This window comes from Mytilus trossulus, chromosome 4 (genome assembly GCF_036588685.1).
Source record: "Mytilus trossulus isolate FHL-02 chromosome 4, PNRI_Mtr1.1.1.hap1, whole genome shotgun sequence".
Classification (NCBI taxonomy): domain Eukaryota; kingdom Metazoa; phylum Mollusca; class Bivalvia; order Mytilida; family Mytilidae; genus Mytilus; species Mytilus trossulus.
In genome coordinates, this window is record NC_086376.1 from 73,909,881 (window position 1) to 73,978,575 (window position 68,695).

The window sequence follows — 68,695 nt, forward strand, 5'->3', positions numbered from 1 at the left end:
GCACAGACCAGACCCCTCTACTATCTTAGTTGGGCATAAAAATTGTCAAATCAGTCTGACAGTTTAGAATATTCAACTACGGTACATATGATGATAAACGATCAATCCAAGTATCAGAACTTTCTGTTAAATGGTTCCAGACAACCTGGGTTCACAAGGTGGACGGATGGACGAACGAACAAACAGACGGAGGCACAGACCAGACCCCTCTACTATCTTAGTTGGGCATAAAAATTGTCAAATCAGTTTGACAGTTTAGAATATTCAACTACGGTACATATGATGATAAACGATCAATCCAAGTATCAGAACTTTCTGTTAAATGGTTCCAGACAACCTGGGTTCACAAGGTGGACGGATGGACGAACGAACAAACAGACGGAGGCACAGACCAGACCCCTCTACTATCTTAGTTGGGCATAAAAATTGTCAAATCAGTCTGACAGTTTAGAATATTCAACTACGGTACATATGATGATAAACGATCAGTCCAAGTATCAGAACTTTCTGTTAAATGGTTCCAGACAACCTGGGTTCACAAGGTGGAGGGATGGACGAAGGAACAAACAGACGGAGGTACAGACCAGACCCCTCTACTATCTTAGTTGGGCATAAAAATTGTCAAATCAGTCTGACAGTTTAGAATATTCAACTACGGTACATATGATGATAAACGATCAATCCAAGTATCAGAACTTTCTGTTAAATGGTTCCAGACAACCTGGGTTCACAAGGTGTACGGATGGACGAACGAACAAACAGACGGAGGCACAGACCAGACCCCTCTACTATCTTAGTTGGGCATAAAAATTGTCAAATCAGTCTGACAGTTTAGAATATTCAACTACGGTACATATGATGATAAACGATCAATCCAAGTATCAGAACTTTCTGTTAAATGGTTCCAGACAACCTGGGTTCACAAGGTGGACGGATGGACGAACGAACAAACAGACGGAGGCACAGACCAGACCCCTCTACTATCTTAGTTGGGCATAAAAATTGTCAAATCAGTCTGACAGTTTAGAATATTCAACTACGGTACATATGATGATAAACGATCAGTCCAAGTATCAGAACTTTCTGTTAAATGGTTCCAGACAACCTGGGTTCACAAGGTGGACGGATGGACGAACGAACAAACAGACGGAGGCACAGACCAGACCCCTCTACTATCTTAGTTGGTCATAAAAATTGTCAAATCAGTCTGACAGTTTAGAATATTCAACTACGGTACATATGATGATAAACGATCAATCCAAGTATCAGAACTTTCTGTTAAATGGTTCCAGACAACCTGGGTTCACAAGGTGGACGGATGGACGAACGAACAAACAGACGGAGGCACAGACCAGACCCCTCTACTATCTTAGTTGGGCATAAAAATTGTCAAATCAGTCTGACAGTTTAGAATATTCAACTACGGTACATATGATGATAAACGATCAGTCCAAGTATCAGAACTTTCTGTTAAATGGTTCCAGACAACCTGGGTTCACAAGGTGGACGGATGGACGAACGAACAAACAGACGGAGGCACAGACCAGACCCCTCTACTATCTTAGTTGGGCATAAAAATTGTCAAATCAGTCTGACAGTTTAGAATATTCAACTACGGTACATATGATGATAAACGATCAATCCAAGTATCAGAACTTTCTGTTAAATGGTTCCAGACAACCTGGGTTCACAAGGTGGACGGATGGACGAACGAACAAACAGACGGAGGCACAGACCAGACCCCTCTACTATCTTAGTTGGGCATACAAATTGTCAAATCAGTCTGACAGTTTAGAATATTCAACTACGGTACATATGATGATAAACGATCAATCCAAGTATCAGAACTTTCTGTTAAATGGTTCCAGACAACCTGGGTTCACAAGGTGGACGGATGGACGAACGAACAAACAGACGGAGGCACAGACCAGACCCCTCTACTATCTTAGTTGGGCATAAAAATTGCCAAATCAGTCTGACAGTTTAGAATATTCAACTACGGTACATATGATGATAAACGATCAATCCAAGTATCAGAACTTTCTGTTAAATGGTTCCAGACAACCTGGGTTCACAAGGTGTACGGATGGACAAACGAACAAACAGACGGAGGCACAGACCAGACCCCTCTACTATCTTAGTTGGGCATAAAAATTGTCAAATCAGTCTGACAGTTTAGAATATTCAACTACGGTACATATGATGATAAACGATCAATCCAAGTATCAGAACTTTCTGTTAAATGGTTCCAGACAACCTGGGTTCACAAGGTGGACGGATGGACGAACGAACAAACAGACGGAGGCACAGACCAGACCCCTCTACTATCTTAGTTGGGCATAAAAATTGTCAAATCAGTCTGACAGTTTAGAATATTCAACTACGGTACATATGATGATAAACGATCAATCCAAGTATCAGAACTTTCTGTTAAATGGTTCCAGACAACCTGGGTTCACAAGGTGTCATCAGTAATAAAGAGAGTTCAAGTCCTGGAACTCCTGCAACAGTTGTAAAATAAAAATTCAGTAAACAACAGAATTTAAAAATTTGATTTTTACTTTAAATGCAACTTATCATGCAGATTCTGTCCAAGTTTCATAACAGTCCAAGACGTTTGAATAAAGTTATTATCTGAAAAATATACTGGTAGTATCTTTTAGATTGACACAAACTATTACATGTACTATGTCCCTTCAGCACATGCAGTATGGATAAGCTTGGTATTCTTGTCAAAATATATGCCATTTTATAGTTCAGATCAGTAAAAGATCAGCAATACATCCCAACTCTGTTTTGTTAGCAAGGTTACAAACCTTTAATTTTTCCAAAAAGACAACAAAAAAACAATGTAAAAATTACAAATTTTAATATTAAATAAAAGACATCCATCTGGTACAAAGATATATAACATCTTCAAATCTATATAAAACTAAAAAAAAAAAGTAATAAATCACTAGCGAAAACTTTAGAAGACCTGCTGGTGACCTTCTGCTGTTGTTTTTTCTATGGTCGGGTTGTTGTCTCTTGGCACATTCCCCATTTCCATTCTTAATTTTATTCAAAGTATATTTAAAATGTTGTAAATTATTGAATATAAGTGTCCAAAATTTTAACAAACAAAATAAAACCAATAAAAATAGAAAAAAAATATGTTTAGTATCAAAACAGAAGTAATCATGAAACAATTTTGGGAAACTCATCCTCTTATTTTTGTCTAAATTGTAGCAAATGCCCTTTATCATGTTGACTTATTAACTTTTTTTCTTAGGACAAACAACTACTTCAAAATTTAACATTGAAAATTTCTGCATAAGCTGTTAAAACACAGAGATGTCTTGACTGATTGATGAATTGAATCATAAAATCTAACAATTTCAGGTTTAACAAAAAATGTCTAAAAATTATTTTGAAATAAGTCAAATAAGAGTGTAAGGGAAATATTAGAATGTGCACATTCCACACCGTGTACACATCAGCAAAAAAATATGTGTTATAAATGTAATAAACCATTAATTGAATCCCAACAAAGATACATAAATATTAACATAAAATACAATGCTACAAGGTATATATTTTTTACTATTTTATACATGAAAGACTGATAGCACTAAATTGCACTTACAAAGCATTAAATGGCACTGATTAAAGAAGGTATATCACACTTTAAACTATACAGACAGAATATTTTATTATAGTGTCACATACCAATACAGAACAATATCATACGTCATAATATAAGTATAAAAATACAAAAAAAAAATTAAATGGATGTTAAAATATTGGTATCCAGCCATGACTGACTTACACAGCTACTTTTGCATAGGTACTATTTCTGTACATAAAATATGAGGTACTTGAAAATTAATTTTAATATTTAGTACTATTTCTTTACTTTAACATTATTGTAATATTTATGTACTTGTATTTTACAGTACTTGATTTGTACTAAATATATTGGTACAGAAATAATACAATATTCCATGATTGAAAATCTTATTTTAAGAGATGTGAAATAGAAAAACTTTCAAAAAGCTGAAAATGTAGCGGTTAGTAACCAAAAATCTGTAGTACCTAAATTTCAAGTACAAATCAAGTACTGTAAAAAATAGGTACCTAAATATTACAATAATTTTAAAGTAACAAAATAGTACTGAATTTTAAAAGTAAATTTCCAGTCCTACAGATTTTTAGTACAGAAATAGTACTTATGCAAAAGTAGCTGTGTATGAGACACTTTTGCTTCAAAACTTATTCTAACATTCATTTACGAGTAAATAAATAAAACTTTTACAATTCATAAAAAAAAAACCATACTGTTATACTCAATATTTCTGCAGTTAAACATAAAATATAAAGATTTTGCAGAAAAGGGTTGTATACAGTCATGTGACATCAGGAAAATGAATTTGACGTCATGATTAAAATTGTAAAAATTAGGGTTAATTGAACTTGCTTTACAAAATAAACCATATCACAGATCTGAACAAAATTAACAATGCATTAAAAAATATTTTTCGTATTCTACACGTTCAACTTTACAATATTTACATTTTCTGTCATTAAGAATACAATAGACGTATTTACACTTGTATGCAAATTTGTCCGCCATTACGTAAAATCACACAGGTTCCCGTAAACTTTGACATCATAATTTAAAATATTTGACGTCACAATTTAAAAGTAATTGTTGCTTGACGTCAAAAGGTGATTAGGAGTAGATCTACGGTCATTCGGAGGCAAGATTCAGCTAAAAACCAAATGTGTGAATACGTTTATTAAACATGAGTAAATCAAACCTTGATAAACTGTGAACTTGTCTATACTGGACATTTGCATGAGTGTAGTAATGGGGATACTTCACAACAAATAACAATAAAAATTCCTTCCAAATGAGGTTTACAGTAATTTTTGGTGCATGACGATAAAACATAAACTTTCTTTAAGACAATAAAATGATTGAATAATTTTGATGTATCAAGTTATTTTTTTCTTTCAAAAATGACACTACTGATAACTCTTTGTGACCGCTGACGAATCAGGATAAGGATGTTATGACGAACCAAGGAAAATATTTAACCAATTTGAATCTCACAGTAGCCTGACAGTAAAGGGCATTACTATCCCATCGCATCATACATTCTAAAGATATTCTTTAGTAATTTACGGACAGTTATAATAACATTAAGTTTGTAAGGGTTCCCTGGAACCCAGTGTCTTGCCTACTTTTTCTGTTAATGTCAGGCTCAACAAAAATGTGGAATTAAACCAATAACTAGATGGGTCAAGGTGACACGAATAGTCCTGTCTCAAAAAGTTGGAAAATCTGCAATTTCAATAACACATGTGGACACAAACATGATGTTAGTCTCACATATCAAAAATCAGCTAACAATCTGGAGGCGTATAGACAAATGTTCATATAACTGTGATTTTCAACAATTTTCAAAGTTGTAAACCCTTAATTTTTTCAAAAATTAGCGGAGTGGAACTAAACTTAAACTTGATCTTTAACTCATCATGGCTAACTCACATACTAAAAACCAGCCCAATATCTGAAGGCATTTAGAAAAAAAGTCTGTATAACTGTGATTTTCAACAATTTATCAAAGTCCATAGCCCGTTATTTCAGCAAAAAAACAAAAACTTAAACTTGATCTGTAACTGATCTTTGTTTAAAACTCACATGCTAAAAATCATTCCAATATCTGAAGGTGTTTAGAAAAAAACTCCATATAATGGTTTGTTGCAGAATGACGGAATTTCAGCATGAAGGACAAGGGTAAAACTATATGACACTGACAACTTCGTTGCGGGGCCATAAAAATATTCCTCTTGATACTACCTTTTGATTGTAAGAAGATTTCTGTCCAAGTTGGTAAAAATCCAGGATAGTTTATGAATCTAATAAATGTTTAAAAACTTTAACTGCAGACTGAATGTATTGTTAACTGTGTGGCAGTGAGGATTATTATGTCATTGTTATTCCCCTTCTTTAAACTATAAATTTCATATTTCTTTATTTAAGAATTTACATGAAGTTTATTCAGTATATATTTGTTAAATTGTATAGCTTTTGCTATTTGAATTCATTAGTTAATGCTATTTATTTATATTGTAAAGTTTTATATTTGCATCGGCTATAAACCTTTGATTACCTTCTGCGAGAAACTTATATATTTTATATAACTGGTTTGAGATTATTTTGTAGAATCTTTTTTTTTTCGACCGTGCAAGGGCTGTATAGCCAGTCAAGGTCGTTAAAAACTTCCATTTGTTGTAGAATCTTCTGGAGACTGACATGCAGTCCAACCAATGAAAGCCAAGCTTTCCAATCACCCTTTAGGTTAGTGCATCTGCTACATGCCTTCTCAGTACAGATTAATTGAAGTCCTTGAATGTTCCATTTCTACTAATGTTTGGCTCATCATGATAAAAAAAAAATTTTGTTGATTAAATTGAGTAATATTTTCACAGTTTTTGGTTTTCATTTACTTAATAGATATTTTATAGCACTTTCACATTTGGCATCCATTGTATTTATATTTTACATTATTTTGACAATGTCAGATTTCTTGACTTCTTGTAAAATTTCTTCAACAGTTTTCCCATCCTTGTCTTGAGATGTAAGCCATTGAGTTGCCTTGTCACAAATCATATCCCATTCTGCTTTACAATAACTGAAATTGATCTCCAGGAAAATAATCACTATTGCTGTACACCAAACACTTCCCTAAAAGTATATAAATACCTCAAGTATATATAAAATGTTAGCTCAGATAACTTATTAAAAGATAAAGATTTATAAGATATTTTTTTTCTTGTTGGTGTTCAACTAACAGTCAAAAGTCAAATTCAAAACATAGGTACCGTACCAGTAGTTTTCAATTATTTAAATAGAAAGCCAAATTGGCTATGTAATTCTCACATTATAATCAAAAAGTTATTGAAGCATAACTAAAATAGCTATGTCTTAAAATGAACATTCTTTTTGTCAGACAATAATTTAATCCTCTACTTTTTTATTTGATATGCACATATTTTCATACACAGGAACCACAGGCACTTGTCTCAATTTTTTTCCCTATGTACCTTAATATAACACAAGGTACTTAACTAAATTTTTGAATAATGACACCCAGTCCCAAATTCCCGTTATTTTTTTTATTTCTCGGTTGTCAAACCTACTTAAACTTAATATGCCGTAAATCTAAATTGATTTATCTACAAAATGGTATATGACACGACTATCATTGTTGTCAGGATCATTAGTAGCAGGCCTCAGAAGTCAGTCAACGGGATGTTTTTTGCATTCGTCTCAATTTTTGGCAACATCCAGCCTGCAGTGATTGAATTATTAAAAAAAAACTGTCAGCTTCCCTCTGACTATGAATTATTACCTTTATTGTAAATTCTTTACAGATTATGTGAAACAAACCCAAATAAGTTTGTTATGAAACACACGTGTACACAACGACACTAATGTAGAGTTATAAATTGACCAAAATTTCCCACATTTATTTTTAGCCAGACGATTGACCAATGAGAACCAGTATAAAATTACAGGCGTACTGGGTGTTGCCAAAAATTGAGACAAATGCAAAAAAACATCCCGTTGACGGACTTCTGAGGCCTGCTACTAATGATCCCGACAACAATGATAGTCGTGTCATATACCATTGTGTAGATAAATCAATTTAAATTTATGGCATATTAAGTTTAAGTAGGTTTGACAACCGAGAAATAAAAAAAATAACGGGAATTTGGGACTGGGTGTCATTATTCAAAAATTTAGTTAAGTACCTTGTGTTATATTAAGGTATATAGGAATTTTTGTTTTTTGAGACAAGTGCCTGTGACAGGAACTGACTTAGTAAGGGTTTTTTATTGGCCATTTCAAACGGTCAAGTTACTCTTTTAATATCCTAAAAGTAACTTTCCTTAAAAAAATATAAGATTGAACTTTAGTTATTCTGTGAGCATGATCACAAATACCATTTTTTACATCAAAAGAAGTTGATAAAACAGAGTTTTCATTTAAGTTTGTTTTTCAGTTGTGTTTTAAATTTGTTATTGTTAGCTATACATATGACACCGCTAACTATGCAAAGGAGAATTAGACATAGTGATGCTCTCTCACTCCACTCTGAAGTAAATGTATTATTAAAGTCAATTTGAGATTTTGCTTTGAGATATTATTGTGTCTGGAAGACACAAATGATGCCCCTGCAGATTCAAAGTGTCTTTTTAAAATACATAAAGTTAAGCATGGAAGCACATAGGTTTATGGTTCACTGTAGGAAGAGTTGTCAAGAAACACTATGCACCTCTTATGCAAGTTTATACTCCAAAAAGGACAAAGTTCAGCTATCTCCCAAAAGGGCAAATATTATGGATATTAAAAACTCGAACCACATACACCTTTAACATGTTTAATATATGTACAAACAATCAGCAAAGTGAAAACTTCTCTGGTTGAAACTGTAGGAGTTATTTGGAATAACTATATACCCATAATGGAACAGACGGATGGACTCACAGGGGTAAAATAATATTCCCTCCAACTTTTAGTCCCAAGGCATTAATTAGAGCCTCTAAAAAGCCTGTGTTGCTCACCTTGGTCTATGTGCACATTAACAAAGGACACAGATGGATTCATGACAAAAATTGTGTTTTGGTGTTGGTGATGTGTTTGTAGATCTTAGATTTCTGAACATTCTTGCTGCTTACAATTATCTCTATCTTTAATGAACTTGGCCTAGAAGTGACAGTGGAAATTTTTTTCTAAAAATTTACAAAAATATGTATATTTACAAATTTTAGAAAAATGTTAAAATTGACTATAAAGGGGTCAACTGACCATTATGGTCATGTTGACTTATTTGTAGATCTTATTTTGCTTAACATTATTGCTGTTCACAGTTTATCTCTATCTACATAGTATTCAAGATAATAACCAAAAACGGCAAAATTTCCTTAAAATTATCAATTCAGGGGCAGCAACCCAATAACCTATTGTCCATTCAGCTGAAAATTTCAGGGCATATATATATTGACCTTATAAACAATTTAACATTATGTCAGATTGCTCTCAATGCTTTAGTTTCAGAGATATAAGCCCATATCTACATTTTACCCCTATCTTCTATTTTTAGAAATGACGGACATCTTGGTTGGTTGGCGGCATCACAGGACACATTTTTAAAGCTAGATGCCCAAATGATGATTGAGGACAAGTTGATTTAAATTTGTCCTTGTAGTTTCAGAGGAGAAGATTTTTGTAAAAGATTACAAAAATTTACCAAAAAATGTAAAAAATTTACTATAAAGGACAATGACTCCTTAATGGGTCAACTGACCATCTTGGTCATGTTGACTTATTTGAAGATCGTACCTTGCTGAACATTGTTGCTGTTAACAGTTTTCAGGGCAGATAGATCTTGAAGATTTTTGTAAAAATTATTGACTACAGATGCCAAGTAATGAGAAAAGCTCACTTGACCTTTTAGGTCAGGTGAGCTAACAATAAAAGCCTGCATGATTATGCCAAAATGACAAAAGAAACACAAATATACAAACAGCAAGTGAATACAACCACATCACCACTGATTGTTTGACAGACTATATGTAGAAATATTTATATTCCACAAAAGCAACATATTATTTAATACTACGATGAATACCCAAATCTCAAAGTATAACCTTTACACAGCAGAGATAAACAACTAGAATAAAGTGAATACAGTGGATTCTTTATATCTTAAAATACTGTTTTCTTATTGTGTGTATCAATTGATAGATCTGCTATCTTTACTTCTGTTAACAATTCTTGTAACAAAACATGAAACTGTTACCTTGTATTTTGCTTTCAAATTTGTTTCTGTAGTGTTTATTATTTTAGCCAATCTTTGAGTTGGAGTCCAGGATCCGTCAAAATTTTGTTGTGATACAAGGTCCATCAATTTATCTCCTGTCAACTGATTAGATGAAAAATCTGTACATGAGTCGTCCCCATCCTCTGCCTCTTGCCCTTCTTGTTCTTCTTCAATATGTACTGCAGCTTCTTCTTTAGAGGCCTCTGCATTTATAAAGCATTTTTTAGTACTTAAACAATGCAAGTACATGTATAAAGCAGAACCAATACCAGAATTTCTTAGTACTTAAACAATGCAAGTATAAAACAGAACAACCAATACCAGAATTTCTTAGTACTTAAACAATGCATCATTCATATCCATTATCAATCAAAGTGCTTGTGAAAACTGATGGGTAACTTTCAATGTGAACAATTAATACTGCAGATTCATTATTATTCTTTGCGATCCAATTTATCATGTTTTTGGTGGGAACAAGAAAACAAGTAATTTTAATGTTCAACAAATTACAAATTTGCTGTATGTTTATATGCAGACTTTTTGAAATACATGAAATCAAATATCCACGAAAATGCAACTTTACCTCCATTCAGGAACATTGGTACACATGAAAATAAATGAATCCACAGTAAATTAAATTTGGATTATGAACCCTATAACTAATTCTTAAACTGTCATTCCAGTTATTTTGTTACATTTGAAATGCACCATATACTTTTTTTCAGTTTTGTTCTAACATATTCTATAGACCCAACATTTACATACTACATGTATATAAATTTTTATACATGTACCGGTACTTGACTTTTTCATTTCATAGATCTAGGTGATTGATTGTTGCTTGCTAAACATCTAGCGGCAACTACTTTATGCATACACTGGGTGAGATGGCTTCACTGATTTATCCAACCATTCTCAAATCTTTTATTGCATGTGGACAACAGTATACATAATATATCTCCCTGATGACAGTATAACAGATATTGAGAAGCTCTGTACAACATATTATGACTTGACCCTCATTCATTTTATAGTTATTACTTACTTTTTTTTAAGAAGCTTGGCCAAGAAAAACTGGACATACTTGGCTGAAATACAAGCATAAAATATTTATGAAAAGATCGAAATACAGAAACAAATTCCGAAAAATATATAACAATTCCTTTTGGTTCAAAGACAGCAATTTGTGAAATGTACACAGGATGTTTCTCACATGATGTCAAATACAAGGCAATACCTGATACAAAGAGTCAACTGACAATTAGATAGGAATTTACATGTAGGTACTTTTGCACAGTAAAATTTCCCCATCTATAATTGTTATTCAAGATATTAGAAAACAACTTGCATTTTTTTAACCTTGTGTTCTTTTTTTTTTTAGATATGATGTCGATTGATTGACAGGGACAAAAACATTTCACTAAATTGAGATAAAAACTAGAGGCTCCAAAGAGCCTGTGTCGCTCACCTTGGTCTATGTGAATATTAAACAAAGGAAGCAGATGGATTCATGACAAAATTGTGTTTTGGTGATGGTGATTTGTTTGTAAATCTTACTTTACTAGTCTTGCTGCTTACATTTATCTCTATCTATAATGAACTTGGCCCAGTAGTTTCAGTGGAAAATGTTAATAAAAATTTACAAATTTTATGAAAATTGTTAAAAATTGACTATAAAGGACAATAACTCCTTAGGGGGTCAATTGACAATTTCGGTCATGTTGACTTATTTGTAAATCATTTTGCTGAACATAATTGCAGTTTACAGTTTATCTCTATCTATAATAAAATTTAAGATAATAACCAAAAACAGCAAAATTTCCTTAAAATTACCGATTCAGGGGCAGCAACCCAACAATGGGTTGTCAGATTCATCTGAAAATTATAGGGCAGATAGATCTTGGTCTGATTAATAATTTTACCCCGTGTTGGATTTGCTCTAAATGCTTTGGTTTTTGAGTTATAAGCCAAAAACTGCATTTTACCCCTATGTTCTATTTTTAGCTGTGGCGGCCATCTTGATTTGATAGTCGGATCACCGGACACATTTTTAAAACAAGATACCCCAAAGATGATGATTGCCAAGTCTGAATTAATTTGGCCCTGTAGTTTCAGAGGAGAAGATTTTTGTAAAAGATAACTAAGATTTACGAAAAATGGTTAAAAATTGACTATAAAGGGCAATAACTCCTAAACGGGTCAACTGACCATTTCGGTCATGTTGACTTATTTGTAAATCCTACTTTACTAAACATTATTGCTGTTTACAGTTTATCTCTATCTATAATAATATTCAAGATAATAACCAAAAACTGCAAAATTTCCACAAAATTACCAATTCAGGGGCAGCAACCCAACAACGGGTTGACCGATTCATCTGAAAATTTCAGGGCAGATAGATCTTGACCTGATAAACATTTAAACCCCATGTCAGATTTCCTTTAAATGCTTTGGTTTTTGAGTTATAAGCCAAAAACTGCAGTTTACCCCTATGTTCTATTTTTAGCCGTGGCGGCCATCTTGGTTGGTTGACCGGGTCACGCCACAAATTTTTTAAACTAGATACCCCAATGATGATTGTGGCCAAGTTTGGTTCAATTTGGCCCAGTAGTTTCAGAGGAGAAGATTTTTGTAAAAGATAACTAAGATTTACGAAAAATGGTTAAAAATTGACTATAAAGGGCAATAACTCCTAAACGGGTCAACTGACCATTTCAGTCATGTTGACTTATTTGTAAATCCTACTTTACTAAACATTAATGCTGTTTACAGTTTATCTCTATCTATAATAATATTCAAGATAATAACCAAAAACTGCAAAATTTCCACAAAATTACCAATTCAGGGGCAGCAACCCAACAACGGGTTGACCGATTCATCTGAAAATTTCAGGGCAGATAGATCTTGACCTGATAAACATTTAAACCCCATGTCAGATTTCCTTTAAATGCTTTGGTTTTGAGTTATAAGCCAAAAACTGCAGTTTACCCCTATGTTCTATTTTTAGCCGTGGCGGCCATCTTGGTTGGTTGACTGGGTCACGCCACACATTTTTTAAACTAGATACCCCAATGATGATTGTGGCCAAGTTTGGTTCAATTTGGCCCAGTAGTTTCAGAGGAGAAGATTTTTGTAAAAGTTAACAACGACGACGGACGACGGACGACGGACGACGGACGACGGACGCAAAGTGATGGGAAAAGCTCACTTGGCCCTTCGGGCCAGGTGAGCTAAAAATATAGTTAAATGACAAATGTCACTTTTCAAATAAAAAAGGGTGAATTAATATTTTAATAGCAAATACTAATCTCCATTTCTTACCACAAACCTTTTCCACCTTGGCTGACCATACTTTGTTGCACGTGCCATAAATGTACTTGCACCAGATTCCAGTTCAACTGTAAATAATTTAAAAAAATGTATTTAGTCTTCAATTTAAAATGGATAATTGCAAGGATCAACGCATTATACATGTACTATGTAAAAATGATTTATCCAATACACATCTCAAACAAACCAAAGTTCTGGTATATATATATAGGGGGTCCCTGATCCTGTTTACTGTTTTGACAGATTCCCTTATCCCGCTTACACCATATACCTAAACAATTCTCATTTTTTTTTCCCTGCTAGACTTCATTTCCCATTTTCACAGCACAATAATTTGACTTTCACGTGTCACGCTTACAAAAATCGGCAATCCCGCATCACGCTTAGATCCCAATGAGACCCACTATATAGCAATACTAATTATTGAAAGAACACCAAATGGAAAATCAGTTTAAAGTAAAACCAGATGCTCCGCAGGGCGTAGCTTTATACGACCGCAGAGGTTGAACCCTGAACGGTTGGGGCAAGTATGGACACAACATTCAAGCTGGATTCCGCTCTAAATTTGGATTGTGATTAAATAGTTGACACAGCATAGGTTTCTGACACAGAATGAATGTATTCAAATGAACTTAAAATTTTTGTTTTCTCTTAGAGCAATTCACTATGCTGTTGAATATTAATCCTCTCAAAAAAATGTTTGAAGAAATTTCTTTTTATTTATGAAATTTCAAATGAGAAAAATTTAACCCAATTTTTTATTCACATCCCCCTTTCCCTTATTCCAAAACTAATTTCAATTAAAATATTCTAATGGAGTTTGCAACAATAACTACTCATTTAAATACATGATGTAAAAAAAACTGCTTGTTATCACTGAATGGTAAAGATTATTTAAATTTATCAGTTGGTAGTAAAAAGTGAATATACATTGTATATTGTATATAACAAAGATTTAAGTTGATTCTGGACAAAGAAAGATAACTCCAATTAAAAAAAATTCTTGCAGATATTTCTTGCTTACTATACTGGACAAAGAAAGATAACTCTTAATTAAAAAAAAATTTGCTATTTCACAATATTGTGAAATTAGATATTTCTTGCCATTGCACAATACTGTGCAATTGAAAAGACTTGCTATTGCACAATACTTAATATAATAATTTTAGATCCTGATTTGGACCAACTTGAAAACTGGGCCCATAATCAAAAATCTAAGATCATGTTTAGATTCAGCATATCAAAGAGGCCCAAGAATTTAATTTTTGTTAAAATCAAACTTAGTTTAATTTTGGACCCTTTGCACTTTAATTTAGACAAATTTTAAAACTGGACCAAAAATTAAGAATCTACATACACAGTTAGATTTGGCATATCAAAGAACCCCAATTATTCAATTTTTGATGAAATCAAACAATGTTTAATTTTGGACCCCGATTTGGGCCAACTTGAAAACTGGGCCAATAATCAAAAATCTAAGTACATTTTTAGATTCAGCATATCAAAGAACCCCAAGGTTTCAATTTTTGTTAAAATCAAACTAAGTTTAATTTTGGACCCTTTGGACCTTAATGTAGACCAATTTGAAAACGGGACCAAAAATTAAGAATCTACATACACAGTTAGATTCGGCATATTAAAGAACCCCAATTATTCAATTTTGATGAAATCAAACAAAGTTTAATTTTGGACCCTTTGGGCCCCTTGTTGGGACCGAAACTCCCAAAATCAATACCAACCTTCCTTTTGTGGTCATAAACATTGTGTTTAAATTTCATTGATTTCTATTTACTTTAACTAAAGTTATTGTGCGAAAACCAAGAATAATGCTTATTCGGGCCCTTTTTTGGCCCCTAATTCCTAAACTGTTGAGAATAAAACTCCCAAACTCAATCCCAACCTTTATTTTGTGGTTATAAACCTTGTGTCAAAATTTCATAGATTTCTATTAACTTAAACTAAAGTTATAGTGCGAAAACCAAGAAAATGCTTATTTGGGCCCTTTTTGGCCCCTAATTCCTAAAATGTTGGGACCAAAACTCCCAAAATCAATACCAGCCTCCCTTTTATGGTCATAAACCTTGTGTTAAAATTTCATAGATTTCTATTCACTTTTACTAAAGTTAGAGTGCGAAAACTAAAAGTATTCGGACGACGACGACGACGACGACGACGACGACGACGACGACGACGACGACGTGATAGCAATATACGACGAAAATTTTTTCAAAATTTGCGGTCGTATAAAAAGAATATGAGGCAAATACAGATGCTGGTTAAGAATACACAAGCGTCAAATTTAATCTTGAAAACCTTAAGTTATGTTTATGATCTCAGTAACCAGGCCCGTAGCCAGGAACTTCCAAGAGGGGTTGGTTGGACTTAAAAACTTGACTTTAACAGTCACAATTCAAACAGAACATTGACTTTAACAGTGCTTAATTGTTTTTCAAGGGAGGATCATCCGAACACCCCCTGGCTACGGGTATGGTAACTGCTGGTTAAGGTAAACAGATAGATAATTATTTCTTATGAGATATGAATTATGACTACTCTTGGGAATAAGTATTGACTAAAACATAAACTTGTCATTGCATGCTGCTTGGAAAATCTGATTGTTTTTGTCAATAAAATGTTCCAAGACAGTATATATCAGGACAATGCACCTTTAATATGCAGCTATTATATGTACCTGTAATTTGAGACCAGAATCTAACATAGAAGGAGGGTCTACATGGGATTTACAGAATAGAGAAGAATGGGCCACTACAACAGAAAAAAAATTCAAAAAATAAAGAAGATGAAATATTGGGCTGCAAAAATGTAAGGAATAGTAGATAATCTGCAAAACATATGAAAAATAGAGAATAAATTGCTTTGCCAAGTGCAGCTGGATACAACCGCAATTGTCCAACCCTGAACAGTTTGGTAAAAAATAGACACAATATTCCCGCTTGAAGGAATTATCTTTTTAAGCTTTTTAAGCTCCACCTACGATAGAAGAGGGCATTATGTTTTCTGGTCTGAGCCTCTGGTCCTTGGTCCCTCCATCCATCCGTCTGTTTGTCGATCTGTCCGGCTTCAGGTTAAAGTTTTTGGTCAAGGTAGTTTTTGATGAAGTTGAAGTCTAATCAACTTGAAACTGAATACACATGTTTCCTATGATATGATCTTTTTTATTTTAATGACAAATAATGATAGAACAAATGCATGTATCATTTATTATGTATTACAGCTCTTATAATACTGCATTACCTGATTTGCATTCTAGATCAGCAAGCATTTCACCCCTGTCTAAACAGACGTCTATATCAGCCATACAACATTGCATCTGAAAAAGATTATTACATTTTGATGACATGATTTAGCCACAAAATAAAACATGATTTGTTAATATGAATTTTAATGTTGAGATGCTATTGTAATATGGCTGTCCTTCATAAAATTGTAACATGGCTGTCCTTCATAGAATTTCTACAAAAGTTTAGGTGTCCTCTAAAATATCCATCTGTGGTGTTGTGTTTTAAAAGACATACTTCGTTAGTAATTGTTTTGTGCATATTTTGTTTCATAAATTACTGATTTATTTTTTTCCCCAACTACTCAATAGCAATAATGTTTACAAATTATACAATAAAAAAATACATCTTGTTTTTTATACTTTCTACTCACAGTATTGTATTCACTTCTTATTATTAGACCTTGCAATGATAAGTTAGTGTCAAGAGAACACTTTAAAAAAAACTTAAAACACTTTACAAAGGGTTCCACAGAACCATGTGTCTCTCCTTTGATTGCTGCTGTCAGCGCAAAAGTGTAATGTTGATTGACAAAAACTAACTGTATTTGCTAGGCGAAAAAATAATTAAAACATTTTTCTTCAGAAGCTTATTTCCAACATTAAAAATCATTCCATAAAAGGTATAAAATACTTTGTGATGTCTAAAAAAAAAGATAACCCAAGACTGTATGTAACTATTAATTGTAACACAAACCATGATCAGTTAAATATGGAAAAATAATTAATTATATAACATTTAGATTCACACAGTATCTCTAAAAAATGAAATAAAATGTTCTGCAGGGCGCAGCTTGATATGACCACAGAGGATGAACCCTGAACAGTTGGGGCAAGTATCGACACAACATTCAAGCTTGAAACAGCTCTGAATTTGGATTGTGATTTAATAGTTGACACAGCATAGGTTTCTGACACAGAATGAAGTAGTCTTTGAACTTAAAAATTAAAAATTGGACAATTACCTTTTATGGTGCAATATCCAAAATCTAAATACATGATTAGATTAAGCACATCAAAGAACTCCAAGAACTTAATTTTTGATGAAATCAAATAAAGTTCAATTTTGGACTCTTAGACCTCAATGTGGACCAATTTAATAACATGGACCAACTGGGACAATACCCCTAATGCGCCTTGAAATGAGGAACACAAAAGTCACGTGTAAACAAAAAATCTCTGTGTAGTGATATTTGACACATTTCTATGATAAACAAATGACTGAGCTGAACCATTAGTGTTAATTTAGAAAGTAAGGGAACACAGAATAAATGTGTAAAAACCATGGAGCTATGAAATGTGTTCAAAGTATTAAAATTTCAAAGAACTTATTGTGTTAAAATTGGGATTTTTTACCATGAGGAGCCACATCGCAAAAGGATACTCGGGGTTTGCTAAATTACGGAAAAATGAATCACACTTCGTACCCTGAAAATTTAACCACATATGTAAAAATGTCTCAGCTTCGAAACAAGCCATCATACATATACAAGTTTACGATATGGGCTGAGCAACAGAGGAAAACGTTACCATTATGGCCTATGGAGTAACAATTGCGCATATTGCCCCAACTATCAAACATCTAAATACATGGTTAGATTCAGTATATCAAAGAACCATATATATTCAATTTTTGTTGAAATCAAACAAAGTTTAATTTGGACCCCGATTTGGACCAACTTGAAAACAGGGCCCATAATTAAAAATCGAAGTACATGTTCAGATTCTGCATATCAAAGAACCACAAGAATTCATTTTTTGTTAAAATCAACTAAGTTTAATTTTGAACCCTTTGGACTTTAAATTAAGAATCTAAACACACGGTTAGATTCAGTATTTCAAAGAACCCCAATAATTCAATTTTTGATGAAATCAAACAAAGTTGGGACCAATACTACCACAATCAAACCCAACCTTCGCAATAAAAAAAAATTGCGGTCGTATAAAAAGTCCCCCCCCCCCAAAGTATTCACCATATTTTGTTCCTTAAATCATACAAATTAATTGGCTTGACACAAAACTCACCATTGGAGGCCCCATATCCATATATGCACTCTGATAGTTAACTTCCTTAATCAATGTTACAGGTACTTTAGTATCTTGATCCACACCAACAAATGCTGTGTATTTGGAAATAATGTTTGCTGCTTGACTGAATAAAATAATCTTTTCTTTTTCTTTTCCAGATTGCCCATCATCAAAATCAGAGTTACCTAAAGTGCATAATTAGTAATAAATATTACTTACATAAATTCAGTCAATATATTCAAATACATAAATAAGATTTTCAAACTTAGTTAAATATTTAGTGTTTGGAGTCCGTATAAGATAAAGGATATTGACTCATTTGAAAACGTGCTACAAAAATGCTTCCAAACTTGAAAAAGCTATCATACAAAGACAGATTAAAACTCCTGAAATTACCAACACTTAGATATCGTAGACTACAAGGCAACATGATTGACATACAAGATACTCAATAACATCTATGATGAAAGCGCATCAAGTGATATTTTTACATTAAGTAGTGGTTCAACAACAAGAGGGCATTCTTTGAAGTTAGTCAAGAACAGGAGTAGGCTGGATGTTTGAAAGTATTATTTTACCAACAGAGTAGAGGAAGTCTGGAACAGTTTTCCTGAGACAATTGTAACTGCCAAAATACATTCAAACATTCAAGCGAAGACTAGATAAATATTGGAAAGAACATCTTAGATTTATGACTACATAGTAGTTTATAACTTCACGTTCAGAGGTAGCACAGTAATCAACAGTGATAGTGACAGTGAAATAGAGCCAAATATAGGGGAGCAAGCTGATCTCCTGCGTTTGAATACACTTAGGTAGACTTATGTAGGTAGGTAAATAAGGTCTTACAATATAGTTTCAAATGGTTATGACATAATGTACACAAAATATATAGAAACATAATAATTTTTAATATATAAGTATCTTACTGAATATTAATTTGAAAACAATGAAAAATTTGTTATAATTGATAACTTTTTTACTCTGATCTCCACAACAAGAAAAATATGTAGTTGGGTATGAAAAAAAAACAACTTTACATTGGAAAATGTAGTAGGGCATATACTATTTACTCATAGATCAAATTTATTCTTAAGGTGTATGTTCACTTGTATAAATATGTCTTTTTATGGAGTTAGACCATTTCAATTGATATTTTATAGTGTGTCTTGCTTTGTTGTGATGTTACACTTTTGTTTCAGATAAGGGTGAAGGTTGGTACTTATTCAAACATTTAAACCTGCTGCATTAGTTTGCACCTGTCCTAAGTCAAGAATCTGATGATCCGTAGTTGTCGTTTGTTGATGTGGTTCATAAATGTTTCTCATTTTCTATATAGATTAGACTGTTGGTTTTTCCTTTTGAACGATTTTAAAATAGTCATTTTTGGGGCCTTTATAGCTTGCTGTTCAGTGTGATCCAAGGTGCTGTGTTGAGGACGGTACTTAGACCTATAATTAGATTCTTTTACAAATTGTTACTTGGATGGAGAGTTGTCTCATTGACACTCAGACCACATCTTCTTATATCTATATATTATGTATCAGATATCAGAGTGTGAGTTTTTTTATTGGGAGATAAGATTAAGACCTTGCAATAATTTCTGTATATACAGTTCACTTTTGTGTTTTTAAGATTAAGAGATTTAAGACTATGTACACATTGTGATGTACTAGATGATGAGTTTCATTTCTTTTTATACGACCGCAAATTTTGAAAAAATTTTCGTCGTATATTGCTATCACGTTGGCGTCGTCGTCGTCGTCGTCGTCCGAATACTTTTAGTTTTCGCGCTCTAACTTAAGTAAAAGTGAATAAAAATCTATGAAATTTTAACACAAGGTTTATGACCACAAAAGGAAGGTTGGTATTGATTTTGGGAGTTTTGGTCCCAACATTTTAGGAATAAGGGGCCAAAAAGGGCCCAAATAAGCATTTTCTTGGTTTTCGTTCTATAACTTTAGTTTAAGGTAATAGAAATCTATGAAATTTTGACACAAGGTTTATGACCACAAAAGAAAGGTTGGGATTGATTTTGGGAGTTTTGGTTTCAACAGTTTAGGAATTAGGGGCCAAAAAAGGGCCCAAATAAGCATTATTCTTGGTTTTTTCGCACATTAACTTTAGTTTAAGTTAATAGAAATCAATGAAATTTAAACACAATGTTTATGACCACAAAAGGAAGGTTGGTATTGATTTTGGGAGTTTAGGTCCCAACAGTTTAGGAATTAGGGGCCAAAAAGGGACCCAAATAAGCATTTTTCTTGGTTTTTCGCACCATAACTTTAGTATAAGTAAATAGAAATCTATGAAATTTAAACACAAGGTTTATGACCATAAAAGGAAGGTTGGTATTGATTTTGAGAGTTTTGGTCCTAACAGTTTAGGAAAAAGAGGCCTAAAGGGTCCAAAATTAAACATTGTTTGATTTCATCAAGAATTGAATAATTGTGGTTCTTTGATATGCGGAATCTAACTGTGTATGTAGATTCTTAATTTTTGGTCCCATTTTCAAATTGGTCTACATTAAGGTCCAAAGGGTCCAAAATTAAACTTAGTCTGATTTTGTTAAAAAATTAATCGGTTGGGTTCTTTGATATGCTGAATCTAAAAATGTATTTAGATTCTTGATTATTGGCCCAGTTTTCAAGTTGGTCCAAATCGGGGTCCAAAATTAAACTTTGTTTGATTTCATTAAAAATTGAATAAATGGGGTTCTTTGATATGCCAAATCTAGCTGTGTATGTAGATTCTTCATTTTTGGTCCTGTTTTCAAATTGGTCTACATTAAAGTCCAAAGGGTCCAAAATTAAACTTAGTTTGATTTTAACAAAAATTGAAATCTTGGGGTTCTTTGATATGCTGAATCCAAACATGTACTTAGATTTTTGATTATGGGCCCAGTTTTCAAGTTGGTCCAAATCAGGATCTAAAATATTATATTAAGTATTGTGCAATAGCAAGTCTTTTCAATTGCACAGTATTGCACAATGGCAAGAAATATCTAATTGCACAATATTGTGAAATAGCAATATTTTTTTTTAATTAGAGTTATCTTTCTTTGTCCAGAATAGTAAGCAAGAAATATCTAATTGCACAATATTGTGAAATAGCAATATTTTTTTTTAATTGGAGTTATCTTTCTTTGTTCAGAATCAACTCAAATCTTTGTTATATACAATGTATATTCACTTTTTACTACCAACTGATAAATTAAAATATTCTTTACCATTCAGTGATAACAAGCAGTTTTTTTACATCTTAATATCTTATGATGTATTTAAATGAGTAGTTATTGTTGCAAACTCCATTAGAAATTTAATTGAGATTAATTTGGAATAAGGGAAAGGGGGATGTGATTAAAAAAATTGGGTTCAATTTTTCTCATTTGAAATGAAATTTCATAAATAAAATGAAAGTTTCTTCAAACATTTTTTTGAGAGGATTAATATTCAACAGCATAGTGAATTGCTCTAAGAGAAAACAAAAATTTTAAGTTCATTAGAACACATTCATTCTGTGTCAGAAACCTATGCTGTGTCAACTATTTAATCACAATCCAAATTTAGAGCTGAATCCAGCTTGAATGTTGTGTCCATACTTGCCCCAACCTTTCAGGGTTCAACCTCTGCGGTCGTATAAAGCTACGCCCTGCGGAGCATCTGGTTTAAATGTAAAATAAATGAACAATTAAGAAAAGAATTTTTAAATGAAAATAAATATAATAACTTAAATGATATAGATAAATTAAAACATATTCTCAATCCTGAAACAAAACAGGACACTTGCAAATTAGGCTCCTTTTTAAAAAAGTCACTAAGACTGAGGGCAGGGAGTCCTTGATATAATTTGAATCTCTTATATATATATATATATATATATTGATTTAAAAAAAAAAGACAAATTATAGTTCAAAGTGTGTCCATTGTTTATTTTCATTGTTTTATGTAAACTGTATATTATGTATAATGTTTTAAGCCATTGGTCCATATGGGCGTAAAGTGCTTTTCAAATAAAGTTTAATTTATTATTGTGTTTACATACTTTCCTCAATTTCTAGTTCTTTAATCTGGTATTTTGCAGCCACACGATGTAATGGTAGATCTACGTGTGGAGATCTTGCACTTTCAATCTTCATCTGATAAGATACACTGTTTCCTCCTAGTGTTCCTGTCAAGTTCAAAGAGCCGGAAACATCTACCTGAAATCAAAAAAAAAATCGCTGAAAGCAGCCATTGTGAATTTTGGATTTACATAAAACCAATCGATATGTATTCCATTGAGGTAATCTAAACCACTCTACTTAACTGATTGTTACAGTTTAAAATAAATGGAGTATGTATACCCGGGACACAGATGATACCTCCACTTTAATATAACGTTATAAAGGGATGAAGCTTAAGTAGCAATTTTACCTGACCATATCGGGAAATAGGTATTTAGTCGGATCTTAACACGTACTTGTGATTTGGTTTAAACCGGTTTTCCTATAAATATACGGAGAAATGTCGAAATGTTCAGGACTTAATTAAATCTGTATTTCGGTAGGATGGTGCAAGCATACGATTTTTATTGCGTCTTACACTTTGAGAAGCGAATAATCTTTAACTACTTTATTCAAATATTGTTTTAAAAACATTAATTTTGAGCTTTAAAAGTAAAGTGACTCGATCAAATTCCTGAGGAAGTTTTAAAAAATTGCAAAGAAATATTTTTACAGTGGGTTAGCTTTCATTAGTCTTCACTATCTATAGATTAACAACTTTTGGTTATATTTATAATTTAGAATCATCATTGAAGGTGGAGCACGATTGCGCAGTTAATTAATTCTATTGATGTGCCATTTGTAAGCAAGAGTGACATTCCGTTGTATTATGTGCCAATTCGAAAAAAGTTATGCAAGTATTCTCTCCCCTTAACAGGTTCATTATTTTATAATTAAGTTTCTGATATAATTTTGAATAATTACAAAATGTATACATTCAATATATTTCAGTTTTTGTAATTGGTGTATCAAAAACATTGATGTATGAATATAATTTCATAAATTTGAAACGTTTCAAATGATTACATACCAATATAAAGAACCGTTCATCATTTTTGAAAAAGACTATGAACGAAATTTGAATAAAATATCTTCTCTTGATGATAGATTGATTGGCAAATGAACCAGCGTTATCTAATGGTAATCACAGAAAGGGACCAGCGAGCAATTTTTAATTGTACCTAATTCAACCTTAAAATAATTATCCACTATAAACGAATATTACTTTATACAAATATAAGGACTTAAATAGCTAAGTCTACTAATTTTATTAGATATTATGATTTTTTATTGCAATAGATTAATATGCTAGCTTAAGAATGGTAAATTAAAATATTATAAACACCCTACCCAAAATTGTACCAGATAATAAGCATTGTGAATAAGTTTCATAATATCTGGTTATGACAAACTGAATCTTAAAGAGAACAGTTACAAAAAATCAGCAATCTTTCCATTTGTAAAAGGGGCATAACTCTAGACAAGAATAAGTGATGCTACCCAAATTCAAACTTGATTTGTGTTTTGTTGTAGTAAGCCTTGTGTAAAATTTCCATAAAATTTGATTGAGGCAAACTAACTTTCACAAGGACATACCAACATACAGACAAGGGTATTTGATGCCCCCTCAGCTAAAACATAAGAAGCTGTACAAGCAAAGACTATTCATTGTTTTAACTAAATGTTGACTACTGGATTTAAGCTCTGAACAAATATTTCACCTAAACCAACTTATTCAATCATTCATGAAAAAAACCAAATAAGATTCACAAAATAAGTTTGTAGAAACAATGAATGGTAGTCAAATGATTTTTTAAATCTACAGAATGCTTACAAACAAAATGGATGTTGAACAAATATACTGTGGATTCATTTTTATTATTGGAAACCATTTTTCATGGATTTCGTGGGAATAGGTGACCACAAAATTAAATGTTCAATGAATTACAAATTTCCTATAGACTTGCATATAAACTGCGAAGAGACCATGAAATTAAATATCCACCAACATGTAAGTTTTCCTTGATCCACGAAAATTGGTACTCACGAAAAATAAGTGAATCCACAGTATGCAACCTTGAAGGATATCTCCACTCATTATAAATAAAATTGAGAATGGAAATGGGGAATGTGTCAAAGCCACAACAACCCGACCATAGAGCAGACAACAGCTGAAGGCCACCAATGAGTCTTCAATGTAGCAAGAACTCCTGCACTACATCTGCTTAGTTAAGTAGAAAAATGTCAAATCTTAAATACTTGTTAACCTACTTTACTATCTGATGATTTCAACACTGCAAACAATACAACATTGTCTCCACTGAATATAACAGGTGGTTCCACTGGAATGGTAGTAGCTGTAAAGCATTCAGGCAGTTCCCAATTCAGGTTTACATCATGTAAACAGTCAGTTAGGGATGACTTCATTGCAGATATAACCTGAAACAAATCCAAAAATTAATACACTTAGAATTGTTTTATATTAAATCTTATCTATTAAAAGAGGAAAGTGTATAAAAGAAACTTACAATGATCAATGGTTAATCAATAGACCACTTGGGGAAATTATATCTTTCACTTGTTACAGGCACATATATACAGAATGTGGTGGGGTTACAAAATTAATTACCCCCCACCCCCAACCTTCCTTTTGTGGTATTGAATCTGCCAGTAAATTTCATAGAGATCCATTCACTTAACTTAAGTTATTGTCCTGAAACCAAATGTGTCATTGGACGACAACTATGATGACGATCATCATACCAATATTTGCCAAAAACAAATTGTGATACACTGTAAAGCTAATAACTAGCTAGGCAAGGTTACCTTTGCTTTCATGTTATCATTATCTTTGATAAAAACTGCTTTTCCTCTGCTAGCTTTGGCTACATTCTTTATCAAACTAGTGGAAACTCCATCTCCAATGCCAAATGTAAAAACTCTGTACAAAATAAATATCTTTTATATATCTCATTAAATATAATGATAAGCTCACTCTAGTATATTATCTATAAACATAACTATTGCAATAAAATATCATTTTGGTATCCAATATCATGTACACTCTTTCTCAATGCTTCTAATGCAAAATTCGATAATTCTTTAGTTTATTTTGAGCTTATTGTTTAAGAAAGCATTTTTCTACCAGAGGCTATTTCCAATATTCATTGAATAATGTTTCAAATAATTCGTTTAATACAAGGCCAGATATGTCTTTATAGAAATTCAATATGTTGTATAATTATTGGTTTTGTCAAAGTGATAATTTTCACCTAATTGGTTACTAAGATAATCTTTTGACCATATAACCAGTTAACCAGAATCAAAGGAAATTATGTATATCAGAGCTTAATTCTAAGAATGGACAATTCTATCATATTTTTTTTAATTAAATGTACCTTGTATTTTTCTTATGACTGCTGACTAGTGAAATTACTTCAGATGTGTTACCCACTTCACCGTCTGTCAACAAAAATATCTGAAAATACGAACATGCATGTGCTGCAGTTGTCTCTGAGATATTGATGAATGCAATATTTACATAAATAAACTTTTGCTTGGATTTAGATATGTTCAAATGTATACTAAAAAGTTTGAATTATGGATTGCTTGTAATTGCATTATGATGAGGCTTGCAGAATTGAATAAAGAAAAAAAGATTCATAATTCAAAGACATTCAATTTTGGGTCCCATAATAACACATATCTCAATTATTAATCATTAAATAGAGAACCACCAATATTTCCAAAGCATCTCTATCATAAGCAATGAGTAAAGCAAAAAAAGCAAGGTAACTATTTCCCAAAATATATAAAGAATGTGTCCATGGGACACTGCTGATACTGGCTTATAAATATACAGCAATTTTCATTTTTTTTATCTAACAAAAGGAAATAAAAACTCACTTTACCATTATTTGGCAGACCCTACATTACTATATGTTTCAATTACCTGACGTGGGTATCCATGCTTACAGGTTTCACTATAAATCTTTTTAAGAGGCTTTAATATTTCTGTTCCTCCCATATCAGCATCCATTTTTGACTGAACACCAAGAGCTTTCTGTAATGTTTTTTCACTGTATATCTCACTTCTACAAAAGAAGAAAATATTAGACACTTAAGATTAATGGTTAAACATCATCAGACCATGACTGAGGAGGTTGGGAAATTATTGCCTTGAAAATGAGATGTTCTGATATGACAGCATACATGATAACCTTACCATTACTGATACCCTGAAACTGCTCAACTTTTCTTAATTTATCAATTTTCTTGCAAACACATGGTCTATTCCATGAGCATCAAAGGTGTTTAATATGCAAAAAGAAAGGTTTTTGCAAAAAGTAATGTGGTATTTTTGAGAAGCCTAAGGTCTTTAAAATTTACAACAAAATCTTTTCCAACAACTTGTTTATTGAAGAAAATAATATTGGTACATTGGGATAGGATTGAAAACATACAGCTATTTTGAAAACAGAATAAAGATAGTGTCAGTTTGCACCTTAAGCCACTAGGTCCAATGCCACAGACTAGAAAAATTTATTTGAACTAGTCAGGATATATATGCAAAACTTTGTTCAGACACAAAGGAAAAAAGGTAGAATATAAGGCAGGTTTTATAAACTTTAAAAAGAAGTACATGTCTTGTGAGTTCTCCTATTATTTCTATATTGGGCTATCACAAAAAAATAATCAACTGTGAAAAAAGGTATGCAACTGTAAACGTGAGACTTGCATTCTTAATCATTGAATACCTAAGACTTGTTTATATGATTATATTTATTCTGCAAATTACAGAGGTTTGAATAAGGTTCCCTATAAAATTTAATATTTCTATATACAAATAAATGTTATCCTAACTCACTTTTTGAACAAAAAGCTGTGATCACTACCAAACGAAACCACATTAAACATACAACCCACAGGTAAACTCTTCAACAACAATAACAAAGTCTCTTTGGCCTTTTCTATTCTATTTCCATGCATACTGCCTGAAAAAATCAATAAAACCTGTGTTGTGAATTTTTATTGAATCCAGTTACACTGTTGTTTGTTTGTGTATGATGCAATCTTGGCTATATCACGACATATCAGGACTGTTAATCTTATTTTCAGGTTTTTTTAACCCTTTCCTCCATTGACACATTTTTTGGCATACTTGATTCGCATAGGATTTTTCAATAAAAGGCTAAAAATATGCTTTAAAGAATAAACAAATTGTGAAAAACAACTAATTCATCAAATAAATTAAAGTCAGATACATTTGTATCCATATGAATATCATATTGGATACAAATTTTATTACGCTTGAATCAGACACTTTGTAGTCAAAGTCTCCCAACTGAGGTGCTACACAGGCATCAAAAGGCATAATTTTTTAGTAAAGGGGGTGGCGTCAAAAGGCGTCACTTTGGAGGAAAGGGTTAATCCCTATTCTAATTAGACAATAAGTTTAAAGCTGCTTTGTTTTAGTTGAATAAGTAAACATATATTTCAAGTATATTTCTTGTCAGGAAAAAAATAAGTCACCAGTAACTTAAAAATAGAAATCATATAGTTTCAAATCAAATTCTTAAAAATACACAATATAAAAAGATGTGTATGTTTTTTTTTTAAAATAAGTCAGAAACGCAGCAACAACATGATTAATGAAAAAAAAAGGTAAACTTTTTTTTAAAACCTAAGTGTAATATTTGACTTTTTCTGTACTTGCCCCAATAGATAAAATCATGCATACTGTCAAATCTCAACTTGGACAGGGCTTCTACCAAACTAAAAATTATTCACATATCATCATCAGAAAGCTTTTGTGGTGTAGATTTCCATGTCTTAAATACATTTCTCTAATTCTATGGAAATTTATCGCTTTCCTAACCCATTGTATAAAAAAATTTAATCAACGTGTGGTTGCCGGTGATCTCAGATCATCATTGGATGATTTTAAGGGTCATGACCTTTTTAGCTAACTGGATGAATCAAAATATGCTAACAGGTGTTAATGAAATTGACAACTTCGTGCAATGTGAAAGGCACTCCAAGGGGATTTTCGGTTAACAAAAAAAGAAAATGTATTGTTTAATCATTGGAGAAACAGATTCTTACATAGTTACTCGTGAATTATCGGATTTATCCAATCTCGATAGTTAAATTATAAATTTTAAAGTCCTCGCCGAAGCGGCTCGGGCTTTAAAATTGATAATTGAACTATCTCGATTGGATAAATCCGATAATCCACTGGTACCAATGTAAGAATCTATATATATACAACCATATAGTATTTATCACTGAATTTACTTTAAATTCAGAAATTATTGGGATCATTTTATAATTTGTAAATTGAGGAAGGGTTATAATCGCAATAATTTAAACTCGCGTCTTGAAATTTATGATATGAAATTCACTAGATTTTTCTCAATACCACAAAAATTAAAATCACATTTTAGTCTAAAATGACAAAAAAGCAATAATAAATGCACGCAATAATTTCTGAATTTACAGTAACAAATAAACCCACCAGATCTGTCAATGACAAATATGAACTCTCTCTGGCTATTTTCTGTATGTGTTCCTTGCTTAATATCAGGACAGAAGTTGACCATTAAAATATCTTCTTTCAGGAAACCATCTACAAGCAGGAAAACAAATTTGAATTTTCAATAATAATGTTTTGACTTTGTGTATTCTGGTATTGAGCCTACACCAGTGTTAAGGCATAATAACATATGAGTCAGGTGCTTCCTCAACATGTAAGGGAAGGACTTTAATCAAATAAAATTTGTCTTTTGAAGATTTTCACATTGCTGTTTATTGTCAGCATTTCAAATGGATTTTTAACAAACCTAAAATCAAAGATTTTTTTTTTAATAATAAAACTGTCACAGTATGTGGTATCATTCTGATTGTGCTTTGTTGTGAATAAGAAATTGTCTCATCTTATAAACATGTTTAACCTCGCCGCATTTTTGCGCCTGTCCAAAGTCAGGAGCCACTGGCCTTTGTTAGTCTTGTTTTATTTTTAAATGCCTCCGGGTGCCGGAATTTCTCTCTGCATTGAAGACCTATTGGTGATTCTGCTGTTGTCTGTTATATGGTCGGGTTGATGTCTCTTTGACACATTCCCCATTTCCATTCTCAATTTCATATTAAGTAGACTCTTGTGCAAAAATAACTTGCAACAAAAATTGTAATTAGTTAAACATTTTTTGACTGTTTGCGCAATCAGTCTGCTCAGTATCACTCTTTATCTATACCTTTTTCTATATTTCCTGGCTCTAAAATGACTTGTGGTTTGTTGATGTTTTCATACTTAATATCCATTGTTAAATCATGGTCAAACCGGAACAATTCTGCCAGATCCACCTATGAATAAATAAGTACAATATAAGTCTTACCTGGGAACAATATATATGTTCTTGGTCTAAGATGAGAAAGGTTATTATTTCTCATGCTGAATTTTATCACAGAAACTTTAATTATATGTATTTTAGAATGTATTAAATAGTATTTAGATCAAGAGCCTGTATGTACATGTATGTACATGTTTTATCCCTCTTTTACCAAAAAAAATTTAAATGGTCTGCTATAGTAATCATAAAATTTTGGACCCCACAGCTTTCTACTGAAACTTTAGGAATATACGATTTTATTGTTTTATTGTTACTTCATATAACACTTAGTTATGAACTCACAGAAGCTGATAATTTATCATCACTGATTTTGACATTTAGTTTGTCTATAGGACTGGTAATGGATTCCACATTGTAGCAACCAGAGATTGAAGCACTAAAAGTCAGTTTACAAGGAGTTCCTATGTCCACCTGGTTAGGAGTAGATTCACTGCCTGCTTCAATAACATTTCCAACTTCTGAAATGACAGAGAATGTTAACATTTATATCACAAATATTGTCTTGCATATAAAGGAAAGTGTAAATAAAATCTTTAAAATTTTCTTTTATTTGTTTCAAATATTAGTGAGAATGAGAAAAAGAAACCATCAAGTACAAAACATAGTGATTAATTAAAACAAAGATAAGGGCCAATAAGAAAAAGTAATCTTTATGTTGAATATGTACTGCTATAAGAGTCAATTATATACCTGGTGAATACATTGGATAAGGGTCAGTTACCTACCTGGTGAATACCTTGAATAAGAGTCAATTACCTGCCTCTACCTGGTGAATACATTGGATAAGAGTCAATTACCTGCCTCTACCTGGTGAATACCTTGGATAAGAGTCAATTATATACCTGGTGAATACCTTGGATAAGAGTCAATTATATACCTGGTAATTACATTGGATAAGAGTCAATTACCTGCCTCTACCTGGTGAATACCTTGGATAAGAGTCAATTATATTTCTGGTGAATACATTGGATAAGAGTCAATTACCTACCTGGTGAATACCTTGGATAAGAGTCAATTACCTGCCTCTACCGGGTGAATACCTTGGATAAGAGTCAATTATATATCTGGTGAATACATTGGATGAGAGTCAATTACCTACCTGGTGAATACCTTGGATATGCGTCAATTACCTACCTGGTGAATACCTTGGATAAGAGTCAATAACCTGCCTCTACCTGGTGAATACCTTGGATAAGAGTCAATTACCTGCCTCTACCTGGTGAATACCTTGGATAAGAGTCAATTACCTGCCTCTACCTGGTGAATACCTTGAATAAGAGTCAATTACCTACCTGGTGAATACCTTGGATAAGAGTCAATTACCTGCCTCTACCTGGTGAATACCTTGGATAAGGGTCAATTACCCACCTGGTGAATACCTTGGATAAGATTCAATTACCTGCCTCTACCTGGTGAATACCTTGGATAAGAGTCAATTACATACCTGGTGAATACCATGGATAAGAGTCAATTACATACCTGGTGAATACCTTGGATAAGAGTCAATTACCTACCTGGTGAATACCTTAGATAAGAGTCAATTACATACCTGGTGAATACCTCTGATAAGAGTGAATTACCTACCTGGTGAATACCTTGGATTTAGCACTGTTGGTAAAATAAATCTCAATTACCTACCTGGTGAATATCTTGGATTCAGCACTGTTGGTAAAATAAATCTCAACTTCCCATCTGGTTCTACAGACAGTTCTACAACATAGGACAATGTTAAGACTGCACTCTCCCCAGCTGGCAAGTTGCCAAGTTTACATTCAAATGTATCACCAGCAGTATCTGCCTCAGACATAAACAAGGCAGTGTGGCCACTTGATATTGCCTCTTTATATGTTTTTTTAGCCTAAAAAATAGGGATAAATCCTAATAACAATATGGTTTCAATAAAAAGTATCTGACACAGTGGGCAAAAGACATTATTTTGACATCATCAAATTAAAGACGTTATCAGTTATAACACAACAGTAGATTACCCATGTTCGATCAAATTACAAGGTTCAGCATTTTGGTGATGATTTCATTCTCTCTGAATTTGTTATTAAAGTTTTTTTTGTTTTTGCTATCAGTTGTTTAAAAAAAATCAACTTTCTATTTGCATTCAGTGATTCTGCTCTATATCAACAATTGTTTAACACCATTTTCATTCTGTTAATAGTGTTAATAACATTTTCTTTTCTGTTAACATATATTTATTAGCATTCAGTCTTCAATCTTTAAAGTGTTACCTCTTCTTTATCTTTACATTCTGCTATAATGTGCTTTTTGTTGACATATGCCTCAAACTTGTAAACAGCTGACATGTCATCCAAAGGAAAGATAAACCTTGTCTGTAACGCTTCGGTGGTCTCATTGATGTAGGTCAGCTGACTCTCTACATTGGCTATAAATCCCTGGACTGTGGCATTGATTTTTGACTCCTTCAAAGGTACTGTAAATTTAAAAAAGAAAAGTTGCCTCATTAAAATTGTAATTGATACTTTAATATACTGTAAATTTAGAAATTATTGCGATGTTTTTATTAAGAAGAAAAATGGCAGGGTTATAATCGCATATTTTAACTTGCATTTTTAAATTTTTTGTATGAATTAAAACAGGATTTTCTCAATGTATCCCAAAAATTAAAATTGCATTCAGTCTTAAATGACAAAATCTCAATAATTTCTGAATTTACAGTATTTCTCAAACTGATTGTCAGTTGAGTTATTCATCATATATACAGAACTACTAAGAGGGTTATAATTCAGTAAACACATGTATGTCATTAAGGACAACTCATTTGAGAGAGAGCTGTAGATTATCTGCTCTACTGATAAGTATATGCTTGCAATGAATTTATTTGATATACAGATAGACCAACAAGAATGTGTCTATAATACACTAGCACTATCAATTTATATGTTCAGTGTATTGTATCGTGAAATAAGGGTAAAAACTCTCATTTGACTTTAAAATTAGAAAGATGATATCATAGGAAACATGTGTACTAAGTTTCAAGTTGATTGGACTTAAACATCATCAAAAACTACCTCGACCAAAAACTTTAACCTGAAGCGGGACAGACAGACGAACAAACAGATAGACGAACAAACAGACAGACGGAGGCACAGACCAGAAAACATAAAGCCCATAAATAGGGCATAAAAATAGGGTTAACAAGAATATGTGTTCATTAGAGACCTTGACTTCCTGGCTTGCACTGGTATATGTCGGGAATGCTCGTTGACTGAACCTGAAATCAGGAACATTAGCAGCTGCTAGAAACATGATAAATCTTTATTTCAATTTGTCATATAATTTAACTATTTATGCTAACAACGAACATGTGAACTAACAATTAAGTTGCTGTGACAAAAAATTCATTATAAACCTCAAGAAGCAAAACAACAAAAACCTGATATAAATAAAACCAAATACCTTCAGAAAAATATCAGTCAACTGAAATGTATATAGTATTCATCTAAAATAGTATAAACATGGAAGACATTCAAGTAGTAAATAATATACGTTTCTGGAGAGTTGTGTCAATGTGGAGATTAAAAAAGTCTGTGACATTTTTAAATGTACATGCCGTAAGTGTTCTAGTAACTGTAATGTTAACTAAGATTTCAACTTTAAAAAGTTGTCAATATTTTCTAGTTTGACCCTCACTTTGGCCTATTAATTAGGCAGCAACCATTTGATTTTCGGGGGGTTTGTTTCACCCTCAGCTGCCACTTTATGTAATGCTAAAATTGAAAAGAAAAAAATTGTTTTCGACTTGTAGCGAAAAAAATATATTGTTTTGTCCAGAAAAAAAAACCATAGCCCCCTCAGACTAATAAAAGGGACTATGTTGTAACAAAAGTATATGTCTTTATTAATTGTAACTACCTGTTAAATCTTTGCCTTCTATAACGAGTCCACACAAACATTGTATATTAGACATGTTGATGACTGTTATCTGACTGTGAAAATGTTATTATAATTTAGACACTCTCATTTAATCTGCAATAGAAATATATATGAATGAAACCATAGAATTCCTACATTGTAAGTGTCACAGGTTTAAGACAATGATAGATATTAGCTAGACTATTACAAATATATATGGTGATATATAGATGAATGACAGAATATTACATGTACATGTATAAACATATTTATCACATGTTTAGTAGTAAATACAGTAGTTTTGCATATGTGATAATAGCCTGCCGCCTGCTGTTTAATCCATATTGGGCAACTTTGATGCGCACCCTTTATCGCATACCCTTTATCACACCCGTACCCTTTAGCACATACCCTTTATCGCACCCCTACCCTTTATCACACCCCTACTTTTTTTTTTTTTTTTTTTTTTATAAATATAAAAGTCAGGTTTATTTTTTTTGGCTCAAGAAAAATTTTCCTCAAAATAGGTCATTTTTTTGAATGACGTCATTGTTTGGTATGTGACGTCACATACGTCAAGTTTTTTATATTGTATGTGACGTCACGAATGTCAAGTTTCCATATTTTTGGCACACTAAATGCAACTATAAAAGTACAAAACACACAAATAAATACAATAATAAACAAAATATTTTTTTTAAAACAACAGCACGCCAATTGTAAGGTGCTTCGGATAAGTAATTGAGCAGTTCTTTTAAGGCCTTTGAAACAAGACAAAAGTGGAACTGAAGGTAACCCAGTGCTATGGATCAGAAAACAGTTCATATAATATAATACTCTTCTGTTGAAATATATGATAAAGTGTATAGTACATGGCAAAATCCGTATCACCCTCGACCAATATCATCCCTCAGGCCTAAAGGCCCTTGGGCTGATATTGATGTCTCAGGATGATACGACATATGATACCGATTCTGCCATGTATTATTCTCTATATATATTTAATAAAAAAATATAAAAAACATCTATTATTTCTATAATGTATACATGTATATATATCCGTAAATCACTGTATTTGTGCAAATCAACCAACAGTTCACAGCAAAAATGGTCAATTCCTTGTCAATTTTTCATGTATAATTCATATAATAGATCGTTTTTCAATCAGACTTATTTGTGTAAATCAGCCGGGAATACCAAACTAGAGGCTCTAAAGAGCCTGTGTCGCTCACCTTGGTTTATGTGAATATTAAACAAAGGAAGCAGATGGATTCATGACAAAATTGTGTTTAGGTGATGGTGATGTGTTTGTAAATCTTACTGTAATAAACAGTCTTGCTGCTTACAATTATCTCTATCTATAAAAGTATAATGAACTTTGCCCAGAAGTTTCAGTGGAAAATGTTAATAAAAATTTACAAATTTTATGAAAAGTGTTAAAAATTGAATATAAAGGACAATAACTCCTAAAGGGGTCAATTGACCATTTTGGTCATGTTGACTTATTTGTCAATCCTACTTTGCTGAACATTATTGCTGTTTACAGTTTATCTCTATCTATAATAATATTCAAGATAATAACCAAAAACAGCAAAATTTCCTTAAAATTACCAATTCAGGGGCAGCAACCCAACAAAGGGTTGTCCAATTCATCTGAAAATTTCAATGCAGATAGATCTTCGACCTGATAAACAATTATACCCCATGTCAGATTTGCTCTAAATGCTTTGGTTTTTTAGTTATAAGCCAAAAACTGTATTTTACCCCTATGTTCTATTTTTGCTGTGGCGGCCATCTTGGTTGGTTGACTGGGTCACGCCACACATTTTTAAACTAGATACCCCAAAAATGATTGTTGCCAAGTTTGGATTAATTTGGCCCGAAATTTTCAGAGAAGAAGATTTTTGTAAAAGATAACTAAGATTTACGAAAAATGGTAAAAAATTTACTATAAAGGGCAATAACTCCTAAAAGGGTCAACTGACCATTCCGGTCATGTTGACTTATTTGTTAATCTTACTTTGCTGAACATAATTGCTGTTTACAGTTTATCTCTATCTATAATAATATTCAAGATAATAACAAAAAACAGCAAAATTTCCTTAAAATTACCAATTCAGGGGCAGCAACCCAACAAAGGGTTGTCCGATTCGTCTGAAAATTTCAGGGCAGATAAATCTTGACTTGATTAACAATTATACCCCGTGTCAGATTTGCTCTAAATGCTTTGGTTTTTGAGTTATAAGCCAAAAACGGCATTTTACCCCTATGGTCTATTTTTAGCCATGGCGGCCATCTTGATTGGTTGACCGGGTCACGCCACACATTTTTTAAACTAGATACCCCAATAATGATTGTGGCCAAGTTTGGTTAAATTTGGCCCAGTAGTTTCAGAGGAGAAGATTTTTGAAAAAGCTAACGACAACGGACGACGACGACGCCAGACGCCAAGTGATGGGAAAAGCTTACTTGGCCCTTTGGGCCAGGTGAGCTAAAAAGAGATGACAAACGAAGAAGCATGGAATACATCATTAAACATAATGTTTGTTCCATGCATGATGGAATGTAAGACTTATATATGGAATTAGCTTATTAGGCATCTTTTATAACATCAATGTTTCATATTTTTTTCATTGGTTTGAAAGAAGTTGATCTATCAAAAATATGTATTATATTTTTCACACCTCCAAGTCCACACAAGTGTTTCTAGTTTTGTTTTTTATCTTTCTCTGAAGTTACTTTTTTTTACGGTTCGGTACAGGAAACTGAGTAAAATTCTATATTGTAAAACATACACAACTGCACAACCAGTGCTAATGTAGTAAGTAGTAAATGAGTAGTAATGATGCACATAAGAAAAACATAGTGAATGTGGTATGGCTTCAATTATTATCAACAAGCATTTAGGACCCAGGCAAGTTGGTGTCTTCCCGATTGTCCCACTTTTTGAAATTACAGGTAAAAAGGTAGTGAATTTTTGTGGGACAATTGGGAAGATGTTTGTGGGACAATTGGGAAGTTTAATTGTGGGACAATCGGGAATTGTTTTGATTGTGATTAATCTGTTTTATAGTGTGAAATAGGTAATTACAGGTAACTAATATTTTTTCGGTAATTTAACTTGTAAAATGTGAAAAAAAGAAGATAAAATGATTATTAAATATTTTATTTTGCATGAATTATTAATATGATAGCAGTTAACATAGTATATAATGTAAAGTAATAAAATATAATACATCAAGCACTACTCGTTTCTTCAGTAATGTATGATAATGGGTTTCAATCAAGCATTTTAGAACACAATTGATAGTATAAAGCACACATAATGTAAAAGGTTCGGCAATAAAGCATACACAATACATAAGTATACCATTAAAGCTTAATCATACATAGCACTAAATATCATAAAACAAATCTAGTCCAAATGTAACAAATAGGAGGCAGTGTCTGCAAACTGAAATACAGTAATATCACCAATTTGTAATTGATCTTTTAGTTGTTGAAGGCGCTTGTTTAGTTGGGTATATTTTTTTTCTTTTTGTAGGTCTTACTCCCCCGGCATGGTACTGCATGGATAAGAGTTATCTCGTTAAATGCCTGTTCTTCTTTGAGGTAGTTTAGTAGTGTATATATGTTTGGATGTGGCACTTAGGTCATTTTCTTCAAGCCGCTGTGCCATCGGCTTCTAAGTGGTTTGTTGTTCTTGGTCCTTCTGTTTTGTAGTGATTCCACAGCTGTCTGTTTGCTTCAACCCAGTAAGTAGTGACATAATCTGTAAAAGGGGTAGTATTTGCAGTTGAGTCTGAGTTTTCCAACTCTTCCAGTGCATGGAACCAGATGTCTACTAGTTGAGCTGTTGGTATGAGTTGGAGAACTGCTGCCCTGCTGCGTATCAGTTGGTGGATGTCTGGTTCCCCTTTGTAGTTTGTGACGAGCCCTGTTGATTGAACTTTACGCCAAATACATTGTGTAAAGTGGAAAAAAACAGTCTTTGATAGTAATTCCCGGAAAAGATGATCTGGCAGGATTCTGTACAACGTATTCGTAATTTATGAAGAAAGTAGTTGGGTTCAGTTGAATCTGGCGTTGGGTGCAATCATTCTTCAGTAGTGAGAAGAATCTGGTAAAGATGTCTTCTGACTTTCCAGGTAAAAGTGCAAAAACCAGTGGGAACATCTCTCCATCAATCAGTGCATGTAGAGTATACAGCTGTTCAAAGATTGATGGACATGTGTAGAAGGTACCATCAGAGTAAATTGTATTGTTGTCGTTGTTTGCCAGGTGTTGTAGGTGACTGTCAGTGGCGAATACAAGAATCTTATCGAAGGTATCATCGTTGATAAGCAAGAATCTTTCAGCAGCTATAGTTTGGGTCCACTCATCCTGGAGGTCAATGTTCAGAAGAGATGTTGGTAGATGTGGTACAAGGTCCTCTCGCTGACGATAAAGACTGGACTTCAGAGAAGGGAAAGTTGGTAGCTGTTCAACCATCCTTTAAGTATCATCATTCCATTCTGGTGTACGAAGCTTGGTTATTTCCTGTTTAAAGATTGCTGGTTCGGGATTAGTCTCTGCTCTCATCTTTTCTTTATGTGTTGTGATACTTTTTTTTTAAATGTATGCATTATATTGATATTTATTCAGAATCTTAAAAAAATATAAATTATATAAATGTTGTTATTTGTATATGTTTTATAATTAAAAGTATCATTTTAGATATGTTTTTAGATACAACATGTTATATTATTTAATGAAAAGTGCATTAATTTCATAATTTAAAAAAAAATCATATCTTATACTTAATAAAATGGTTATAATCCAAAAATATTACTATATAAAAGTTCACAATTAATTCTTGTTATTTTAACAAAATAAACACAAAGCCATCTGTTTATTTAAGAACATTTCACATAAAAAAAATCATGTGGGACAATCAGAACTTTTCATGTGGGACAATCAGAACTCTAAAATTTTAAAAAGTGGGACAATCGGGAATAAACCGGCAAGTTAAGTACAATATTATTTTCTGATGAATGAATAAACATGATTGAAATACATTAATATGGTGACGAAGTCCCCTATTACAGTAGAAAATTCAATAAAAAAAAAAAAAAAAAAAAAAAAAGGGAAAATTTCCCTTATTTTTCATTGTACTAATGAACTCAAAATCGTTCTATTTTTTTTGTCGTGTTTTTTAATATCCAGATCGTCGCAGAAAATTCCTAACAACAGAACCAAAATCGGAAACGTTACGGTATTTCCATTTCTCTTTTTAACATTGTTGATTAAAAAAAAAATCATAGACTTCATCCCCATTCACAGGAAATTCCTGCCTCATATTAAAGGAACTATGTCAAAAGGAAAACTCGTATCCGCAGTGAAAAAGATATAACAGTGTTATTCATTCATTCGTGTTACCCTTCTCCAACATCATGAACATTTAAAAATTATAATTCATGACTAACATATCTTTTTTGTTAATCTGAGTTGCCAGTTTGGCTCATCATTAATTCTGTTTATAGTTGTTCTCTACATTTTACAATGATATAGTTTTAACCCAAAAACACAACAATCAGTGACGGATTTACCTGGGGATTTACCCCCACCTCCCCCCATATATAATTTTTCGGCGGCGTACCTGTTTAACATCCAATTACCTACGAATAGTGTACCCCTTTCAGCGCCGGCATACCACATTCATTCAGATAAAAGTTATTCATGTGTGCGCATATTTGTAAGTTGAAATATATTTTGTGTTGTAGTCTTCATAACAAAAATAAATTACGCCGAACAAAAACAAGTTGTTTTCAATTTTCGGCTGGAGTAATAGAGGAGTCAATAACCGAAAAGATTTTCTCCGGATTTGTATCAGAAATTTTTTAGCACGTTACGAATCAAATATAGAAATTTTAAACGTCACCCTCGAGTTTCGTATTTTAGGTGTCAGACCACTAATTACTCCCTCCATTTTAGAACATAGTAAAAGTCCATGACACAAAATAGTGCTTTTGATGTCCTTGTTTACTTAAAAGAGGGACGAAAGATACCAAAGGGACAGTCAATCTCATAAATCTAAAACAAACTGACAACGCCATGGCTAAAAATGAAAAAGACAAACAGAAAAACAATAGTACATATGACAAACATAGAAAACTATAGAACAAAGAACACGAACCCCACCAAAAACTAGGGGTGATCTCAGCTAGGTGCTCCGGAACTAACCAAATAATTTGCAGAAATGAAACTTTTGGTGAAACTGAGAGAAATATATCTATGAGAGGGGGACAAGGAGTTTAACTGGTATGCTGTTATGGGGCAATTTAATTCTTTGTTATCTGTTATTTTGAAAATATATTTGCTGTTAGCTGTTATTTTCTTATTCTCTGTTAGCTGTTATTGGGGTTTTAGTTTTTTTGTTAGTCTGTTATTGTGATGATGTTAGCATTTTTTCAGTTTACATTCAATATTCGGAATAAATTGAAGATCATTGGGCATTGTGGTCTACCACTACTAATATGTGTGTCCCGTATTCAGAGAAGGATTCCATTAACATATACCCATCACAGAAGTGAGGTCCAGGACAATTCAAGTGTATCTTATGATTATCCTTTGTAATAAATTCCATTTTTTATGAATATGTATTTAGAATTATCTTAATATTTTGTATGAGAATTATGTTCCTTGTTTTCCGTACGAACATATTAAATTTAAAAAATTCTTAATATGACAAAAAGGAAAACATATGGCCAGGAACATCTGACAATTAACTAAGGATCTCAATTAAGGACTAGGTCCTAACAACCACTTAACCTTTTATATAATATGGTACATAGACTCAGCTCTAAGATTCTTTTCAAAGCAGAACCAAATGCATTTTACAATGAAAGTCCCAATCCTGTACTTGGGTCCGAAGCTGCACATAACTCATTAGAAACAAAGATTTATTTCGTTTTAAGCCATTGTTTCCAAACTATGAAATCTACTTACTAGTACACTTGGTTCAATCAAAAACCTCAGCTGATAAAAAAAAATGTTCAAATAAGGCCTTTGAAAATAGTGGAATAAATTGCTTTTAGAGTGTCAAAATTAGTTCGAAGTACTTGATTAATTGCATGCTTATAATTGGTGCTTTTGATTTTTCTACCCTATATACCACTTTACCTCATAGTCTTATTAAGAAAAATTCACACACCTCATTAAATGGTCATTTAGAAAAAGTCAGAATATTTAAACACTTTTAGGTCATTTTTTTTATTAGCAACAAAGGGAGCTTCAGTAAATAAATATAAACAATACACCAACGTTTCATGAGAAGTGCTGAAAGCATTTTTGAGCCAAGTTATTTTTGAAAACTAGAAAATAACACCTTTTTCTAATGAATAAATCCCTTAACTCAATAACAAAATCAATAAAGGGCTGCGCTTTAGCGCATGATACGCCTGTTGCTCTAAAAGACGGGCGTATAAGTTATTGTCCCAAAATTGGAAAATCCCGGGCCCCTTTTTTAAGCATAAAAATTCATAACACGGAAATGTAAAATCTGAAATTTATAAAAATTAAAAGGGAGCTTACATCAATAGATTTAAACAATTCACCAAAGTTTCATGGACATTGGTGAAAGCCTTTTTGAGTTATTGTCCGAAGTGTTAAAAATCCCCCTTTTTTATGAATAAAGCCCCATAAATCCAAAACTTAAAATCTGAAAATTATTGAAAGGGAGCTTACATCAATAGATATAAACAATTCACCAAAGTTTCATGGACATTGGTGAAATGCTTTTTGAGTTATTATCCGAAGCGTTGAAACTGACCCCTTTTTTATGAATAAAGCCCCATAAATCAAAAACTTAAAATCTGAAATTAAAAAAAAACGAAAGGGAGCTTACGTCAATAGATATAAACAATTCACTTAAGTTTCCTGGAAATTGGTGAAAGTTTTTTTGAGTTATTGTCCGAAGTGTGGACGACGTACGCACAGACGGACGCACAGGCGGACGAACGAACGAACGGAGCCACAGACCAGAAAACATAATGCCCCTCTACTATCGTAGGTGGGGCATTAAAAATCAAAAGGGAGCTCACGTCAATAGATATAAACAATTTCCCAAAGTTTAATGCAAATTGGTTAAAGAGTTTATGAGTTAACGAACGACATGTTAACAACAGACGGACAACAGTATACCATAATACGTTCTGTTTTAAACCGAGCCTATAAAAATACCAGACACAAGTTGGTTCCTTTTTCCTTTTTTTTAAAAATATTGTAATTTATTGAGCAGTTATTTTAACACATTCTAGATAGATAAATTAATACTTAAAACATAGTCATAAAAGATGGAATGCATTACAAAGGATATCCGTAATAAGAAATACTGATTTATCAAAGACCGAATTATTTAAATATTTCATTTACTGTTATCTGTTTTTGTCCATTTTAATTCCTTGTTATCTGTTATGAGCCAAATCAATTTGCTGTTTTGCTGTTATTGGGACCCCCCTTGCCCCCCCTCATCTATCTAGATCATTTTGAGCCAACATTTACTTGTCTATGAGTTTGCATTAAAAATTGAGGATTAATGCGCTCCATAGTATATTAAGTTTAGATTTCCAGAAAACCAGGTTTTTTCTTGGGAGCCTCTGTTTGAAGGTCAGTTAATTTGTTAGAAGGCTTTAAAGGTATGGTGAAAATTGGTATGTAGAAACCTGATACATGTACAATTCAGGATATACCTGGTTTCTATGAAGTTAAACTTAAGGTAAAATATTTAGAGAGCTGTGAAAATTGCAAAATTTGGTTGAACAGATAGGGAATTTTTAATTGGTGATATGAGCGTCACTGATGAGTCTTATGTAGACGAAACGCGCGTCTGGCGTATTAAATTATAATCCTGGTACCTTTGATAACTATTTACACCACTGGGTCGATGCCACTACTGGTGAACGTTTCGTCCCCGAGGGTATCACCAGCCCAGTAGTCAGCACTTCGGTGTTGACATGAATATCAATTATGTGGTCATTTTTATAAATTTCCTGTTACAAAACTTTGAATTCCAAATACACGAACTTGGGATAGAAAAGTACCGTGACACGTCTCAGTAAATAGTAATGTGAATTCACACTCAAACACAAGAGTAAACAAACGACACAACGGAAACACAACGTTAAAATGTAACACACACTGAAACGAACTATAATATAACAATGGCCATATTCCTGACTTGGAACAGGACTATGGCATGGTATTGGTTGCAAAAATTTGATATTTTTCATTCAAATGCAATATTTTTCATTTAATTGGTATATTTTTTCATTTATATGCAATATTTTTTCATTTATATGCAATATTTTTTCATTTGTATGGTATATTTTTTCATTTATATGCAATATTTTTTCATTTATATGCAATATTTTTTCATTTATATGCAATATTTTTCATTTGTATGGTATATTTTTTCATTTAAATGGTATAATTTTTCATTTATATGCAATATTTTTTATTTTAATGGTATAATTTTTCATTCAAATGGTATAATTTGTCATTCAAATGCAATATTTTTTATTCAATTTGTATAACTTGTCATTGTAATGCAATATTTTTCATTCAATTGGTATAATTGTCGTTTTTTTATTTATATGCAATAATTTTTATTTATATGCAATAATTGCATTATGGGAAATTGTTTGACGTCACAAGGTCAAATTTGCAACAACGTTTGTGATTGGTCGATATAGTCGGGCAGCCCCTGCTTGACTCACATGTTGAAGTTGGCACGTTCTCTATGAACTCCCCTGGTTTGATTAGCTGTTGATATCTATATATGAGAAGGTAACGTTTTGTATAACTGTTTGCATTCCCCCTTTCTTTCTCAACACGAATGCATGACCAAGAATTAAAAAAACGCGTCGCCCCACTAACTAAATCTTGCGTTCATGCGAGTCCGGCATTGCAGGCTGATACTGTTAGTGTTACTGTTAGGATTATGTACCCTTGTGTTGATTCAATACTAAACATATGGAAAGTTTATAGAAAATCCATAGTCCAAATAATTATGACGTCTGGCAAGGCTATTTTGATTTTTTTTCTTGGACGCCTTCCTGCGACCAAAATAGCCTTGCCAGACGTCATAATTATTTGGACTATGGATTTTCTATAAACTTTCCATATGTTTAGTATTGAATCAACACAAGGGTACATAATCCTAACAGTAACACTAACAGTATCAGCCTGCAATGCCGTACTCGCATGAACGCAAGATTTAGTTAGTGGGGCGACGCGTTTTTTTAATTCTTGGTCATGCATTCGTGTTGAGAAAGAAAGGGGGAATGCAAACAGTTATACAAAACGTTACCTTCTCATATATAGATATCAACAGCTAATCAAACCAGGGGAGTTCATAGAGAACGTGCCAACTTCAACATGTGAGTCAAGCAGGGGCTGCCCGACTATATCGACCAATCACAAACGTTGTTGCAAATTTGACCTTGTGACGTCAAACAATTTCCCATAATGCAATTATTGCATATAAATAAAAATTATTGCATATAAATAAAAAAACGACAATTATACCAATTGAATGAAAAATATTGCATTACAATGACAAGTTATACAAATTGAATAAAAAATATTGCATTTGAATGACAAATTATACCATTTGAATGAAAAATTATACCATTAAAATAAAAAATATTGCATATAAATGAAAAATTATACCATTTAAATGAAAAAATATACCATACAAATGAAAAATATTGCATATAAATGAAAAAATATTGCATATAAATGAAAAAATATTGCATATAAATGAAAAAATATACCATACAAATGAAAAAATATTGCATATAAATGAAAAAATATTGCATATAAATGAAAAAATATACCAATTAAATGAAAAATATTGCATTTGAATGAAAAATATCAAATTTTTGCAACCAATACCATGCCATAAATGACAACATAATATTACAGGAATACAATTTTTACAAATAAATAGGAGAACATATTAGACAAAGAAACAGATGAATAATAGCTAACAAAAGGCATCAGCTGTAAAATTCAATAGGCCAGAAACGCGCCGGTGACGCCCAGGTATAAAAGTTCGAAAGGAAAAACAAGATCAAATAATTTTAGCACTGAGGATCACAAGTTTAATAAAGGTTGTGCCAAATACGGCTTGGGTTTTCTGCTTGTGATAAGATCATCCTTATTATTTAGAACAATTTATGCTATTGCAAACAGTAAATTTTATCAAATTTTATCAATTGAAAAAAGAGATACATGATAAAACTGAAGTATTAACTCATACAGAAAACAAAAAATAAAACCATACACAAACCAACACTATAATAGACACATCCGAGTTAGTTAAGGCCTTAACTCAAAAAGTGAAGAAAGTGACGTCACATACGAAGTGGTGGAAAGGCACAAAAATTACGTTACATTAGAATGACTTAAATTATATCTAAAAAAAAACAAGATAGAATGAGGATTGATTTAAGATTATATTTAAACTAAATACTAATATTACATTTAATAACAATACACATTGCAATACTTATTTTTAAAATCGCAAACTCGGGTAGCAATTAACTATATCATGTAGCTATGTCCGGTTTGTTTTTGAATTTAACTTCAAACGTAATACATAAAAAAAAATTAGCTAGTTTGGTCACAGACACATCGTATGGATCAGCCAAGTCGTGATGGTGTCCATAAAATATCTGTCCTCATCATAACTTTGTTGGAGCAGTTTCTGCGTAAGGAGCACACTCCTGTATATGAAGTCCGTATAGTGTGAACAATCACGGGAAAAGCGTATCAATTGTGATATGTAAACCATACGAAGGGGCAGAGGAGAGGGTATGTACTGCTGAGAAATGGTAAATTGATAATTGATAACCGACTTGATATTTTTAACAAATAACAAATTACAAATTATCAGCACATTTGACAGACTACATATACAAATAAAAAACATGCATGATATAATAGCAAAGCAAACATGCAAAAATCAAAGCAAGCTAAAAGAAAGGAAAAGCAAATTTTGCTTTAACTGGCACAATGACATACGGTCATAAGCTAAGAAGCAAAGAAATAAAAATAAGAGCAAACAATAAACAGAACACAGAAGATTCCAGCTCTGAGAACAGCAAAGGCTCCTTAGAGAGCCAGTCAATCGGTTCATTTTAGTGCTTATACTGATTCAAAATGAATAGATGTTTCTGTTGTAGTCACATGTTTGAAGGTTTTAACTTGTTTATCATTTGTTAAGTGATAGTTTCTGTCTCTAAATTAACTGTCGAGATAATAGGCAAATAAAGGCAAATTAAAATATTAGATTTTCGTTCAATATTTTGTACATTAATAAGACCGTTAGTTTTGTCGTTTCACTTGTTTCACAATTGTCATTTAGGTTTCTTTAAAAGCTGACTATGCAGCATGGGCTTTTTCATTGTTCAAGGCCGTCGTGTGACCTATAGTGGTTAATTTGTGTGTCATTTGGACTCTCATTTACAATTGTAAATGTACCACATCGTCTATTTCCATTACTACATATTTTTAGTACAGAAATAGTACCTATACAAAAGTAGCTGTGTATATCAATCTGATTATCAGACAGCAATAACACAACAAAAACACCCGAAAGGCATTTAGCTATAGGTGTTAACATGCAGTCCTCAACAAAAGCCAGGTGTCTAAAAGATTTGCCATGATATATTGAATTGACCAGAGACTATAAACAATTACAATCTGAGTCAAAATAGAGCTGCCATCAAAACCAAATTCTCTGAATAATTTTCTTGTAATAAATATGAGATTATAGACAACCACTTAAAAGGTTTCTGACTTTAAATGGGTACATGAATTTGTGGTGAGGTGAACTAGTTATTTCTTCAAAACCATATAAAAAAAATTTGCCTGTGTACTATGACGTGAAAAGGTAACACCGAAAGCCCCATGTTTATGACGCCTAGTAGGTCGTGTGGTCTAGCGTGAAGGCTACAGTGCAGGAGATTTGGTGTCACGATATCTCCGTAGCATTGGTTCGAATCCCGGCGAGGGAAGAACACAAAATTTGCGAAAGCAAATTTACAGATCTAACATTGTTTGGTTGATGTTCAGACGAGATGTATATACATAATGTACACAGCCATGTGTCACCATCACTGCTGGTGATCCGATGGACAACTCTGTTGTAGAGTTGTCACTGGCTCAAACGTACTTATAAATATAATTATTTTCTGTGACTGTATCTTACATTAATTTTTAGGATCTTTTACTATAGATAACTTCATATAAACGTTAAATGTTTATATAAACCCACTAAGAAGGCTATATTATTCTTCAATTATCTAAAAATCAATTTTATTGTACAAAAACACTCATATTTAAAAAAATTCACAGGGGCCATAAGCGGCGAAACTAAACTTCTTACTGTGTATTCCTACCTAAGAAAAACAATCTATTTTTGCTAAGTCAGGTAGAGACCTGTTGTTACCCTTCGTTAGATGTGTTTGCCATTTATTTTTGAACTTGCCGTTAGGAATATCCATCGGAATTAAGTTTTTTGTTAACCCTTTGAAGTAACGACAAATTGGACGTAAACTTATGGAATAGACACTATCGGAGTTTAATTGATAATAAAATTCGTACTAAAGCTAACAAGGTCATTATGTGTCCATATGAAAGGTAATTGATTAAATATCTCAAGGTATTATAATTTCAAGTCACGTGACTTGTGTCAAAAAATACAAAATTCTTGTGAAAAAGATCGTGTGGAGACATTTTTATGGGCTTATAGGATAGATTTGTTGTTAAACAACGTCAGCTGACCCAGAATCTGAATTTCAACACCTTCATGCGTTATTTCGGAATTTGATATGGGTTTTTTATCAATAAGCTCCTGGTACCTTGTGATAATCTTTTTTTTAAGAAAAAGGACGCAACGTTCGTTGCCATACTCCTGGCTCTTCAACTTTATACTCAAGTCACAGGTGACGTTTTACAACGCCTGAGTAGCAGTTGCACGCTCTTGAATAACGAACAAGTTTGGAAATATATATTTCATATGCAGGGGAAGTTAGTATACTAAGTATTACTACTAAGATGGGGGAAATTGATGATTTCAAAATCAAAATCGTCTCGTTTGTCATAGATTCTGCTACTAGAATGACCGCATTTATCAAATTCGAGAAACAAGCCTGAAATAGGGACGAAAGATACCAGAGGAACAGTCAAACTCATTGATAAAAACAAACTGACAACGACTTGGCTAGAAAAGAAAAAGACAGACAGAAAAATAATAGAACACTGTACACAACATAGATATACTAAAGACTACGCAACATGAACCCCACCATAAACTGAGGATGATTTCAGGTGCCCCGCCGAAAGGGTACGCAGAACCTGCTCCCCATGTGGCACCCGTCTAAAACTGAGGCAAAGGAAGCCGTGTCTTTCTTTAATTTCTAGTTCTTGTGAATATAATTATTGGAACCCATCAGAAAGGTTTGATTGTGAATGGAATAAAATCAAAGTATCTAAATGTGAAATCAAATGAACTGGCTTCTTTGAGCTTCTTGTTTTTAACAAGTGTCTGAAGGAACTGTGGCTCATGTGAAAATAAAAAGAGATCGGCAAGGAGAGACACACAGTTCGTTCCATTAATATGACGACAGAAACAGATAATATTTGTTCAATCCCATCATTTTTTTTTGCTATATACCCACAACTAACATATATAGTTATATTAAATATCTTCTTGTTGTTATTGCAACGCAAACGAACAAATTGTAGCCGTAAGTTTAGATAATTTCATCATAGAAACTAGATACCAGGATTTACATTTTATTCTAGGCTCTACGAGATTTTGAACCGTACGGTCTGACTTATATTATTTTGAAGTTGGTGACGTTGATTAGATACAAATGCGTGTAAGTAACAGATCAACATAACTTAACTCTCAAATTAATATAGAAAAGTTCAATTGTAATTGAAATAAAAAAAACTTTATATTTGAACTATCTAAAAATTCACGCTAATTAAATCAGATATACTCATGCATTTAGCATGTCGATCAGTATTACATTAATTGATTGCATTATGATTGGTGATTCTTTTTACCCGAGAGATACTTTAGTGTAGCTATGATCGCTCGGGCAAAAATAATCACGCATAAAATTCCATGTTAAAACTACAATAAAGCATAGATTGCATTAATTATTTCGATTCTGAATATGACAATTACAGTATTAACTTCTATATCCGATATGTATGAGTGTAAATAGGCTCGTCCATGAACCTTCCATTTTTTATTTGTTAATAAGTAGACAACATGCAATGTATTTTTCAAGGGAAGGGCTTTTGAACAGCAAACATGAACGTTGCCGTATCTTAGTGAAATATTTAGGAGTAGGGCACCGGGCTGAAGTACGTTCACTATTCACTTTGGTTTTGGCCCAACAAAATAAAATGTTTGAAAACTTTTTCAAATTGGCACATTATGATTAGAAATGCATAGGGTCAAGAAATGTAAAAGAAAAACGTGAAGTATTTTATGTGATGACGTCACAATTAAGTCATAATATGTACAATTGTCACAAAAACAATGAAAAATATAGAATTTATGCAGTTTTCTATCTTTATTTCTGTTGTGGAAACATCGTACGCAGCCAAGAAACAACAAAATAATTTAACAGAAAGTTTATCATAACTATTGGCAACAATACACCAAATATAAAGTTGTTTCTTGGATGCGCACATACTTTTTCAATCAAAAGTGTATTTAAACAATTTGATGAAAAACAAGGAAATCACGAAATTTTACAAAATATGCAAATTAAGTCATGATTTGTTGCCATTATAACTTGTTCAGTGTCCAAAAATGTTTTGTTTTTCTGAATACCTTGTACCTTACGTAACCTTAGATACTTTTCAGTAATTAAAAAATATGTAGGTTAACTTTTAAATTTTCAGTAATGTTTGGGCCAATTAGGGGCCTTATTGCCCCTACTCCAACAATTTGCAAATTGAAACACATTGCAGTCATTGTATAAGTATTAGTTACAACATGTGCATCCTTTTAGAGTTTGAAATTGTTGTAAGATAATAAAATATTGCGTGCATGCAAATTTTATAAAACTCATTTATCTACAGTAGTCAATATACGCATGTGCAAACAAACTTCTTGAATTTCGAGCATGGGTTTGTTTACATAGCGAAAGAAATTTTTCTTGTAAGAAAAATCGTGCACATTTTTTTAGAGTAAGTTAACTATAATCATCATTTCGGTATCACTTAATTGTATATTAGAGACTGAAGTTACTCTCCAAGATAGCAAACACTGACTAAATGTAAATACTACAAAAAATAAATGTTTATGATCGACTACGTTACAGTTGCTTGAACAAAAATAAAACATAAAGAGACATTTTGTAGTTATTATGATATCTTATAATAAAAAGACAGACATACCTAAGCCATAAAAGTCCCTATCAATAAAATGGAATATATGGTGTAGAATTAAAACGGAACTAACTAATAATCAATTCTGTAATTCCATATACTTTTGTACATGTTCCAATCGAACACTCTGATTCATGTCACTTCAAACTATTGTTCTCTTTTTATTGGTTGAATGCGACGGATTTTGATCCACTTTCTTGTTGTTTCGGAAGTCCAAAGTATATACCAAACAATAACCACACATACTGTCAAGACGCAACAAATAACAATGCCCGCTATTTGACCAGAATTTAATTTGCCATCTTCTGAAAAGCACAAATCTGAAGGTATACAGTATGAACACAAGTTCAAACTGATAAAATATTTTAATGACGTTAATTTGTAATATTTGTATTCTGTCGTTGTTTTTACATTTTGTTTTCTTTTACAGTAGAACAGGCTAACCCGTCCGGAACTCCTTTTTTCTGTTCGATTTGCTCAGTTTTTGTTTAGTTTGTAGAATGTTGTTGGTCTTTTCCTTGTTTTTCAGTTTTACTTTGACGTTGTCAGTTAGTCGTTGTCTAATGAGTTTGTATTTAACTTTGGTTTCTTCCGCCTATTTGCCAGATTCTAGTTTTTTCAGCATTAGGTGTATTTATTATTTGAATGTTATTATTCATGTTGTATTAAATTAATTTAAATATTATTATAATTTCATATGTTAACATTTTACATCTAGATATTGAAAATGCTTGTCATCGTGACAGTACAATATAGTTGTACAACAATAAAAAATGATGAGTTAGCATTACAATGATTACATCTATTCTCTACGTTAATTGTATGCTTACTTAATGATGCTACCACCGGATGTGTAACCCTTGGTAGTGTAATTGTAATACTGTGTGAGCTGGCATTGTTTGGTCTTTTGAACCTCCTTGTTCGTTGAGTAGTGGACTCAATTATTAAAGTCGATGTTGTTGTCGGTATTGATGTTGTTGCTGTTGTATTTGTTGTCGTCGGTGTTGTTGTAGATGTTGTTGCCGATGTTGTTATCGTCGTCGTTATTGCTGTCGATGTTGTTGTCGGTAATGGTGTTGTAGTTGTTGTTGATGTCGTAGCTGTTATATAAAGTTAAAATGAATGTATTAGATTTACCACACAGTTTCAAACAAATCAATCATAAAGCTAACCTATTTACTTCAACTTTTGTGTCAAATCAAAACTAAAACACGGAATGTGAATCAATGTATTTGATTTTAGATATAAAGACTGATTTATAAGCTCATTATGTAAAATGGTAGTTACAAATTCTGTACATTTTTGTATGTATATTTCTTATATTCTATAATAGCAAATATGACAGCTTTCTTTTCGAGATCATAAAAGAGGGAATTTGTGTAACCTGGCTCGACTACCAGTACCTTTGTTTGCAGAAGGTTATAACTAATCTGTAGCTGCGTGTTGAGATCCGGTATTAACATGATTGGAATGCTGGGTTATTTTTCAATTAATTTAAGTTAAAAAATCTTCACTATTTTTCTCGCTACGAAAAGAAAGAGTACACACATTTAAATACAACCATTTCTGTAATTACTCATATAGTTGACCCGTTGTCGAATGCATAATTTCTTTTAAAAGTCAAATCTTGTGTAAATGAATAAGATGTAATGATTCTATCAAAAATTGTTCCTATAACGCAAGTATACTTTACTGGTGTGGTATTTAGAAGTTCAAATTCCATTTTTTTACCCAATTGTTCCCTAGGTTTGTTTATAATTAAATTCGAACATGCACATTTTATTGACTTATTAGTTCAGTCAAACTAAGATTTAATCTCAAACTAATAGCAGCAGAAAATGTTTTAGTTCTAATATATAAGCCCTTAGTAAACACAGAAAAAAGTTCAATGAAATCTAACTTGAGGAAAACTCAAAATCAGTATTATGAATTTCCTATGGAAATTAACTCCGCAAAAATGAGTCTTTTTTTGTTGATTTTCTTCGAATTTATGTAAAGTATGATAATTTGATGTGGTAATAAGTTCGTATTTGACTAGACTAAATTATATAATGTCCTGCTCATGAAATGTACAAAACGAAAGTGTTGTGGTTAGTTTTATTTTTTTGTGCATTTTCCTTTAAAGATATTGTGACAATATTGAAAAAATATTGTGAAGCGTTGGTATTGTTTATATCTGTATATTATATTTTCTCATCGTCTGACTTGTTTAAAGAAACTTAAAACCACATATTCAATAAATGCTCACTAATGAATTACGAAATCTAGATTATAGCTTGATAAAAGATATGAAAACAACTTTAGAGTTGTTTGTTATACTCTAAATACGGCTTAAAAGTCAAGAATCAATACATTCTGATGAATAGAAGCGGTAAAGTTATAATTTTGTATCAGTTTTTATTGATATGTCTGCCCTTTTTGCAGAGTTATCTCCCTTTTTAATGCAAATCTCCATATGAATTTTTAATGATGATTTTTTTAGTCTTCCTCAAGTAAGATATTATTGGAATTTTTCTGAATTTTACGGACACCATCACGAGTTGGTTAACCGTTATGTAATAGCCGTTTCACAAATGATATCGTATATATATGTTCCTTACGTCGTAACTACAATCCCCTTCCCTTTCACGAATGTGACCTACCGAATTATACTATTTACCGGATTTGTTACATATAAGCAACACTACGGGTGCCACATGTGGAGCAGGATGCTTACCCTTCTGGTGCAACTGAGATCACCCCTAGTTTTTGGTGGGGTTCGTGTTGTTTATTCTTTAGTTTTCTATGTTGTGTCATGTGTACTATTGACAATTTGTTTATCTGTTTGTCTTTTTCATTTAAGCAATGGCGTTGTCAGTTTTTTTTGGATTTATGAGTTTGACTGTCGCTTTGGTATCTTTCGTCCCTCTTTTAAACTTATAATTCTTCTGTTGCAATTACTACAAGGTTAGGTTCCAATTATGGCAGATTGACCGGACTATATTCACGATAACTATCTACATGTAATACTAACGTAATGGGAATGTTGAAATAGGTAGAAACCCACTGTATTTACCAGGTCCTACATCATTGATGGCTTGTAAAATAAACTGGTATGTACTATTAGGTCTTAAACCAGATACAGTGAGTTGACAATTAGTTTCTCCAACGACGCTTGCACTCTGTGTTCCTACAAGCCCTGGACCTCGGTAATAAACCCTAGAAATAAGAATTATCAATTGTACCAACTCAACGACACACACAACAGATACGAATTGGTACTAAGAGACAATAGATAAAGTACAACCGGAATGTTAACATTTGGATAAGGATTGATGTATCAACTTTTTGTAATATTCTTTTTAAATTGGAATACCTGTTCTCTATTTGAAGTTTGCTGCATATTTAAAAATGGATACCATGTGGAACTAAACCCACAAATTGTGACCCGTATGGTCTTCTGACCATCAAAATAGTTCATTTCAATAAAAATCGTTGATGACATAGTATGCGGTTGTTTTTTCTTTATTAATTTCCATGATCAATTGCATGAGTTTGTATTTGGTGCCCATAACTATACTAGCTTTCTGAAGAAAATTAAAAAAAAATATAAAGGTGTAGCTACATGTAAGAAAAAGTGTTTTTATAGTTCGTGTTGCCACATTGTTTATACATAATTGTACAATAATCCTATGAGATATAACTGTTAATGCTTCAGTTGATGTGGTCAATGCGTTTCATGTGTTTTGTTTTTAACAATACAGTCAAAAAACTACCACACTCAAAGAAATATTCAGACTGGGCTTAAGCAAAATTGTCATCCGACCGGCAGCAAAACCCTTGCCAAAGTAAGGCATCTGTTTGGTTTTGAAAAATACATTAGTTCGAAATCATCGGTCAGAATTGGATTGTTAAATTCTATGCCAGCTACGTGAAGAGAACGTGTCACGCTCTCTACACGTACGGAGGCCTTGCAACAACTATGTGAAAGGTCTAAGAGGGGTCAATTGCAAATCTGAAGTGTCGATTCTAACAATATACAATTTGCCTTACAATTGTCATGTTCGTTATCTTGGTAGGAATCTAATTGCAGGACCGGACTTCTGTTCATTGTTAATGTTTTCGCAACCTGAACATGCATGCAATATTTGGCACTGGGCGTAAAGTAAACAGCAATCAAACTACTCTGATAGAATTAAATGTAAAAACAAATAGCATGTCTCTTCAAATCACTTATCTATCGCGCTTTCTGCGTGCTCTGTTATCTATTGTATATCAACATCACGAAGGTTGATTAGTCTGAAATCAACAGCCACCGAATGAAATATCAAAACGTACATATATATGTAACAAAAATATAAATAGGTTGTTTATTCTTTGGTTTTCTATGTTGTGTCATGTGTCCTATTGTTTTTCTGTTTGTCTTTTTCATTTTTAGCCATGGCGTTGTCAGTTTGTTTTAGATTTACGAGTTTGACCGTCCCTTTGGTATCTTTCGTCCCTCTTTTAATGCAAGACTTAGTATATATCCAGTGTATATAGTGGATATATGCATCCATTTAATAAGTTAAATGATTTTGATCAAATTTAATTTCTAGAAACTCGTTTCATAGGACTTTAAATAATCAATACAGAAACCCTAATAAACAGCAAATGAATGTTAGTGATTAGAATATTGTTGCTTCAATAATTCTTTGCTTTTTTATTCTGCTTTTTTCTTGAGTAAAAACAGAATGCTTAAACACTATTTTAGAAAAATAATGTTATTATCAAATTTTTTCTCTTCCACTTTATTTATGAGTTTGACTGTCCCTCTGGTATCTTTTGTCCCTATTTAATTTGGGGTACAAGTTTTGAAAATTATACTTTATTGCGTAAAAAAGTGAATAGAAGAGATATTAAAAAAAACTTACTTGTATCCTTCAACGTCTCCATTCTTGTGAAATATGTCTAATGCATCCCAGCTGATTGTTAATGATGTAATTCCTTGTGAAGATACATGAATATTACTCGGTGCAACTGATGGTTCTGTTCATACACAATTTATAGAATTGAAAAATAATGAAGAATAAATTGATTGCTTTATTGTAGAGTATTATGTCAACGATAAAAGATTAACGAGTCTTCTGTCCTTATAGCTTTAGGATTTAAACATATCAGTTAATAACAAGTTGTATTGTGTGTAGACCTTCTTGCCATAATCTATTTTCACCCCAATCTCCTGTGCAGAGAACATATCCGTTCCGTTCAATCCTGCGTAACAATACACTCAATATGAACTCGACAATCAGATTTGCAAAGAGCGGGATGTATTTAGTTCGAATATTTTTTTTCTAAATATCAATAGTGGAAGACGCAGTGAATATGTCATTCTATTCGTAAAAGAGGGACGAAAGATACCAAAGGGACAGTCAAACTCATCAATCTAAAACAAACTGACAACGCCATGGCTAAAAATGAAAAAAGACAAACAGAAAAACAATAGTACATATGACACAACACAGAAAACTAAAGAATAAACAACACGAACCCCGTAAAATAGGAGATATCATTAACATGCATCAGAAATTAATCAAGAAATTATGTGCTGTTCAACATGATGTTGATTAACGACTAGTAAGATCGAACCGGATTTATAATTTAAAGCAAGCTGGTGTTCTGTCTCTGTTTCTTCTTCAGAACGCAAATTCTTCATGACTACTGACTTCTTTGAATGACATTAAATCGTAACAAATTAACATTTATAGAACTGAAGAAGGCCTACCAAATTATGGCTCATAATTTTGATGTTTGTTAGCCGATTCATGTGTCTTCTATTCGTTTGATTCCAAAGTGACATTAACTGGTAAATGTTAGATATAATCACAAAATATCATCATGGAGTGTTATTATTTTCTACAAAAGAATAATTTCAGACATAGTATCCATTCACAGTTACATGGAATAAGAAGCCTAAATCTCTCAATCCGATTTGAATTCACCAAATTGTTACAGTAAAATTAAAATGACTGGTTTCATTCATAAGCCTTTTTTTGTTTACCTTGTTTTGATATCATTTTTTGTTGTTGTTTATAGTAGAAGTCTATAGATAACAGATATCGATATTGTGAACAAAAAGACTTTTCTGGTTAAAAAATCATCATTTGAGGACAATTACTCCTACGAATAGGTCAAATTATGGTTTCAGCTAAATGAGTATTTTTAAACTTCATGGTGTTGCTGTTAGGTAACATTTTAAATTTTCTGCCTTTCATTTACAATCAACAAATTAACTAAACATTAAAAGTTATCAAAGGTACCAGGATTATGATTTAGTACGCCAGACGCGCGTTTCGTCTATATAAGACTCATCAGTGACGCTCATGTCAAAATATTTATAAAGCCAAACAAATACAAAGTTGAAGAGCATTGAGGATCCAAAATTCAAAAAAGTTGTGCCAAATACGACTAAGGTAATCTATGCCTGGGATAAAAAAAAATCTTTAGTGTTTCGAAAAATTCAAAGTTTTGTAAACAGGAAATTTAGAAAAATGACCACATTATTGATATTCATGTCAACACCGGAGTGTTGACTACTGGGCTTCTGATACCATCGGGGACGAAACGTCCACCAGCAGTGGCATCGACCCAGTGATGTAAAAGTTTTAAAAAGTACCAGGATTATAATTAAGTACGCCAGACGCGCGTTTCGTCTACATTAGACTCATCAGTGACGCTCGTGTCAAAATATTTATAAAGCCAAACAAGTAAAGAGTTGAAGAGAATTGAGCATCCAAAATTCCAAAAAGTTGTGCCAAATGCGGCTAAGGTAATAATAAACACTGTATTAATCAAATGGTAATTTCCGACATGTTTAACGTTTTTTTTGTTTGTTTTTTTCTTATTATTTGGTTGTTGGTTTTTTTATATATAGGGGGAGTTGTCGATATTGCATTGCTAATAATTGTTTCTGTTTACAGTTCCTTTCAATATATTCTCCCTTCCAAACTAAAAGACAAATTGAAACAGTTGGTTTTGCTTTGCTTCATAAAATAGACTGAGCAACGTAGATACAAGTATCTTTCTTGTTTCAGTAAAGGATGGATAATTCTTGCTTTGAAAAAGATCACACTGATTCAAACAAAACATTCTCTGAAACATTCTTAGCTGGCTCGACATTTGTTTTGACCGGTGAGTGAGTTTCGAGAATGGTTAGATTTAATATCGTATGGTTTACAACAAAATAAACTTTTCCTAAAATATAACATATAGAATGAAATTTTAAACAGTGTGGATGTGGCTATTGATTGACACATTAAATGCATCCATTGACTAGGACAATTTAGGTGAACGTTTGTATGTAACGACCACTGATGATATGCACTTTTAGAAGACTCTTAAACTATGGGGTCACCAAAGGTTCTCAACACCTCAATAAAGTAATTCGAAAAATTAATCAGAAATAACACGACGTTTTGATTTATATCAATTATATAAATCAAAGCATAAAGATTATTCCTGATTAATTTTTCGAATTATTTTATAATTAAAGGCGTTTAGAAACCTTTGGTGACCCCACAGTTAAAATGTCTATCGTAGATACGTCGTGAACAGTGGTCGTTACAGACAAACGTTCACGTAAATTGTCCCAGTCAATGGATGAATTTAATCTGTCAAAAAATAGCCACAGCCACACTGTTTTGAATTTCATTCTAATACAAATGACAGCGTACTTACTTGCATGTGGATGTGTATAATTAATAGAGGTGGGGTTTGTTACTGTTCCAGTCGCTGTAAGCGGGATTACAAAAATATTATAGGAAACTCTAGGAACAATTGGAAATATTTCCACATTGTCTGTCGTTCCACCTGAAACATCTTTATTTTTATAAGTTTTAAACGGTTTGAAGCTGTTGAAATAAACTCTATATCCAGTTAAAGTATAACCACAGTTTATTTTTGTTGTATCCCATGCAACATATATAGACTTGGCTTTCTTTGTTGTTACTTTTATTCCTGAAGGGTCATTACCACAAAAACCTATAAAAATACGAATAAAACATGTGTTTCGGCAGGTGGGCATTGGTACAGTGGAATAAGTATTCCTTTGACATATAGCCAACATATCCTTGTATACACAATAATCATCTTAAGTGGGTATTTCTTCTCATCCCATTATATTTTTTCTTACGTAGAAAGAAATGTTTGACATTGATGACGTGTCGATATTTTACAACGTCATATTTTACAGATCTAACTACTATTACGTCATTTGTATCTTATCAAACCCAAGATAGAGAGACACTGTGCACCATTTAGCCAACTTGGTTAACCTTTCTTCATTATTGCCCCTGTTCTAAGCGGTTTTTTTTTGTTTTTTAATAAAATCATTTTTTAAGTACTGCAAAAGTTGTACAACCGTTAAAAGTATAACATGATAAAGAAAAACAGCTAAAAAAGCCAAAGTTCAAAAGTTTGGCCAAATACAGTTAAGATAATCTTTTCTTGGGGCATATAATCCTTAGTACTTCGAAAATCTAAAAAAAATCATTTTGACATTTTTAAGAAACGGCAACGTTAAAACTAAATATATTATGATATAAAAGCCAGTGACATTCATATCTCCAAAAACCGGGTTTACTTACATATTGTATCTGTGATCATATATAGAAACAAGAAATGTTTTAAAAACTCCATGTTCTTCTTAAGAATGGCACAACTAGTTTAAACTAGGTGTCAACGTGGAATAAATGTTGTACTAGGGAAATCTCGATAACATATTAATATATAAAGATTATTATGTGCGTTCGGGAAGTAAAGTTTTTCTAATTTACTGACGGGGTCATACTAATATTGTTCTAAAGTTTTACAGAACATGTCCGGAGATCGAATCTGTCACATAAATCTGTATTCGAAAAATATACGGTTAACCTTATCATGATTTACTAACGTTACATGACTTCAAGTAAGATAATTTTTATTTCATGCTTGTTTTATGGTGTTCAAAAGTTAACCTTTTCTATATTTAGAATATTTATATATATTTTGAAATAAAGATTCATGTTTCGGAAACATAAGCACTACTCAAAAAGATAACTTTAAAAAATGGTATATTTCATTCCAACAACTAAAACTAAAAGCGATTGATGAACAATTATCAATAACATGTTGCATATTGATTGACATTTTGATTGTCGCTATTTGTTTGTTTATGCAGCCATATTTGCTTCTGTATGCGTTCTAGAAATAACCGAACTATTTTATTGATATTAAAGTTAATGGGTAACAAATTCAAAAATATGAAGACCATTTTTAAAGAATCATTACTTTAATTTCCGAAATTATGCTGCTAGAATGTTGCTACCTAGAAGTGGTAAGTTCACAATTGTATAACTGAAATCATCTCTGTTGTCGTAAAGTTCTGTTCTAAATTGACCCTCGTTGTCAATTTCTATATCTACATCAAGATATGAACTTAAGATGGTACTCAACACTTTCACTAAATTAAATTTGGGTCGTTTAATTTTCATAAAATTTTGACAAAGTATTTACTTTGACCCTTTAACAAAAATATAAAAATTTCAAATATTTTGAACCAACCATTTTATCAGAAAATTTACACTGGTTATATAGCAGTTTGACAAACAACAACTTTTATCATTGAGAAGCTTACTATTCCCTTTACAACACAACGTAATTAAAACGTTTAGCTGATTTTGCAGAGTTATCTCCCTGTAGTGTTATGTACCACCTTAAATGTAATAATTTATCCTGTATTTCATTTTCGATGGAAAAGACGCAATCAACATAATAACCAAAGTTTGAATCATCTAGTGAGAGGAAATCATCTGTAAAGCGGAAAGTGAAAGAGAGGGAAAAGGCATCTTTTAAAGGTCATATCCTTTTTATTTTTTGTAAGTAGATTATGTATGAAGATAGCCGCATATGAATAAAAGAACAAGTCGAAAAGAATTCAAATGTTTAAAACACGTCTTAAAAGCGAAATAAATATATAAATCAAGTATCTTGGTCATTTTCCGAGATTTTTTTCTTTGAATCAGAGTAGTTTGTATTTTTTACAAATTATGATTTATATCTAATTGAGACAATACACTAGTATCTACTTTGATTATTTTTGATAAACAAAGCAGGACTAATTCTTCAAATTTGTGTTTCAATTTCTAATGATGAAATTTTTGTAAAGGGTCCAATACAGAATGCTTAAAACTACCGCAAAGAAAAATATACTTAGATTGTATGGTCTGTTACAGTAATAGATTTTTGAATTGTTTGAGGGTTCTCTAGAATAATTTTGAAGCCCAGCTTACAAGTCATAGTTGCACAGATCATATTGAACAGTTACATGATCTTTAAAATGCGACGAACATCATAAATCATAAAACGAATTTAAAGGAAATTTGCAAAAGAATTAAGAAACTTAAAGAAAAATCTACTGATGAGTTTTTGCGAATAGTTCAGTCAAACTAAGATTTAACCTCAAACTAATTGCAACAGAAAATGTTTTAGTTCTAATACATAGCATTATGTCCTTTATATACACAGAAAAAGTCCCATAAAATCTTACTTGAGGAAAACTCCTATGAAAATTAACATTGGAAGGGGAGATAACTCATACAAACATGAGTCTTTTTATTCGTTTTTTTTGTTTTTTCTTGAAATTTATGTACAGCATGATACTTTGATGGGGTTATAAGTTTGTATACGACTGAAATATATAATTTTCTGCTCCTGAAATGTACAAAACCGAAGTGGTATGAGTAGTTTTATTTTTTTCATGCATTTTTCATTAAAGAAATTGCAAATTCAAAACTTTGTAACCATTTTGAAAAAATAATGTGAAAATTTGGTAATGTTTATATCTGTATATTATATTATTTCAGTAACTAAATTATCTAAAGAAACTTTTAACCACAAAAAGAAGAATACATGCTTAATTATTTGTTATTAAATTTGAGATTCTTTACCTTGTCATGTCGAAAAACTCAATAAATGGTCAACTAATGAATTACGAAATCTAGATTATAGCTTGATAAAATATATGAAAACACCATTTAGAGTTGTTTATTATACTGTGAAGACCGCTAAAAAATCAAGAATCCCTGCATTCTGATGAATCGAAGCGGTAAAGTTATAATTTTGTATCAACTTTTATTGATATTTCTGCCTTTTTTTCCAAGAGTTACATCCCTTTTCAATACACATCTCCATAGGAATTTTAAATGGTGATTTTTTTTAGTCTTCCTCAAGATAGATTTTATGGGACTTTTTTCTGTGTATAATTGGGGTATACTATTGCTAAAGATTAAAACTTAAAAATCTGCTGTTGCAATTACTTTCAGGTCAAATTTATGCTAGATTGACTGGTCTAAAAATTAACAATTTTAAATCAATGCTAAGACATTTTTTCTAGATTTTATGTGTATTATATTTATTCTAGTCTAGACAGGTGCAGCTTCAACTATAGCTGTGAACGTGTAGAAGCATTATAACTTACATTTTCAATTATTTCAAGGTTTAAATCTGTATCGGATGATTGAATAAACCCTTTGATAACTTTAAAGAATGATACATAGAATCATACCAAGAAGGTCATATTATTTCCTTTGTCATACGAAATAAAGATTGAAATAGAAATAAGCAAGTAGTTTCACTAGTTTTATTGTTTGCTAGCTTACAGCCTTAAAAAAATAATAAATCTTAGTTCAAATCATTGTGAAGGTTTATGTGGTGAAATCCAAACTAGCAGGCTATTTATATTAAAACATTGTGCATTTGTACTAGTATCAATAATGTATCTTATCATGAATAAATTTCTATTTATGATACAGTTTGAACAAAAGAACAACACTTATACGGTTCCAGTTTAAAAGGTGAAGTACCTTGGTTGTTGATTAGATTAAAGTATGATTGTATTGTAGACGAGATATTATCCTTTTCTAATTTACGGTCAACCTGTTTGACATGTTTAATTTTTTTTCTGGTAGTGCCAAGGAACAAGTTTAAAGATCAACAAACTCCTAATCTTCCTTTGTGGCGTTAATAACATTTTATTTCATTGGTTTTCAATTTCGTATTAGTTTTTGTTTATGTCTAGTTTAATATGGATCAAATCGATTTAATGAATTTTCATATATATTTATAACTTTATTGGTAATTTAAGTGGAAACAAATTGTGGCATTTTTATGTTCTCTTATGTTCTTTATTATTATTTATGCTTTTTATGGTATATAGTGGATATTTTCTCCATTGACGATTATACCACACCTTCTTATAATCAAATTTATGCATAAACATGTATTTCATTTACATTCCTGTTCATATTATATAATTGTTTGTGTATGGAGTTGTATACCACTATTCAAAACTGTAATAACATGTGTTTTGCCTTCTAATCCGTACAATTAATTAAGTCAAACATGTGTTATTATATTTTTTGTTATTGCTTCAAAACTGCTGATCTCGCCTTAACCAGACGAAAACCTTATTCAAAGTATCGATTCATCACCGCGATTACCGATTCTACAAACTATAGTATAAGGACGGTAGCAAATAAGGTTCATTTAAAAATAAAATGGACCGAAATACCTCACGGTTAATTTTGGTCATATTTTGAAGATAAATATAATACACTTTGATAAAATGTTGTCGAAGAGTGTCAATGTGGTGCAGATTTCTTAAAACAGTGGTGAAATATTAAAAGTCAATTAGGTCAGACTCTCGTGATAACTGAGAAAGATTTTCATTGGAATCATGCTCTTGAAATGATGCACAATTCAGATGGTCATTTTTATTACAAATTGAAAGATATTGGGGATGAATGCCCCCGCATTCAATCATCATCCTCGTCGTTGTAATCTTCTACGACGACAATCTGATGAGCAAGCTGGTTTCTACAATCATTACTGTTCTGACAACTTTGAAGGCTTGTGCATGACAAAAAACTTTGCATTTTCATGTTCGTCCTGCGAAACGTCAGAAGACATTGTCACTTCAAAATATACTTAATTACGGAGCTATTCTCCATTGTAAATCCATATTCCAGTGATTTGAGAGGTGTTTTTGGCCATATCAGGCCCCGGCGCCATAAAACTATTTGAGTACACTTTTTTTACTCAGCCTGAGAATTTTCTCAATTTTTTTATTCTCAGCAAAATACCCCGCCATAAAAAAAATCTCATATTTTTTTTCCTCAAAAGTTAAGAATATTCTTAAATATTTGAGTATGGCCAAGAGCATACTTAAGTATAAAAAAATCTTAAATGTTGCTATTTAGGGTATTTGATATAAAATTACAATTGTTAATAATATTTTTTCCAGAGTTCATAATTTGTTGATTGATTTGAACTATTCAATCAAACTGTTGCTAAAACAAAAGAAAAAAAGTACAGTGACGTTACGCACGATACTGGTGTCACTTCTTACTTTGACGTGTATTACCATTTGGATGGCGAATATTTACTTCAGTTAGTAAAACAAAACTGTATCATTATATACCAAAATATTCCGTTTTAATTGTATTTTATCATTATTAAATTAGATAGTCGTTTTATAAAATGTGTGTTTGTCAATCCGCCTGTTTAAACCAAAATTGTTATGAAAATAACTTGTAAGATGTAACAAAATTTTACCGTAATCACTCTAGTAATCTCTTAAAAATATTGCAAACATTGCATAAATTCCGCCAAATTTTAGTCAGTAACGTCATAACTAACAAATAAATTGTGACGTCTTTTTTGGCGAAAAAGTCATGTCAATAGGCAAAATGGTGGCGGAAAACAATAAAGGTAAGCATTGTAATCATTTGATTTTAACGTCACTAGATTTGCATATAAAAGTTTCTTCTCTAAATAATTGCAATATTTTAAATGACTAACACTATTTAAAAATACAGAAAGACGGCTCATAAACTATACTTCAACGTACAAAAGTTTGCTCAAAATCGTGTTTGTTTTGAAAACCAAACAAGCCATATTCTTCAGTCTTACAAAATGTCCCCTTATTCTACATTCAACGTTTCCTTACACATTTTCTTAGATTGTGTCATCTCAGTTCAGAATGCGAAGCTTTCACACTTTGTACTTTATGCTTATCAAATTGCTCATGGATTAAGCTTTAAAATGGTACCCATTGTATTGGTATAGCCGTTAAGTTAATTAATAATATTTCTATCTTTCTGAGACTTACAAAATGTCCCCTACGTCTTTTTTCGTATTTCAAAGTAAACTTATCTTTTTTTAACGTCACCTTTCTTATGCCTCAATTCGACGTATTTAATTTGCGATCTGTTTTAAATTAAAGATATTTTTGCAACTGTAGGTTCCATCATGAAATCAAAAGGTAAAATTGACAAAATGAAAATGTATAGAGAAAGAAAAAAACAACAAAAAAGTGAGAGAAATAAATTATACTACGAAATGAAACAAAATGAGAGAATAAAAGAATACAAAAATTCCATAGCTGTTGTAAAAAAGAGAAGACAAAGGGAAAAACACAACTCACTTAAGCAAAAAGCTGAAGCTAGGAGATTAAAAAACTTGCATAATGTCAGAAGGTTTATGGAAAAAAGAAAAGGTGAAGAAAATCTTGAAATTGTAGAAATTGAAGATGTAACGAATTTTACAAATAGAATGCAAAAATCCAGAGCAATGAAAACACTTAAGAGACTCCGTAATTGATTTGTCCTTGGCCATTCACGAAGAAATAATTGGACTGGCAGAGCAAAGCAGTTTATAACAGACTATTCGGAATAAAATTGACGAGTTATTTTGTCTTTGAATTGCTTTTATATTTTGTATATTTCTTAAAAAGTAAACAAACAAACATTAAAAAAAGACAAACTAAAGAAACAATTAACGTAAACTGAAAGGGAAATAAACAAAACAAACATACAATCGAATTAAAAAACATCAAATGCCGTCGTTTTTCAACGTTTCAATTTTCCATGCAGAAAACGTCGTAATTCGACGTTACGTTTGGTGACACCAGTATCGTGCGTAACGTCATACAGATACTATGAATTTAAGAAAAGATTGAAAGACTTTTTTATTCTAGTGTGAAACAGCTTCACTGCTCCTTTGTTTTAAGAAATTACCCACTTTTTAGAGGGCATCTGATATTTGAGCGAACAGTTTTATTTGGTTATAGGGCTATTTGACTGATATTCTAGAACGGAAACCATTGCAATTGAATTTTGTAGAGGTACAATGTACATATAACTTTTTCTTTACTACCACACGCAATAAATGTTAAATATATTTTAATATTCTCCGAAGTATTTGAGATATAGACAATAATTGATATTATGTTAGACAGTTGGGCCTATCGAGGATAAAATATAGTTTAGGTGGTCGGGTTTTTTCCCCCTTTCTTTTTAGATTAATCTCTCTTAAATCTACTTTTTTTCAATTTACTACTGCATGGTACCTTAATAATATTACAATATTGGTACCTCATATGTACAAACCAAATATATGTATAATCAAATACCTAATGTCATCATTTCTACTGTTTATTATCTTAGATATCCAAATTATTACAAAGATGTAAAATAATTTCCCCCCTGTTTGGTTTTAAACAGGTATGAAATTGATAAATGTCTAATTTGTGCAGTACAGTAACAGATTCAGGGGAGATACAGACGAAAAATCTATCATGTGAAAATCATGATACAGAAGGAAATTCCCATATGCACGATCAGAACAGAATAAATATTTCTTACAAAATACGAAAAAAAAGAACCACCCTCAATTCCCCCCTACTCATAATAAAGACCCTCATATATCATTGTGACAGATAGTTTTGTTGGTTCTATTTAATTGTTTTTCATTTTTTTTAAAGAATGTTTGACTTGGTGTTTTTAATAAATGAAATGGGCAATATATGTCATGCCTTCTCACACGACGTCGTACGTTCAATTTCTCTTCCTGTGCAATATGATATTCACCTCATTATGCTGCTTGCTGAGCAATTTTTATGACTACTTGATTAGTTATTAAATCGCTTTAAATTCTGTATCAAATTTATATTAAAAGTTACATACATGTCTCTTGAATATTGATTACAATTATTTACTTGCTTTCATATTTTAAAAATATCCGGTTTGTAGTTTTTTTGTTTGTCACAAGTTATAGATCTGAGAAAAAAAAGTTATAAACAATGAACTAGAAAATGTCACATGGTGTCTTCTAATGTGTCATCATAATGTATGTTATTGATCCGTCTTAATGTTTATTTGGCATGCCATACTCGATAGAAGTGCGGCCGTGAAAGAAAGCACCCTTCACGTTCACGTCAACGCATATATATACATTACAAGGAGATAAAATTTCGAAGATTTCGCCATTATTTATAAAACATCATCATTAAAACGTGTATTTTAGTCAGAAGTTGTATGAAAATAAATTTTGGCACCGATATAAATCTGTTGGATGTAGAAATTATCTTCAAACTAGGTGTTTATTTTATTTAGAATAGACCATTCCACGCATATTACATGCTTAACAATTCTATGCAGTTTTCAACTTTGTCTGGTTTTCCAGACTGAAATAATTTGGAATAATTTATGGTATAATCAGAGACATATAATTAAGGAATTACCGTTATTAAGTCTTAATGTGTAATGTTTTAACAGAGACATAATCTTTATAAAAAAAAATTAAAAAAATGAAACTCATTAAAAAGTTAAATATATTTATAACAAGCTACGGGTAAATAACTTAAATATTTTGAGATCTTTGTCTTTTATTTCAAACAATTGTTCACAAATTATTTGTGACTTCATATATCCTGTGACTTTCTCAGTTTCTGACCATTTACAATTGCTTACAAAGCGTGCAGTGTCCATTTACCAATGCTTACAAAATGCTACCAAAATGCTACTTGTCATTTCATCCATCGTTGATTTTTTTAGGTTTTACATTGTTGATAAAGAGATAAATCCTGCGTTTTTGCGAAGTTTGGTACACTTTTTAGTTTTCAAACATCTATTTTACCGCTTACATCACTGAGAAAAAAATCAACAACAAAAAATACTCAGCTGAGAATATTCTCAACGTTGAGAATATTTTTTTATGGCGGATAAAAAAGTTCTCATTCTTAGCTGAGTAAAATAATTAATTCTGAGAATATTTTTTTACTCAGAAAAAAAAAGTTTTATGGCGCATACGTACACTTCAAGTGAAAATGTGTTGGCTGAATGATATCTCTGAATGAGGAAGTTTAAGAAAGCTAACTTCAATTAGATAGCGCTAATTTCACTTTCAGTTTATTGAGATCAGTATGTTCTCATTACGCAATACCTCTGGGGTCATATAGATCAAATTTTCTTCCAACTGCAATAGATGTTTCGATCAATATATCAAAACCAGCTATTTTTTTCTAACTGTGATATCTGAATGGGTGTTGTTTCAACGCCTTATTAATGGTCTTTTTGCCAATTCCGAAGGAAGGAAACGTCGTATCGCAGATCCGATTTGCGAGTGATCAGCTGGTTGTGTGCTAGACAACTCTAGTCCAGTAACATTACATTTGTCGTGTACAGGTATAAACCGGCTTGCGTCTTTGGTTGACGAAACGAACAATACATTTTTTAAACTCAATGTATTACGCGCAAAACTTTAAAGCGATGTATATTTAAAGTTTCATTTAGATTTTTAGAACCATTTTCCTGTGTAGATAAAGAGCCAATGCTTCAACTAAAAGGGAGTGTACTAGTTGCTTTGCATGCTTATCACACAATCAGCTAAAGCAATACATTTCCATACAATATCACCTGGGAATGAATTGTACTTATTCTTCATATAAATAATTGTCATCTATTAACAAGGCAAGAACTGTTATCAAAGAGTTAGGCATCTTTATTTATAAACAATTCTGAAGGAGATGGATAATATTCATATATCGCTTAAATGGCATTTAGACCAGTCTTATGGTAACGCGATAATCGTGTTTTAACGCAGTTAAATCTTTTGCATTTCAGAGAGATTTTTTTAACTTCAATGATGAAAGAGGGGGGAGCGGGAGTCCTGATTTTTTTTCTCCAAAAAATATTCTGATTCTTTTGATAAAAAAAAATATTCTGGTCAAGCAGTTGACAAAATAAATATTCTGAACCCTTATTATTTTGTCCCCATGACTTTACGCTATTCTCTCGTTAAAAGAAATCAAACTGTGGTGACTATGTTGAACGCATCTATCCCATCGAATTAGAGATCCAGAATATGACAGATCCAGCTAATCATGAGTCAAGGGAAAAGAGAAAGGGGAGCGCAACACCTCTTACAGAAAAACTGCTAAATGATGAGTATTCTAAAAATGGCCCGTAAAAGTTAATTTGTGTACTCTATTATATATTAAAACTTCTTACATATTGGCTTTTCTACTTTT

The 68,695-nt window shown here is 32.1% G+C and overlaps 1 protein-coding gene and 1 long non-coding RNA gene across 4 annotated transcripts; both read right to left on the minus strand.

The window, feature by feature from the left end:
* Positions 1-6,339: 6,339 nt before the first annotated feature.
* Positions 6,340-39,696, minus strand: LOC134715946 (von Willebrand factor A domain-containing protein 5A-like). 3 transcript variants are annotated; one of them, XM_063578517.1, is made up of 19 exons: positions 33,871-33,957; positions 33,178-33,229; positions 32,226-32,428; positions 31,624-31,843; positions 30,268-30,443; positions 29,830-29,938; positions 29,094-29,204; positions 27,444-27,570; positions 26,529-26,670; positions 25,975-26,054; positions 25,403-25,517; positions 24,844-25,015; positions 22,576-22,728; positions 18,529-18,716; positions 16,461-16,536; positions 13,197-13,273; positions 10,921-10,963; positions 9,855-10,078; positions 6,340-6,733 (listed from the first exon to the last, which is right to left on the minus strand). In XM_063578517.1, exons 3-19 carry the CDS (start codon positions 32,298-32,300, stop codon positions 6,548-6,550), a joined length of 2,274 nt encoding a protein of 757 aa, XP_063434587.1. In that variant the 5' UTR covers positions 32,301-32,428; positions 33,178-33,229; positions 33,871-33,957; the 3' UTR covers positions 6,340-6,547. The 3 variants fall into 3 exon arrangements, with proteins under 3 accessions (XP_063434587.1, XP_063434586.1, XP_063434585.1); XM_063578516.1 differs by lacking the exon at positions 33,178-33,229 and adding an exon at positions 39,528-39,696 and having other exon boundaries at positions 6,342-6,733; positions 33,871-33,984; XM_063578515.1 differs by lacking the exon at positions 33,178-33,229 and adding an exon at positions 39,509-39,696 and having other exon boundaries at positions 6,342-6,733; positions 33,871-33,984.
* Positions 39,697-51,204: 11,508 nt separating this feature from the next.
* On the minus strand, positions 51,205-55,342 carry LOC134714173 (uncharacterized). The gene is made up of 3 exons (XR_010106505.1): positions 55,224-55,342; positions 53,345-53,529; positions 51,205-51,431 (listed from the first exon to the last, which is right to left on the minus strand). It is a non-coding gene; the product is annotated as an uncharacterized LOC134714173 (long non-coding RNA).
* Between the last annotated feature and the right edge of the window lie 13,353 nt (positions 55,343-68,695).

Coding starts and splice junctions, on each gene's coding strand:
- LOC134715946 (XM_063578516.1), bottom strand. CDS start 33,925: ATGTCTAATATACAATGTTTGTGTGGACTCGTTATAGAAGGCAAAGAT. Junction 30,444..31,623: donor GAATCCAAGATATTCACCAG/GTAGGTAATTGA, acceptor CTGTCATTTCAG/AAGTTGGAAATGTTATTGAA. Junction 10,079..10,920: donor GCCAAGCTTCTTAAAAAAAA/GTAAGTAATAAC, acceptor TTATAAATGCAG/AGGCCTCTAAAGAAGAAGCT.